The sequence below is a fragment of the Battus philenor genome, unplaced genomic scaffold (assembly GCF_028537555.1).
Source record: "Battus philenor isolate CCGP_79_NKW_IND1 unplaced genomic scaffold, ilBatPhil1.0.hap1 SCAF_21, whole genome shotgun sequence".
Classification (NCBI taxonomy): Eukaryota; Metazoa; Arthropoda; class Insecta; order Lepidoptera; family Papilionidae; genus Battus; species Battus philenor.
In genome coordinates, this window is record NW_027181684.1 from 10,791,751 (window position 1) to 10,863,839 (window position 72,089).

Consider the following 72,089-nt stretch of genomic DNA (forward strand, 5'->3'; position numbering starts at 1 on the left):
ATTAGATAAATATCTCGTACATCGTCAGATTTAACCTAATTTGATGACATTAGATTAAGACATATGATATGAGCATAAACCGAGAATAGCAAAAAGTGTGTGTCAGTAACTAGGTACATACAATCCGATACGAAAACCAACAATTTGTGTGCCACAATTTTTTTCCTCACATATTAAAGGGGACATGTTAAAAAATGTTATCGCATTATCTATTTTAAAGCAATAACCTAAAGTCGATTTTCGCACGGTGCAACCGCGTGGGATAATTTATGAGCGTGTTCGCCTGACGTAGAAGACTGCATTGTTTATTGCTTGCTGCGTAAACGAGGCGCTCTGAATATTACCAGGCCCCTAAACACTTCGCGAATATGAAAGGTTCTGATTTTAAAACGTTACGGCTTAATGAGATGTTATGCGGCTAGCACGTGCTGCGGCAGATAACTAAAATTAATATGAATAAACGAGATAAAAAATTACTAGTGTTTAGGTGGAATTTATATCATAGTGGTTTTCTATTGCAGCTCTATGCTTGCAGCGTTTTTGAAACTATAATGTTAATTAGTCATAAAATAAAAACCATAACATAAAACATGAGGTTACTTAAGGTTGCGCAGTGGTAATCCAGCGGTAAAGGACAATCCTATATAATTCACCCTTTCTGCATTAATAGTATATGATTGCTACTGTTCACAAATATGTTTCTAGAAAAATGTAATATATTGTAAAGGATAAAAGTTAAGAACAAAAGAAATTGAGATGTATGAAAGTGAGTGAAGAATAAAGATAAAATAATTGAAAATACTCATTTTGCAAATAAAGTCCCTGATCCCAACAAATTAGGGGTACGAGAGGACCCCAACAGCGGGGGCCAAAAAAAAATATGTTTCTAGAAGACCGACAGTTGCGTTTTTTGCGTACCATAACACCAGACCAACCCCCCAGCCAAGCGGGGCGAAAATGGTATGCCCCCTCCTCCCCATGGATATCTCTGTAGGAGGCATATGCCTTTCTAGGAGCTAAAAAGGTGACAACGACGACGAAGGTTGGTGAATTAAGTCACTGCAAATGAAAAGCTTATTATTTATCTCTTTTATGGGAATTTGTGTACAGTATCATATTACATTCTTATGAAAATTACCTAAATTATTATGTAATATATTTAAACGAAACGTGTAAGAAATATTCTATTTTTATTTATTTTTTATACTGTATTGGATACCATAGAAAATAACAAAAGGAAATTTGGAATCATTTTATATAGAAGTACAAGAAGCGGTTTTGTCGCTCGAGGCGATCTCTACCAGACAAGCTTTGGACGGAGATAAGAGACATGAAGGAGAGGGCAGTTTAGAGTGTACATATATACAAGTACATACATTATTACATGTACACATATAATAAACATATAAAAATGCTTATATATACATATATAAATAAATAATTATTTGCGTGGGAAAAGTATTAAATAAATACGAATAAATAACAATTGTACATACAATATCCTATTTTAGAGTTCAAGGAAGTGCTCTTTTACCATGTCCTATGGTAGTGTGAAGAATTTTTAATTGATGATAAAGCACAAGAATGAATTTCTCTGCTGATGCATTAAAGGTATTGAGAAAGCGATTACAAAAAAAAGAGTTAAGCTGAGTTAATTTTTCTAAAATCTGAGCGCTTTCGGATCATGTATATATATATATATATATATATATATATATATATATATATATATACATGCATTTACATTTACATTATTAATTAAAGTAGACATTCTAATGAATAAACATCTGTTAATGACATACAAATTTACCTTCGATTTTTTTTCAATACGTTTATACTCTTTAATACATGTATACAAAGATCATCAACAATGGAATAAAGGACGTTATCATAAAACAAAACTGATGTACTATAGCGAAATACTTTCGCATTACTCATTAATTAATGAACAAACTTTGTTGAAAACTTTCAAAAACAAACGTGCGATCCTCTTGAACGAGACACTGATTCATATACGACGTGTCGCATTGTTATGAGAAATATAACATATAAAATCAAAGCGACGCAATACACATGTATGAAAACAAAAAAGGGCTTTTCAGCAACCGTTTATCACCGGGAATCATTTATCAGAATATAACTAGCGCGACCCGTGCGGATACTTTGTTTGGACACCGCTGAACTTTTTGTCGAACCACCCCTGCATCGGACATTTTAGCTTTGTTTTAAACTTGCGTCCTACTTTGATTTCTCTTAACAAGAAATAAAAACCCATTTTTAAATAATTACTATCTTTAAAAGTCTACTTACACAATTTTCCACAACATTATACAAGTATATTCAGATCATCATTAGATGATGATCTGAATATACTTGTACAGGTTAACTTGAGTTCATAGTGTTTGTAATGGAATAGTTATCATCTGAACCGAAGTTACAACTTCAGCACATTTTGTGGTTTTGAAGGATCATATTTGAACGTTCAAAATTCTAGCGCCATTAGTGCAAAAAATTAGAGCGATTTAATAGGAAATCTTTACTTTTACTTTAAAAGTCTTAAATCAATATTAAAGCAAAATAAGTGTGATCATCTCATCGAATTATATCAAGGACTGAAAGAGAATGAATTGGGTAGCAAAAGTTTATCTCACAAATTCGGTATAGACACAGCGTTAGTTTACCGGAAGGAAATGATGTTCAAACTAAATTTCGCGTAACAAACACGTCACGTAATATCATGAGTGTTTTGATATTTGGACAGAAAGTAGAGAGACTTTCTTCTCTACACAGGGAAAAATTTGAAGTATTGACCAACCAAACTTCCCGTGATAAACATGTCACGTGACACCGTGAGAGCTTTAATGGGAATACATATGTGAAAGCAAAAGTGAAAAGGCGTTTCGTTGACCGAAGACAAAAGGGGAGCACAGATATCGCACGCTTCTCTGTTAACGACGTTGTGATAAAAGACGTAACCGCTTACAACAGAACTAGGTTAAACCTACATCTTCCTCGGCAGGAGTTTTTAAATAAATAACTCACTCGTAAACAAAGCGAAGTCGCCGAGATAGACGAAGCATTAAATAAGCCACGGGAATTCGTGTAAACAGATCAATAAATACAGAACTAGACTCGATGACAGCCGTTATTGCTGTTCACGATGAGTTACAAAAAGGCCTTTCCACAGACGCAGAAACTAAATTTCGTAACAAGTTTTTCGTTTATTTTTATGTCATAATGTAACCAACGTGGTGGCCATCTGACAATGTTGCGCATTGCCTTTTACAATACTCTTATGTTTTGTGTATAATGCTACTCTACTACTATTTTAAAATATGAAATTCTAGATTCCCAACACAGTAATAATTCAATCGTGAAAACGAATTAGTGTGCCTCTACCAAACAGTTCCGCGAAATTTGTACAAAAAAAAAGTTATTCAAAATCGTACTAATCTCTGTCAAAGTACTAGAAAGAAAACATTCATGCTATATAGAACATGATATAATTTGACAAGAGAACCATTAAAATGAGCCGCAATTTTAGATTTGGAGCCCTTACATCGATTAAGCTATTTTGTATAAATTATAAACTATTAAACTTTGAGTAAGTGACTGGTGCCCATGTAGTACTTCAGTGTATGGGGGTAGCATCTCATAGAGCTACCCATAACCCATCATCGAGGTTGCTCCCCGAAATCGTCACGGATATCAAGGATCTTCTGGGATTTCTCGAGTAGGGTTGGCAGAAAGACGACGCAAAATGCGCGCAGTGTCGCTTGGTTGTGGGAACCAGTCCGCAGAGATAAAACTATTAAATTATATTTATTACTGCGTATAATTTATTTATGTATTTATGCATAAGCTTACTCTTAGGTTGACGTTTTTACTATTTTAAAATTTTAAATCTTTGCTTAATACTGTGTATAAAACTAGTAATTTATTCTTACTACTTAAATATTTATTTTAAATATCTCACAAAAAAAGCTTCAGAAACTTGATGAGTAGTATGATTAGATTGAAGTGATTTTGATTGAATTTGATTTGAAGTTGCCACCATGAAGTCCTTTTATGGACATCTCAAGCGCAGTATTTTTTTACTCTGTAAAAACGTTTTCTGAATTGAAGTAAATTAATCGCAAAGGCGGTTGCCATAGCTTATCCTTTTCAGCGTGTTTTTTAAAATATTCGGTGTCGCTTGGAAGAATGTTCCGGAAAATCTGAAGATAATCTTGGTGAATTCATTGTCAATAAATAAATTACATTTCTTCCTTATATATATGTAAATGAAAGTTAATGATGCGTCTACATTTACATTATTATTAAAAACATTTTTTAATGACATACAAATTTACCTTCAATTTTTACTTAATACGTTTATACTCTTTAATACATGTATATGTATGTTGTAAGTCTCAGTGGTGATTAAAGTATTTGAAAGAATTTAATGTGCTAAGGTATGAAGTCGATAGATAAATAAAAACATTCGAACGTCGAACAACGACCGGCGTCTTTTTGTACCTCGTTAAAAACTGTGTACGTTACTAGAAAGTTTGTACCTCGCTGCAGACCGTGTACCTGCCGTGTACAATTTTCGAACGGACTATTTCGGCGTACAGATTTTCATGAAAACGACTGGGGGACTATTTAATAATTGTTTCGTTTTGCTTTTACATTTGCCGTTTACCGAGTGAAATGAGGCTACACTTTTATCTTTCGCGCATGAACCGCTGTTGCTTGTTGATACGTAAATTCATTAACCACTGTTCCGTTTCAATAGTTCACTTTTCCGGTTTTATTTTCTAGTGATATTTTTTTTACAATCCATCGCCTGCAACAAAACTACCATTATATATTTTAATTACATAATAATAATTAATAACACATCATAATAATTTATATTTCATTATGTCAATCAAGAATTACTTTAAACTACTAGTGAAATTTATCATGACGGCACTTTATCTTAAAGAAGTCAGCAGAATTAGCTCGCTTATAAAAACGAATGGAAAGCTCCTCAATGCCTTAGAAACTTTTATACTAATATAGTTTTAACAAGAGCTCGTCAAAAATGACTGTGACGCTTTAGTCTGTAAAAGTCCAGAATAATCCTTTTGTCCCCGAAAAGCTAGGGAAGGATTTAGGATTCTCCCAAAGGGTAAAAAAGAGCTAAGATCTTCAACTTGTTTTAGTGCACATTGAGTGAATAATATAACATTGTCAATTATTGCAAGCGGCGCAAATACATAGTAAACTAGTCGGAATGTTTAATGAACAAAACTATGTACATATAACTAACCATTGGTTGTAACAAAACATTCATTACGAGGTTAATAAGATACATACACGAATATATATAAAACCTATCAAACGTATGTTATGTAAATTTTAGGGTATACAATATAACGTAAAAGTATTTAATAGAAGATTAGTTTCGTCAGAAAAATATTTTATTTTAAAAATAGGACCGAAAAACACAAAACAAGCCTAATTGAAGTAAGCAAAGAGGAGCGTAAAATGAATTAAGCCCGTAGGCGATGTGGACACGAAATTCTGTGTAAACGTGACGTGCAAGAAAAACCATATTTATAAACTGTGTTTATTTTTAAAACTATTATATTCAAATAAATATCTCTGTTAAAGCATTTATCGTCCAAACATATGGTAAACTCATCTTATCTTCCGTGAGAGATATAATCAGTCGTATTCTGTTAAATATTATTAACATTTTTTTTTAAATTTTTCGATCATTATTTTGAATCAAATAATTTAAAGAAAATATAATAATGTAACGTATTATTGTAAAAATTTTCGTTATTGTATTATAATTATCCACATAGAAAAACTAAGTAGGCAATTATATTTAAAATACAAAAGGTTTCGCAATATAAAATATTTTATTGCCAAATGTTATTAATCATTAAATGATTATTTAATTTATACTATTACAATTATATTAGCAAAACCGATAGCCGTTGGGGCCGAAGGGTACTTTGTCGACCAGGAAACAATAGATGCGGTATGAGTAGACTTTTCACTAGGAACCGACGTTATCCTTATGGTTAAGAGAAGTAGCTGAATGCGGGCAGCTCAAGACCGCTGGCTGTTTTTGAGGCGCGTTATACCTTGCAGTGGGCATCTTATATATTATGTGGGTATATAGCTCACGGACCTTTCCGTTTCGTGAACTCATTTCCGATAAAGCCGTAAAAGCCTTAGGGCTAACAGCAAAAGCATCTCTGAAACAATGCAACGATGCACATCGATTTCCTTTTGCTTTATTATATAAATATACAATATATTTAAACTATCCAAAGCTACACATGTTGCTGAGAAGTAACATGTACTTAGGGTAACCACGTAATGTATGTATACAATATGACTAAAGATTTCGGAGTGATTTTGTTCATCTCATTAAAACCTATAAAAAATCTTTTACGGTTTGTCGAATGGTAATCATGAATATTTTAAAAATATAAATTAGGAATATTTTTTCAAGTATTCGTCGTTATTACATTCATGCGAAGGCATTGTAAGAATTCATCATTCTCTCCCATGGGCATCGTCTTTGGGGACGCTCGAAAACTGTCAGCAATTTACTTGACGTGGGTTGCAAGGTAGAATTTAATTTAAATTTTATAAATAATGCCATCGAATTTGCTTTAAAAGGAATTATAAATACGGAACTGAAAATTTCTGTCCTCAACGTGTGATGTACCGCTCCTCATCCTACATACCATGTTAATATTTTTAAATTTAAGAGGCCTATGTTTTGAAGGCAATGGAGATGAAAATTCGTTTATCTGTTTAATGGTTTATTTCTTCTACTTCTTTTTACCCGATAGACGTGTTCCGCAAGGCATTGGCCATTCTCAAAGTTCGCAACGGTGCCAATCCTGTGTAGTTCACATCCATCGATTTCCGCAACCTTAACTATATTGTCAGTCCAACTAGTGGGGGACCTACCCACGAAGCGTCTACTGGCCCCGCTGGTCTATTTGCTTTATGATATTTATATATCTATTGATATGAATGTCGCATAATAATTATACTATGTGCTGAGTGTTCCTAAAGAAACTTACGCTGCAGTTCAGAGTGAATATAAACTTATTATACTATATTGTCAAAAAGAAATTGTTAATTTCTAGTATTAATTTCATCATCATCTTTATTCCAGCCGTAGGATGTCCACAGATGGACAAAGATTCCCCTAGATTTCCAAGAGGATCGGTTCGAGTCAGCCAGCTTCCACCATTTCTGATGACCTTAACAAGGTCGTCTGTCTATCTTATAGCTGAACGCAAACGTTTGATGGTCCGAAGTCTTACTCCAGAATCTAAAGTTCTCAGCGGCTATTTATTCTGCACGCTATATGGCCTCGGCCTACGGTAACGATTTGTTGGTTACTTTCTTATAAGAATTAATTATTTTTTTCATTTTATTAATTATTTTAAATGATCACTTGACTACGTAGTAACAAGAACGCTATAATAGCATACTTCAACAAGGATAGGGTTCCAAACGCATCTTGATATAAGAAGAGCACTCAACGAACTCAATCGGTCTGTTTCTGTTAGATATAGCAATTCCTGTCAATGTAAATTAAAAAATATGTATTTGGGTATTCGTTTAATAATATTATTAAATTCAATACGTGATAATTTAAATGCAGAAAACGGGAGTTTATTGTAAATATAATGATGTTTCTACTATAGGTACCAGCCCTCCTTCAAAAAGAAAGAGCTGTGCTATCTGTGTTCCACCACAGATGCGATGTTACATAATGTGTTAAGAATGAGCGTCTTCTGAGAATCGATTCCGTGACTTATCTACAATCGTAAATAATTTTTTTTAGAAAATGATTAAAATATAATTTAAATAAAGCCTGTGATATATAATCAGATAATATATATTCTCATACGTCAACACAAACATATTAGTTGAGTCACTGAGATAAATGATTACGAAGATTTGTTATAAGTCCTTCGGTAAACTGACACGCCGTCCGGAAAGGTATGATAAAGGGTCAGCATCTACGCCCCGGAGATTCAAAAGCTGTCATATTTGACACTCATCACCATAGCGACGTCCGTAAATACATCAACATCTGAAATCTTATTAAAAAATTTCATGTAAAATACATATTAAATTACTTTTTGTATTGACCAATACCAGCTTATTTTTAAGAATATTCAAGATGATTTTTTTTCATACTTTATGAGCCTAACGGATTGTAAATTGGAGTAACAGAGGGCAAGCCATCGATACTTAAGGTTCAGCATTGGATACCAGAGAGAGCAAGCGCAGCCTGTGACGTACACCAACAGGCAAGATAGACAACATTGTTAACATCGACAAACAACGTTGGATACAAGTGGCTTCCAATCGGGATACTTTAAATCTATAGGGAACAATTATATCCAGCAGTGGACGTCTTGTTGAATGCACCTCCAGACCTTGACTTTCTTCACTTAAACTTACGTAATTGTTTTAGCTTTGGTATACTAATTATCATTTCATTACTTATATTATTCACTTTAAGAAACAAAATTTTTTGTTCGACATGTACTGGCATATAAATAAAGCACGAGAAAAAAAAATTTTAAAGTTTCAAATTTCGAATTCTTTCATTGTTTTTAGGATAACAGAAGCTAGATAAATGTTTAGAAATTAGGTTAAGTACGTGTGCCATTTCGGACCTCATTTGTTGCGGTTATTGAATTTCAAATTAAATTTCGATTAGCGTAACTCGACGAATTGGTTAACACGCTCCGAATAATTTTGATATTTAATTTAGTTTGATGAATCTATATTATGTAACTATTTAACACCGAGGTATTTTTTAAACCATAAAGTAATTAAACATTTATCATAATCATTATATTAGACAATGACTGCAAAGCATAGATCTTCTTCAAAGATCGCTATGAAGAGCGGTCTTGCGCTGCCCGTTTTCAGCGAATTCCCGCGACCTTGACTATGTCATTGTCTACCTAATACTCATGCCTCGTCTACCACTTCATGGTCTCCACTCGAGAACCTTTCAGCCGACGGCTGCTGGCGTCGGTTGCACCAGCAGTGTGTCCCCACCCACTTCGTTACGAGTTTCGAGTAGGTGACCTTAGAAACTTTCTTTTGCGGACCTCATCATTTCTAAATCGATCGCAGCGAAACTCTAAGTACAGCCCGTTACTCTCTGGGAACTCTTGTGCCTTTTCATAAGGCCCGTCGTGAACGACCACGTCGCATAGTTATAAACTTCACCCGTAACATGCACTGACCAAATACCATCTTCAGACATTGCGGTATTTTTACGAGAATTTTTGGTCAAAAGGTGTCATAAACATTGAAAGTTATCGAAGAATACAAAGAAAAAATGGAAGTGAAAAATCGACTCGGACATAAATAATGACAAAAATTACTTCCAAAAGTGGACAAATTTTCAGTTTAATAAGTAAGGAGTCTCAGGATATTTAAAGAACTCTTGTTAAGCTACAGAGAATCTCAATCGGATAAATTTCGTACAAACTTTTTGTGAAGTAAAATTGATAGCGAACAGTCAAAGGCACAGCTATAAAACTTCGAGAAAAAAAATTGATCATTACAGTTAAAAAAACATTTTTTACGTAAAGTGTTACGAATTGTTTGAAACTTTACATTCTTACACGATATTACGTTGATAATATATAATGGTATTAAGAATCAAGAACGTGGTAATACAATTTAAAATTATCCTGCCATATTCATGAAAGGAGCCATCTGCTTAATGTTTATAAGCTTAATGTATTTTATTTATTTAAGGTATCAATAATTTACTAGTAATTTTTTTGCTATTACTACAGATATAAAAACTTTAAAGGGCTTTCAACCTTTTACACATTCCCAATCACTCTAAATAATGTGATCTATATGTAATAAATACGACATTCCAATAGCTTTTAACAGTACAAAGTCTACAGGGAGACATAGTAAACAGTAACGAATTTTAATATGTAGTAATACAAATATTGAAAACACTTGTTCTTACTGTATTACCATTACGTTTTTAATTACTTCTGCAATCATTAGTTTTTAATATGGTGAATCATGTAGTAAATTTCAAGCTTTTACTTATATGTCCAAACATCGTGTATATTATCGGTTAAGCTCTTTGCTAAAACCTGAATAACAAACATTTCCATAGCGTTGTCTTTGTTTTACATTTGTGGTCAAAGTACTTCAGAATTCGAGATTGACGGATTGCCGAAAGGTGTTTTGTGACCCTCCGCATAATAAAATCCTTAGAGCGTCCGAATATATTATTAATAGGGATAAATACAGCACATAAATTTCTTTGTTAAAAAGTGCATATTTTCAACCTACTCAAATAAGTATAATTTGAATTTAAATTTGATCCAAAAGGAAAAAATCCTCGAATTTTTTAAAACTTTTTCTATTATTTATTTATAACAAGCTAACATTATCATTTATTATGGTTTTATACTGATTAATTTTTTCTCACCGTCATAATAAAAATGTTCCAATTTCGCGATCCAAAACAGGAAATCAACACAGTCAACATATTATTCATAAATTTTCATTTAAATTTTAGGTTTTTTATGCGACACGTAAAGTTTGATGTGGTAGGTTAATTTAATCATTGTTTTGTATCACAACCGAAAGTAACTTTATTATTAACTCATTGGCCTCTGGTCACCCGTGCTTCTCCATATGGGAAATATGTATAACCAAGAAAACGCGTCTAATTATCACAGTAAGTATTTTAATGTGTTTATTAAAAGTATATATATATATATATATATATATTCATAAATATATATGTGTTTGTATGTACACGTCGACTACCCGTTACTTTTCCGTCTTCTATATGTGGAATTTAAAAATATAATTTTAGGTTTTCCTTTCAGTTACTTGTACAATAAAACGCTAGGGGAATAAGACTTGCGATCGAAGGTCGATTCCCGGGACACAGTTTTATATCATTCACAGTTTTTGCATGAATTCTGTATGATTGCCATAGTTCAAAAATGTGTTTTCAGAAAATTTACAGCAGCGTTCTCTGTATGTAACAAAACTATACTACAATCGCTAATTTGCCTGTAAAACGTGGCGATTATGACATATCCCTCATAGGTATCATTGAGGTAGGCTTTTGCCTTGTAGTGGACGGTTATGGGCTAAAACAACAACAAAGGCATCAAAGATTTTTAAATCAAATAGGTTGTATACTTTTTAATATCTCTTGCTACCTGTTGATATTTCGCTGAAGGACATAATATATTTCAAAATGTATTTAATATGTACATAAAGAGATTAATAAATTTCTTATTTTATTTAGTATTAATGACAGTTTTGGGGAAAATTTCCATCGCTTATATCAATTTTGCAAATTTCCAGTACTAACTCTTACTTGCAATTGATTCGAATTATTATTTCCAAATTGGCGTAATAGCTCACTGCATATTAAATTATCCATTACTCTCGTTCAAATTGATCAATAATCATTTGTGAGTCCATCTGTTCTGCACGCTATATTAATCATTAAAAATATATTTACATTATATCTCCAAGTATAAGAATATATAATATTTAAGAATAATGTAAGTAAAATTATGCAAATCCAAATGCGGATTTGATATAATTTCCCTTCACGAAAAAATATTCAAATATAAAAAAGAAAAGAACAAACAAAAATTATTATACTTCGTATTCAGCGTACATAGTTTATATTCAAATAAAATTGCTTCGAAAAAAAACGCCTACTTTCTTAGCGCTTCAGGGAGGGCAGAAAATAGTTTGTTTTCCAAAAGACGGCATATTACTGTAATATCTGTCTTTTATCCCAGACTTGAGAGCAGTGGACGTAACACGATTGACCTTTTCTCTTTGTCACAAACGGGCGTGTTTCATTTTCAGATTCAGCGTTTTGTCGTTATTGTAAATAATATCATATGTCGACGGCAGGCGAGTGTTTTTATGAATGATCTCTTCTATAATCTTTATGATAAACAACATCATCCTTTGCTTTTATAGCTTAACAAAACACAAATAAAATTTACTATAAAATACCAATAGAATAATTTAAATTACACCTCTTTTATAAAAATGGAATTTACTGTTTTTTCATTGGTAAACATAATGCTCTGACCAAAAAGTGAATTGAAATTATCATTTAAAACTTCCGAGCAGAAAGGCAGGTAATTTTGTTCCTAGCTTTGTAGGAATTTCTGTAACATTCGCTAAGCGTCTATTTGTCAACCCATTTTGTCAGTATATACCCAAAGACCATACAATCATCATCATCAAGTGGAAAAATATGTCCGAATTATCAAAACTTCAAGACACAGATAATACAATTTTAAAGTCACACCTTTTCTACGAACAACAACAACAAATGAAGTTCCTAAGGTACAGCGCTCGTATACTAAAATACCTAATATTGACATCTAATCTTCACGTAATACTGATAAAGTAAACAATTATAGATCATGTTATATATGACCTCGAGCTAATTAAAAAATTCTATTACAGACTCTAAGATTATTGAAATGATACATTAAACTTAAGAATGAATTCCATTACTACTGTATTAGGATAGCATGAAAATGAACATATAAAAATCCATCTGAGTTTGTTATGGGATGTTATCAGATACGTAGCTATAAGGTGAACGTTGTCATTAAAGGGAAATTCTATTTCTAAAGTTTTTTTTCTTTCATATTCCGGGTCTGGTATTCATCTAGTGAGAAATGTAAATGATCTTTATCGTTTTAGCCGATATATGCCCTGCAAGCCTTAAGTCTCCCCCAAAGATATCTATGAGGAAATATACTATAATCGCCACGCTTGGTAGGGTTGGCGATCGCAGTGTGGTATTATTGCACATAGAGGGCGTTGCTATCCATACTATCGAAACTTTACGTGTGAACAGTGGAAATAATATATAAGTAATGCACAAAGTGTAAATTATTTAAGATTGTTCTTAAGAATCTAACCCGCGGCTTTTATTGCTAGGCGCTACTTGATAATAATCCTTAGTGGATAATAATTTAAATAAACAAGAAAAGAGTCCACTCACATATATATAGACAGTTTTAGTTATTGTTTTATAACCATACTGTATACTGGATTAACATCCACTACACACGTGTTTACGTAAAACTAGAATAGTTTAAATCAAGGGTGTCAAACCCAAAGCCCGCGGACCGCATGCGGCTGGGGATAAAATTTTTGCGACCCAGTTAATGTATTCGTTGGATCAATTTTGAAAATAATCTCGGCCAATAAAATTCCTTCCGAAATTAGAAACATTATCAGAGTAGAGACATAAATTTTCATGATTTAAACAATAAATTAGCTTTATACATATTAATTGAAATATACTAGTCGAAGAAATATATTTGTTTCTATAAGCGTTTGTAAATTGTAAATGTAAATTTCTTTGTGGTATTGTTTATTTGACCGAAGTTATGCTTCGAGTTTGATATACCTGATCTACGATATATATCAGGAATAAAAAAGACACTGTTATAGTAAAACTTGACTAATTATTTATTATACCTTCTATGAGACAGAAGTAATGATAGAAAAATCCATATATTCTATCTGAGAATATACCCGAGTCTCAACAAAAATGAATATAACAATATATTAATAGAGATTCCAATTTTTGTTTTCTTCGTTATATAGTTATAGAAATGTCCTTTTTTATCTAGATCCAATTATTACACCACATGACCCGAAAAGTTAACTTCATAAATATTTTTCCTAACCTTAAAATTATTTTTGCCAGAAATATTGTTGAATTTCTTTTTAAATTTTATTAAAAAAAGCCTTCGATTTTTAAATCTTGACCGGTATCAATGATCGCTGACATCGGCTTAAATTAGCATAATATGAGTAGACTCGCTTTTATGAACGTACTTTTTCCCGCCTTGCGTCACGTACGAAAATTCACATACTTCCTCAATATATGAATATACTCTTACGTACATATATCAAAGCGAATAACGTTCAAAAGTATAATATCTTTTAAATTATCTCTTTCGTGTTTGTTTTTACTGATATTTGCAGTAGGAAATATACCACAGTTTACATAGTTTATCCAAAATAAAAAAGATATTGTTAAATTATAAATTCATATGATTATCGGACTAGAATAATTTACAATGATCACTCTTATACGTAATAAAAATGACAGGCCTAATTTGATAGAATCTACACAGATTAAGGTTCTAGGCTATATCCGATTGCTACTGGAGGATTTTAACCGTTTTCGCTTTTATAGCTTCATTTGACTCAGGGCGCGGGTCTAAAATCCGTTAATAAACTTAAAAAAAAATCTACGTCAGATGCCTCGCCTGACGTATTATATTGGCTAATTGTTATCTACTTGGTTTTCGGAGCAAGGTGTGATTCATTCCTCCGAAGAAGTTTTAACTAAATAGATATCAGAGCTGGGAGAGAATCTGGGGAACACGTGGCCGGTGCGTATTAAAACCGCTTCGGAAGTCGTTCGCGCGCCGTGAGACTTGCGCGGGTAGGATGAGCGTATGGCGCGATTAGATGCCTTGACAATAGCATCCTTTAAAACTACAAGAGTTTCAAACGCACGGTGATCTTAGAAGAGCATGCAACAACTCAGGCAGGTTAGGTTTTTTGTGATCACTTTTACAATATCCTTAAAACTGAAGTAGATCAATTAATTCCCAAGGTTTTTTTTATCAAAAAATCCTACTTATTGTAATAAGATTTTTACAAGTCTTTGATTAATAAAATTCTTAAATTTATTTAAATACATAATATTTAATAGACACTACACGGCAGTGTATTGTTATATCGTAAACCCACAAGAGTTAGTAATTTTATAGACTAGAGAAAGGTTTGCTATCTATGCTTATCTTTATTTCTGATTGCTTTTTGACGTTTAGCATTGTACTTTTAAATATATCGACGCCTCCATCGAATATAATGACAACCTTCACAATTTTTTTTATAATTTTCTGGCTAAAAATAACCTTTTTTTGCTCTAAATAAAAAAATAAAGTATAAACAAGATTAAGATTAAACTCTAAGCGTTGTTCCTAATATAAATATTCAAAGATTGTTCAGTATAAAATAAGCTTTCAAAGTATACCATGAATAAAATTTCAAGTGTATCAATTTTTATATATAACCAATATTTACTTTTTCGTCAACCCTAAAAAATTTAATTTTCTGACTTATAATTTTACTGGGCGAGGACGGCTTTGTTTTATAAAAACATAGAAAACAATGTACGACAATTTAAACAGTAGAATGAACCTTGAAAATATTAAGTCCGCAAAGTTAGAATTCTAAATAATTCAATTCTAACCGACTTTGGCAATGGTTGCGTTAAAAGAATGTAGAGCGCTCGCACCTGAGCGACCGAAACACGTGGCGTACGCTGAAATGGGACAAATTTTCCCTCTCGCTCTAGCTAATGGCTGACGTGTAGCAGGTATAGGGTGTAATGCGTAGAGAACCTTGCGACACATGTTCCGTAGCGAAATATATGCCTCATACCGGTCCGTTATTTTGTTACAAGGCGGTGTACCAACCGAGTAAGTATACGTCTTGTTAAAATTTTCGCTTCCGATGCCATATTGTAAGAGCATGATAACAAATTCAATCAAACGAGGGGAAGTCAGGCACTGCTTGCGAATGCGATTATGTATATTATTTGACGTGCGATAACACCGAAAAGAAGTTTAAAAGCGCAACATATAATATTATGTACAACATAATGTAACAACATTATGTACATTATTTTTAAAACAAATTGCCATAAATAAGCCTCGAAAAACGGGTTTCCCATAAATCAACGTCAAGACGTAAGGTGCTTGGACAGTTACGGCTAACCCGCAATTAATTAGTACGTAACAAATTTGTGTTCATATTTTGATAAAAAGCGCTATTATTATTTTGAAAATCAGACCATTTATATGTGATTTTTGTCCTATGACAGTAAATATACTAACAGTAACACAAAAAGGGAAACAAAAATAAATTAGTTACAGTTTTTGTTAATTTTAAAAATAAGCGAGACAGATGTTTTTAATTTAAAATAACTGTTACAGTGTAATATAATTTTGTCACATTTTATGTAAATTAGCATAAGTGTTCTGAGAATAAATTATTTAAAACCTTTATATATATTTTTATGATTTATTTCTACCTGTGTCTGTATCAAGTTTTTGATTTATGGTACATCATATATATAATTTTAAAACCAAAAATTTCAACTAATATACATTAGGAATTTCTACTACACCTAGTTTTTACTCATAAAACATACGTATAGTTATTTCAGCACATAGTCGCCCATTGCAAAGCATAAGCCTGCCCTCAATATATGGGAGGGATATATCATCATCGCCACGCTTGGTAGACGGTGAGCAATCACAGTGTACTATTATGATACGAAGAGGACGCTACTGCCCATCCTCTGAAAACTTGTTTGTGAGCAGTGACAATCCTATATTAATTAATGCACATAGAGTGAATTGCATATGACTGTATCCTGGGTATTGAACCCGCGAGCTACAATCGCAAGTCTCCGTTCTTAACCGCTGACCTATCACTGCTCGTATAATACATCAATATACGTATATACAATGCGTATATCATAGTAAGAGTTGCAGTAACCTCTTGGCACTGTTTAACGGGCTTGTTGGCTTAACCTTAATATTTGATACTAATATATTCAACATTCCACGGAAATTATTGTTTAGGTTCGAAGGATATGGTCATCGGAAGACTGAATGCAGGCCGCTTCAATCGGTCCTTTAGGAAATCATTGTGAGTAGCATTTGTTCAACAGTGGTTTAAATGGTAATAAACTAGAACTATACAATAATGTAGTACATGAGCATTTTCATTGTGAAAAACCAATCTTATTCTATCAATTTAATGCAACAAATGCATTCTAAGCATCCAGAGATCGCTGTTGTTTTCAATCGATATTTTGTACTATTATATATTACTAGCTGATCCCATAAACGTTGTTTTGCAAAAAAATTAAAGAGTTGATCGTAGAGGGGTGAAAATTTAGGGTTGTTATGTTTGAAAATTAGTGTGTATTTTTGTATGCTGTATCATAAAAAACAAAAACAAAATATTTTGTCTAAATAATTAAAAAAAATTTAGGTGTGGACCACCCTTATCACTTAGGGGTATGGAAAATAGATAGTAGCCGATTCTCAGATCTACTGAATGACCTACTAAAAATCGGTCAAGCCCTTTCGGAAAGTACGGTAACTAACATTGTGACATGGAAATTTTATATATTAGATATAAAAATTGGTGTATTTTATACAAAAAATGAAAATAACTATCAAAAGAAGTAAATAATATTAACAGCTTCTAATAGATACTGGACTGTATTCGTGCCACAGAGATAACGCTCTACGAAGCCGAAATTAGCCCATGGTCTCTTTCCAAAGGTGGATGTGCAATATTTTTTGCTGGGTACTGTACTCTATTTGTGCCCATCATACACCATACATATTCAAATATTGAAATACACGAACGGCCTCTGCAACTTTTTACATGATGACAAAGATAGACTAGTTTATTTTCGATTAGTTTCTCACGAAAGTAGAAGCAAGGCATCTTATGCAATATTTCTATAAAAATTAGTAAACATTGACAGAAATAATTTGCTAATGAAACTTAATTTTGCTCTGCCTCTTTCCAACAGCCGTCTAAATAACATAAAAGTGACTTTCGACTTGTCTGCACGGCGAACTAATTACGGTCACTACTCTCAGGCGTTGGGCATGCGTAAATTTTATAATAAAATAGTTAATAAAATAGATATTTTTAACACTAAAATACCTCAAATTAAGAAGCTAGGAAAAACTTCTATAAATAAAGTTTGATTTTTAATCGCGGTGTAAATTAGCCTGATTTTACGCATGCAGTCTTCAATTATAGAAAGTCGAAGACCTGGTTTATTTTTTTTACGTATATTTAATTATAGTTTTTAATACTATATAACACAAACGTGTTGTGCAATACAACACATATGGTTAGTATAAATATATAAGTTAAGTATGACTTAATTTTATTTGTTCTCTTTACTTTAACTTTCTTAATACTTTATTATAGGTTATTAAAGAAAAAAAATTATTGCACGACTATAGCAAGCTTTCACATTTGACAGTTCGCAATAAACTTCGAGTGTTTGACAGTTTACACGTTTTAAATTTATATTCTCGTTTCACAGCTGCTTCGATCAGTACTAACCAATTGTGAAATCAATTTATTTATTTCACATTTAAACAATAAATAAGATAGTCACTTAATAAAAAATTACAGGCCAAAAATTTTTTGTGGTATATAATCTTTAAGAATAACAATCCAAGAATAATTAATCTGTATTATTATATTTATTGACAGCATAGAATGATATATTAAAAAAGAAAATATTTCGTATAGTGAAAATCCGCTGTCAATTTTGATACAACATTGTCATGTTGAAATCTAAAAGAAAGTATAAATAGCAAAAAATATGATCACATTAATTGGGAAGATGTCATAAAACATAACATTTCGAATTCGCCTAATTGAAGGGAAACGTCATGGATTCATATTTCTTTACGTTTGTATGTCTCCTAATATTGCAAATGTCGATGATTCTTGTATTTCTAAGCCCAAGCAACGACGTTCGTAAGATAACGGCATACATTAATAACATATGGGCGAAGAACAGAGAGTATTGTGTGATATCGATTTTTGTTTACTTCGTATTAGTTCTCTATCTTGGTATGTACACTCCGTTAATAGGCGTCTTTAAATTAATCAGTAATAATAAATACAATGAAAATGAAAAACGTATTATCGTTAGTAACGTTGAGAAGATTTACATTATGGCTGGATTCTCGCTTTTCCTGTTTGTGGTCTCTCGTGGAATTCGAGCTTTGACATCCTACGCGGCCAAACTTCTCGATTCGATCTATTCAATTTCTAGCTGCGACACGAGGAAAAAACAAAAGAAAGGGTACGTGACGGACAATATTAATATTCTACCAGGCTTATTGCGTATAAAACGCTCGGTGTCGCAAAACGAAATAACAACTAACAGAGGTCTGAAAGAGCAACTGATGAAAATCTTACAAAAAACCGAATTATTGGAAAACAACAACAACTTCGACTTGAACCTGCAGTTGGAACGCTCCGCGGTATTCGCTTGAGGCGTTGCGCTGTAATTTATCATGTTTCATTACTCAGTCTCATTTTATGTACAAACGCCATCGGGCATCATTCCCTTACACGTAGGAAACGTTGCCAAGTATTCGGGAATTCTTTGGAATTACGATGGGTTGCGAGGCAAAGGGAAATATTCGGAAAGACAGGGCCATAAAAATAAAATGCCGCTACAAAGGGGAAAAGAAACATACCAAATTGGAACGTATGTTATTTCGAAGGGAAAAAAATCGTCTTTGTACAATAAAAATTATATAGACGGGAATAAAAGGTATCCGAAATAAATCGATTGTCTTATTTTCCTTATAGAATATTATAACTTTTAATCCATATGCACTAAATCTTTAAAGTAAACTTTGACAAATTTACACTTATATATATGTTATGTAATGCTTTTTTTTTATTCTTGTAATTATTTTTTTTTCAGTCTATAGACGCCCACTGCAATGAGTAGGCTTCCTCCAAAGATCACCGCGATGATCGGTCTTGAGCTGCCAGTGACTTCCCCTAACCCTAACCATATAGTCGGTCCGTTTAACTGCCTACCCAAGCGCGTCAACTGGTTCGTAGTCTAATCGAGAACCTTTGAGCCCCAAAGGCCATCGGTGCCGCGATGTGCCGCGATGTGCCGCGCTCACTTCAGAAGAGCAATTCTTCACGCTATCTCGGTCACCTTGGTTTTTCTATGGGTTTCCTTATTTCTAATCCCATCTTGAAACAAAACTCCAAGTATGGTTCCATTGTTCTCTGGGAGATCTTGAGCTTTCTTATATGGCCCAAATTAGCAACAAGCATTGGTCAAAGACAATTTTTTACCGCCGTCTTCAGTTATTGTAGTATATTGGATTAAAAAATGTGAGCATTATTAGTATACCTAAATAATTACATGTAAATACACATATAAGTAAATATATGTGTATTTTGAAACCCACGACGACTACTCGCTACTTTTCCTTCTTCTATTTCCATGTTATGACATAATTTTTTAGTCAATAATAACTCTATGTATTTTGCCATGTATACAGTAAAAAGTATTAGTTAAATAAAAAATATTAATCCGTAAGTTTATAAACGTCTTTAGTATACGCTAAATTGAACTACATATCACAAATGTATCAATTCTTTTTATCTCTTTTCATTATAAAGGGTTACCTGGGAATAGATTTCTTAATAATAGGGACTCAGTTATAGTTCTACTTTTGACGGTAAATTGTGTGAGGTGTGTATATCCAATACGCGCTTAATTTGAGTTATGAAATAAACCTGTCATTAAACCAGTAATGTATTTAAAAATAGCTTTGCGCTATCTAGCGTTCACGTACATAATACGGGATAACTTTTTTTATTACTTTATACCCGCTATACATTACTGAATGCTACAAGTGTAACTCAGTCTTATTTGAAATGTGCATTCCCAAAGGTCGTGGTCTTGGCATCGGTTCAGAATTTCCAAAGTGGCGCCAGTCATTTCGTATCAGGTACTTCTAGACTTGGCTGGAATTCATTTTCAGCGGTCTATATTTAACCGTATTACGTGCGAACGTTATTTTTCATTTTATCGTTGTGTAATTCGAAATGGTAATGAATACTAACATTGTACAAAAATTCAGTATATCTTTCATGTAATTTTTTTAATTCATATTTAAACATATAATGTTGTAGGTGTAAAAGATTTAATAGGATGATATATTGTGTAGCTTATTTGTCAGGGAAAATGCTTTAACGATTTCAAACCTATTTCCAATCAACCTGTGTAGTCATCGTTGTAAAATTCGATTGAAATACAATAGACCAGTAACTTCTGGTTAGTATAAAGTCTGGAGGGACAGATTATAAACAGCAATTAATTGTAATATGTAGTTATTCGAATAATTTACAGTAAATGAGCGTAATTTTACACCCCTAACTAATCATCCTGTATAAATAAGACAATTTTTTAGATTGACGTTAGCTTCAGATGTTATTTATTTAACTGTTTATACACGAACATAGAAATAGGCAAATGCTCAAAGATATAATTATAATTCTGTATTTTTGAAAACGATTATGTTTAAGGAAGAGCTAATTACCCTAGTATAAATAAATCAGGATTAAGGATCCAATATTTAGATTAAATATATTAGTTTTTTTATTAAAGGCGACCTAGACTAAATTTTAATTTTAAAGTTATATTCTATGAACACATGTCTCCATGAATCCTTTATATAACGACGATCCTAATAGGCTAACTCAAAATTACCTTAATACACAAAAGCAACAAAAAATGCTATAAGCTGTTCTGATATGTGATCTTGGACTATTTCAATATAATATATATCATAAGAATGCCACTTCTTGATAGGTTTTTTTAGTATACGTAACATGTTACGTAAAATATCAAAAGTTGAACGTTAAACGTTTTAACTTGAAAACATATTTACTCTGAATGATTATTTAAAATATTTATAGTTTAATAAAGAACAATTTAAGAAAAACAATTACATTGTATAGGAAGTTTAATAGTTAATAAATTTGGGAAATTAATTATCATTTCAAATAAGCCGTCTGAGCTTGTTGTGAGTTTTTCTCAGATCATGGTGACCTAGGAACTCGCATGATTTTAAGTTGAAAGATGGTATAATGGGTTAGCTCAATTTTAATTTTCTTTTGATTAGTTTCTTTCTAGTATTCTTGTCATGACGTACACGATTGATAACTGTTAATCCGAAGTGGACAGTTTAATGTATGAAGGGAGGTTTTTGTAAAAACACTGCTCGTCTAAAGTATTTAATATATACGGTACCTATAACTATAAAACCAACTACAGAACTCCTGTTCTGAAAAGTTTCTGTCGTAAGACTAGGTGCATTGATACTAATGTAAACATAGCCCGAGTGTTACGTTTTCCAATATAACTTATTTCTTTGGAAATAATAAAATTGACATTACAGTCTCAGTCGTAAAGTTTTCTTTTTAAGGTCGCATCCCAACTTTATATTTCTTCATTCGCGAAAATGATAATCGAAGAAAAGTATCCACAGTTAAAAACTTTTGAGCCATTTTCTTACCGCGTCTTTGTCGCAAAACAAAGGAAACTTTTGGATACCGATCTATTAAATCCTGAGTGGTTTTTACAAAGAAAAAGTGCCCACCAGCGGACGCAATTATGTCAAGGAAAACTATCGCACAGTATTCGCTCCGAGATTTATATGATCCTATGAAATCCTCCGAAGGATTCTCCCTCTAAAACTAACGCTGTGTTGAACCATTTACAATCCGCTTCAGGGTCTGTTATAAATGATTAGGGCAAGGTACCAACTACACAAAGGAGCGGAAATATAAATAACAAGCATTTCAAAGCGCAGGATATGAAATGGGTTACTTGGTTACTTTTAGTGTTGAAGTTCTTTGAGTAATGGCGGAGTCTTGCGATGTATTTCATATGTCTCATTTTTTGGTACAACCGCAAATATAAGTAGACAATAAGATAAATATAAGGTGTGTTTTTATAACCTTAATTATATTATTGTTTAATCTAATATTGCTACTATATACTATTTTAACTGTATTATATTATTAATAAGTTTGGTTACAGATAGAAGATGTAGGAGCTTCAGGATCAACCTGTATAAAGTGGTTTCTCTGAAATACGTTACATATTTTTTTGTGATAGGACACAACAGTCTAATAACTTATGGCAGAACAATAATTAATTTTAATATAGCAACAATCCGCATATTGAAATTTTCTCTTACTATATTATCATTACGTTATCAATTACTTCTAAAATAATTTACTCTCTACATTGTTGGATTAGTGTTAGTCACACGTACGGACTAGCGATCTTAGGTCGCGAGTTCAATTTCGAGGATACAATCATTAATAATAAACACTTTGTGAATAGTTATATAACCACTGCTCACAAACGAGTTTTCAGCAGGTAGACAGATGCGTGCTCTGCGTACCATAATACCACACTGCGATCGCCAACCCATCAAACGTGGCGATTATGGTACGTAAAAAATATAGGAGGATGCCTATATCTTGCACTGGGTTAAATGACGAACTCTACATTCAACTCCTTAAGGCTTTTAAACCTATAACCAATCACGATGTATAACTTGTCTAGCCAAAACAGTATGACTTATATTAAATGAATGACCTTTTAACATTTAGTTTTTAGGTTTAGTAAATTAGGTTTGTCGGCGTAAAATATATAGAAACCTTAATATTTGCTGTATCATACTAAATTATTATAATATTGTTATTCTGTAAATCAAAATCAGACATGAAACCTATCGGTAAGTCTTTTATGTATAAATTTTATGTTTTCGTACCGAGGAGTTGTAATTAAATATTGTTTACGTATAAATATGCTTTTGTAAAAATATAATAAAATATAAAACAAATAAATAGATTTCAGGAAAAATAAAAATGAAAATACCTCGTATCGGTTTTCCTAAACAATAACATGTGAGCCAATTATAAAGCATTCGCGTTTTTGTGACTATGATATACGTACGATGTTTTCAATGTTTTATTTATGGTACTATTTCATAGTTTTATTAATTTTGATATATACGACAAATGCCACTGATATGTATAGTTATGGGTTTAAGTAATCTTTTTACAACGCATGTAAGAGATATACAAATGCTTTAATATAACGACTAAACTATTCAGCATCTAAATATTTCTTGTTTGTCTATGTCCGTAAAGGATTCAACTTAAAACCTACGATAATGTACCATAGCTTATAACCGCCGTGCTACCTATTATCAGTGTTTAACAATTTGAGTTATCACTATTCATTTAAGCCATATAATTTGTAAATCAATATTCGTGCAAAGTATTCACCAGAAAAGTAAACGTTCTTTTGATTTTCTTTCTTCTTTTCAGCTGATGGACACCCACTGCAAGGCATAGGCCCCCTCCCAAAGATCGCCACGATGACCGGTTAATAATAATAGTAATAAAAGCATAGTAATTATTAGTATTTAACAATTAAAAACTGTGATACATTCCTTTAGAAGATATTTACTATTATTTTTAAAATCAAAAACATATTCTAGCTGTGATACTTGTTCGTAGTCGTCTTTAATATTGATTACGTCAGTGTGAGAAAGCCTTTATGTCAGATTTCAAAGGTGAGCAGTATTCAACTTGTTATATTAATTTTTTTTTAATTTAACACACAGTCAACCTCATTATCTTAGTCGTATGACATCTGCTGGACATAGACCCCCTCAGACAATTTCCAATAAAGCCGGTTGACAGCGACCAGCTTTAACTGTTTTTCGATTACTTTAACAGAATTCAGAATATATTGTTAATAATTTAGAAAATGATAAGAAAGTTTAAATTATTTTGTTCGTAAATGTAATTATGCTCGTTTATAAAAGGAATATTTATTTATATATAATTAAATTAAATAATACCTTAGTAAGTCACAGTTAAATATAGTGCATAAAAAGCGGAGCGTATTTTCTCCCACGCCGTGAAGAATAACGAGAATGACCACAGCGCTCGTTACATGTACACTCGAGGACAAATGAACTAGAAAGTATGACCTTACTAACGCATTTTCTACACGAGTGCAAAGTTTAAGTGTTTTAACCCAAAGAATAATAGAGCTAGCAAATGTCAGAGATAGCTTAATGGTAGTTTGTTTGGGGGGATGGACATAGCGGTCCTGCTAATGGTCACTAGCAAGCAAGCCTTAAAGGCGGTACTCGTAAATAAATGAGCGAATGTGTTTTCTTTTTTTTTTTCATTTTTTCTTAGCGCTCGGGCGTATAGCGCGAGGTTAGGGGCAGAGGTTGTTTTACAACTAGTTATTGCGAAACTGGGTTAGATTTGTTTACACTGAAGTCGCGTTATGAGAGTTTTATTTTAAATAAGCTTTCTCGCAACATGTTTATGGGAAATTAAAAGTCCATATTGCTTCTGTCTCATTTATTACAGCACTTGTTTAAATTTAAACACAAAATCGAATCTAATCATTTTTAATGATGTTAAGAATTTAAACTTAGCAGTATATAACTAAAGATATATTGTCAAAAACTATAAAAAAGGTTTTAATACATCTTCATCGATTGTCATCAGATATCTGTTTTTCTTACGTAAATAAATTATTAAATATTATTAGAGTTAAAAACTTGCAAACAATCAATATAAGAAGCCAAAACAAACTTTGTATACCTATGAATACCTTTGCTAAGTTGATAAATCTCTTTATTGACAATGTATCTGCAATAGCATACCAGATTATCTTCATATAGCTCCCATGGCTAGATTTAAAAATAATTATCTAAGAATTTTTGTGTGCTACATGTTCCAACACTGATGTCTTTACCTCCAGCCTATTTCAATATTTGTTAGTATTGTTGGCGTCATGCTTGGTTTAAAACACTGCCACTATTTCTCTCACACGTATAATCATATATTAAAGAACACATCTTAGTTTTAAACAAGAATTTCTGTAATATTATACTTTGGTGCGAACTAAGCTTCAAAACTTTGAGCATAGGCAAAAAGTACCCAGTCAATCAGTATTCTATACACTGCATTTTGGAGAGTGTGTAGCGGAATTACATCAAAAAGTTGCGGGCTGGCGGGCGGTGCACTTTGTTGCACGACTACCACTGCATGTGCGGAAGTGGCTAGATATTGGTCCTTTTCTTACTTTGGATGGACTTCCGCAAGGTAACGCCTCATTCTATTAAATAAAAATATCTATATACTAAGGTCATTCAATGGTCGCTCCTGTTTATTTAACTCGCCGCATCTCAGTACAAAAACGGTTAATTTCACACTAAAGCAGACAAAAGTGTTGAATTGTACTGAAATTTATCTCCGCCCGCCGCTTCACACTATTGCAACGACCGTATACGCTGGGTGTTGTTAGAGAATGTTTTCAGTCGTCCGATCAAATGATTCTGCTCCAAGTTATAATCGAAAGCGGATACAGTTCTTCCAACTATTGCACTTGAAAATTTGTTTCTAGTGCATGTGAAACATTCCTTTGTTGTTTGGCTATAGAAGTTTATTGGTTTCCATACAACCAAAATTATTCAAGTGCAACAAAATCGTATTGTACTTTTAAATTTTATATTCCTGCTGTGAAAATTGTTAGAGCCAAAATCAATAGTTAGCCTGTCGGTTGAATGATTGGTCCGCAATTCGATCTTCAACAGACTGTAAAACTGTTTGTAAAAATTAAAAAAAAATGTTAATAAAAAAATCACGAGTTGCATAGATAAAAACTAAGAATATAGACTATTCACTGATCTGGAAATGCAATGCATTTTCGAGTTAAGATAAACTTTTTCAAGCTAAAATTATTGCAATGTAGATTAGAAAACTCTCCAGATTTTTTTTTCTAAAATATCCAAAGTGATTTATAAATTTGTAATGGATTTTTTAAAATTGATATTAATTTCTTTAATAGTTAAGTCGAAAGGATTTTGCGTAAATAAACTGTTTGTTGAAATACAATATATATATATATATATATATATATATATATATATATATATATATATGTGTGTGTGTGTGTGTGTGTGTATTAACTATCTAATCTTGAATCATTTTATGTTGCTTTAATACTCTGGTATAACACAACACAACGATGCTACGTAAATTTCTGTATAAATATATACACGAGATATAATAAAAATAAATGGTTTAGTAGAAATTACCGATCCTTCTTTATCGATAACTACTTTTGTCCTATGTTGAAAAATATTCTTTTCTATAATATTTGACTTATTTAACCTTTTAATTATAGTGTAATATTTTTGGCGAATTGTCGACAGTGTAGGCGTAAAGACGAGTGCATCAAGGTATAAACATAGAATACACAGTCTGTAAAAATAAAATGAACATTAAGAACTATGGATAAAAACAGTCTCAATGTCATGGAGTTAGATGGCAGGCACAGAAAATTTTTAATAAAATTATAGATGTAATAAAAAAAAAGTAAAAATAATTTAACGATGTATAAATAGCAATTTATAATAAGTGATCTAGTAAAAAAAATAAAGGAGTAACTGTACAAGCGTTGGTTGCACAGAAAAACATTAATATAAGATAAGAAAATACAGACATAAATTCGAAATTCAAACATTATTTACCCTATATTAAAAGATCTCTGTCATTTTGCGGCAAAGGATGTCAGGAAATTTTTTAAACGAATGAAAACAAAAAAAAAACTCTAAAGTTGCTTTATAGATTAATAATTATTTTTACATTTGATATTAAATGAAATTATGTGTTATTTACGGCAAAACCAGCTCTTAACTATTAAATATCGATAGTTTAAATCATAAAAAAGATGTTTAAGAATAAAGAGTATAAAATCTTTTAGCTCGCGAACTTCCAATCCTGTGTTCAATTAATCTGTAAATGCCGTAAAGGTTAACAACATCGATCATTAATGAACATAAATAACTGAATTAAAATCAGTAATTGCAATTAGTAGAACTGCCAACAAAAAAAGAATCCGATTGTGAATTCATTATTGTTTTAATATTGCGAATAAGCATCAGCAGAATTCAGCTGTAAACTTAATTTGTGCAGCTTGTAAATTATGATTTCAGCTGTATGACGTCCGCTACTAGACATACGCCTGCCATATTGGTTATTCAATAGAACCGACTCGGTGCAGGTTGCATCTAACTTCTAATGACCTAATTATAAGTACAATAGATCTTTAAACTGTATGATTATTTTTGCATGAAATAATGGCTTATTTGTTACACTAGAACACGAATTATTTTTCTTCCTCTTTTCAGTCGATAGACGCCTACTGCAAGGCACTGACAAACCCCACATATCGCCACGATGATCGGTCTCGCGCAGCTCGCATCCTGATGCCTTCCCGCGACCTTATCGACTCTGTGTTTGGCACTAATCGGTGTAACATAACTCCTGAAGATGCCCCGTGGCGGGGTGAAACACGTGTTGAGTGATTTAGCGGTGGCAGTTGTGTGATTCGCATTGTTTGCCGCATACGCATTTATCAGCGCACTGGCGGGCGGTGCACTTTGTTGCAAGACTACCACTGCATGTGCGGAAGTGGCTAAATATTGGTCCTTTTCTTACTAAGGATGGACTTCCGCAAGGTAACGCCTGATTCCATATCATGATAAACTTGTTTATGTAATATTACGTTTATTTCAAATAAGAATAAGTTATGTACTTTAATATAATATATTTTTTACAGCGGCAAATAAAATATATAAATTTGACATTAATATATTCACAATTTCAAAAATATCTCCCGGACTAAATAAAAATACAATGTAAAATCCGAGCAATGTTTGTTTTTTACGTTTTTCTGTTGCAAAACAAAATCTGTTACCTCGTGAAATATGACTAAAATCCTACCGCTCGACTTGCACCAGAAGATGAAAGGTGCAAAGAATAAAAGATCACTATCTTTAAATATTTACAGTTTTCCTCCGAGCTCATCGAGGCCGCGTTCACACTTGACCTTCGTGTATGTTGTGTTCGCGGCAAATTAATGTTTCAACTAAAACTTAGCTTTCAAAACGGAGGAACTTTATCCTTGAAAGAATACAGCACACACATATATATACTAGAATAATTCTGATTAATTAGTTCTTTAGTCTTGTTAATTTCAACAACAACGACACAAATATTTACTCTTTCTGATAGGAATTGGTAAGCACTATCTACAAGGATATTTAAATATATATTTATGCATAGTATAATTGGCTTGAATTAACTAATGCCAGTTTCGCAATATTGATTCTACGGAATATAAACTGGCATTAAACTCAATAGTTACTCTTTTAACGTCAAGTTTACATTTTTTATAATATATCTGGCGCCAGCGTACCAGTACAATATGCATGATACTAATCAAAGGCATATTTGTCTCCTATACATTCTGTGATACAATGACGTGCTTTATTTATCAACCTTAAGACAAGTTTCGATTTTTTTTTGCGAAAAGTGATGAATCAACTTTATTTTGATAAAATTAGATGTTAGAAGCTTGTTTTCATTCTTGTTTTAAATAAAAGGCTATCAGTTTGTTTACAAAATTATGCATTATTGTAAATACACAAGATTGATAGTAAATAATTTCATTAAATGACAAAGGACGGAATTTGTATATATATATATATATATATATATATATATATATATATATATACAAATTCCGTTCACAATAACAATTATATATATATATATATATATATATACATATATATATATATATATATATATATATATATAATTGTTATTGTGAATACGTTCTCTGTATTTTTCCGTCTGATTTATCAAGATAAAACTTTTACGTTTTCTTAAAAGTTGTAAATGTTTTATTTCTGTTTGTTATGGTTGCTGCACGTCTATTTCCTTCTTTGTAAAGTCAGCTTAGTATCCGCGTGGTAAATTATTTTGGCGTATTTATATATAAAAATGACTTTTTCTTTCTCTTAGCAACACCGTAACTTGAGAATGATTTTACCGTTTGCTTCATCTAGTGGTTTCCTCATATTTTGTAAAAGATTTTGAAGGAAAATAGACAGGAACTTGAAATATTTCAGAAAATATGAAACTGAATATTTGTCGGTTCATCTATGAACCTCGTTAGATTGACATTTCACACTCTGCAAATTTAAAATTTCGTTTGATACCTGTATAGTTGTCCTATTTATCCACCACAAATACAATTTACTATTTCACAACAAATAAATAAATGAATTGATCACACTTTCACAATAATATTTTTTTTCTTCTGGAATTCTTCAAGCAAATTAGCTCTAGCAGCACGTTCTATCTCGACATCTAGTCTATATATTAAAGAATAATTTGTCTACCTGTCTATCCATGATAGATTCAAAAACCGTACATCCAATCGTCGTAAAAATTTGGTGAATTATTAGGTAAATCCTGGGGAAGGTTTTTTTTTAGTGTATATATGAGGTGTGAAAACTACCTTTTTATTTAGATGTTAAAATAGATATATGACACAGCAATCCGTGAACGAGTACACCTAGGATGTTGTAAAAACAATTTTATTGTCCAGGGAGTAAAATTTGGAATTATAAGTTTTTCTTTTTATTTAACTAATTTTGGATTGTATACTATTTTTAAAAAGAGTTTATGTTGAATTATTTATATAAAAAACATGGAGTGAAGTTTTCATAGAAAATAAATTTGAGTTAAGACTTGATTCTGTTTGTACTGAATGGTAGGCTTTGTGCGGCGAAAGAGGCTTTTTTATGTTGACAAATAGATGATTTGGGCGGGTTGCTGTTATTGTTAGAGTCAATTGTTGACAAGTTGGGGACGTTTACAATTAAAATGAAATCTTTGGATCTTTTGTAATTTACCCGAAACGAAATAGGTTTTGTTGGTCAGAGTACCCCATTTTTCATGCCCTAAGCCGATTTAATATACTTTGTTTCAAGCTTTCGATCTACTTTGTACTTCAATCTACTTGTAATAATGTAATGAACAAAATATTATGCAAATACAAAATCTTCAATATAACTTTTTAAGTTAGGACGTCTCATTTTTCTTACAAACAGTTCGGGATGAAAAAGCGTTGTAATGTAATCAGTGCAGTGTAAAACCATCCAGTAAACAAATTTTCAGATATAGATACGTGTCGTAAACTGAACAAACTAGCTATTAAAATAGTTTTACAATGAAATCATCGTAGACTACTATATTAGCTTATTGTTGTAAAATATTCTATTTTGTAGGAAATATAGTAGAAAATCAGATATTTTTATCCCCATACCGGTCTCGGAAACGAAAGCACTCTCATCAATTTCCTAAAAACAATGTAAAAACTTTACAACGAAACACCGGATCCTTCTGCGCTGCACGTGTGTTTCAACTTTTAATTTGAACGATGTTCACGTTTTAAAAGTTATTTAGAGTGGGAACTACTCGAGTTTTGGGATAAAAGCCTCGCGGCGAAGTGCTCTTGGATGTTATATTTAAGTTCAAAGATATCTTAACTTTAGACGACCATCAAATTATTTTGTCTACGCAAATTGCTACAGTTTAAACTTAATTTCTATACGAATCAAAAAGGTTTTAACTCTATCTAAACAATGGGTGGTACGGTCCACAATAAAATAAAAAAATAGTGTTATAAGTATACTTTCGTGAGGAAATCTGTAGTCATATTAATTACTATAACATAAATTAATCTGCAAAAGCAAAATACCTACAGAATCATAGAAACGCTGCTCCCATACGTCACTTTTATATTATACCTATTTATATAACAAAATAATTAGTTTATATATGTGTTTGTGTAACATAACAAGTTAAGCGAAGCAGTAAAGATGCCATGAAATTTTGAAATACCCGCAAAGGGCGATCATTAAAGACATTTACATTTTCAAACTATCGTTATTACAGACGAGACCAGAGTGAGACTTGGCCAGAATATTTTTTTGGCATATTAAAAATTACGATGAATTTATTTTATAAAATTACACATAAAAGGAATGCGAACAACGCGAAGAATATGTAGGACAGCTATTTTAGTATGTATAATATTTAAACCTATGATTTTAATAACTTAAAATGTTCATCTTAATACACTATATATTAATATTTCTCCATTTATATTTATCTAGGTGAAGTATATCAAAAATATAATTTAAGATATCAGCCGTCGGACATCCATTTGTCACAAGCCTTTCCCATAGATTACCCACAAGACCGATTGAAAGAAGCCTGTATTCAGCGTATATTTCAACAAGGTCTGTCTACCGTGTGGGTGGTCTTCTTGCGCCATGCCTTGCGGTCTCCGATCCAGATTGAAATTATAAATAACTAGCTGATCCCGCAAACGTTGCTTTGCAAACAAAACTTAAAGTTTTTAATTAACAAATAAAAAATAAGGGTTGATCGTAGAGGGGTGAAAATTTAGGGTTGTATGTATTTTTGTATGCTGTATCATAAAAAATAAAAACAAAAAATTTTGTCAAAAATTTAAAAAAATTTTTTTAGGGTGAACAACCCTTATCACTTAGGGGTATGGAAAATAGACAGTAGCCGATTCTCAGACCTACTGAATACGAATATAAAATTTGGTAAAAATCAGTCAAGCCGTTTCGGAGGAGTTCAAGTTCGAACACCGTGACACGAGAATTTTATATATTAGATTAGCACGACAGGTCTTATTATTTGTTAAAATTTTATTATAAATTTAATAATTATTTTTTTTAAATGGTCAATATTTTTTCCTATGAAGTATAAAATGTCGGAATGTTACAGTTCAATGTTGCGTAAAATTTGTTATTTACAACTATGAAAAGATAATTTCGTTAACTTTATATTTTCGTTTGAAATTACCCTGTTATTTCAATTGACCGCAAGTTTACACACTTGGGCCGGCGCCGCTCATCGCATTACACTAATTTCCAGGTCACGGGTCGAGTCGGTCTCTGGGTTACCATCACCACCTATCTCCCCCGATACCTCTTTTTACCCTACCTAACCTGCCCTCTTAATTTTATAAACCAGTTGGGTTTTAAAAGTTTGTCTAACCTCTGAGACCGTTTGCATATTTCAAAAGTATCTATTAATTTCATTTTTTGTATGTTTTAGTCTTAAATTTTATAAGCATTTTTATTTCGATAAACAAAACTAGAAAGGTAAACTTTTTAGTATGTATGATATAAAAGGAATAAAATATCTTTATTTTTATTAACTTAGTTCTTAGTGCCACATTGGTCAGCCGATAATCGGTCAAGGAGTTATTTTATTATAATAGGTATTTTGTATTGTATTGTTTCGTAAGATGTTAATACTGTTAGCCTTAAGGCTTTTATAGCTACATCCGACATGAGTTCACGGAAAGGAGGGTCCGTAAACTATTCTAAACTATGTCATTAGATATAAGATCCTACATTTGATGCTCCGACGAAGGTGAAAGTGAAATGTAATATGTATACTGTATTTATTATGAGTACATATGCTGTGCACATACGTATGTTTAGTCTATACGTACACGTTAACTTTCTATCTAACTACTATTTCCATATTATGGAAGAAGTTTTCTCGTGCGATAAGACCGTTCAATATCCTTTTTCTTACAATTATGCAACTATGATTTTTTTAAGCATGTGCAATAAAGAATATTGAAAGATGGCTACAAAAGATGGCCGCTGACGTGGAAATTATTTCCGGACGCCATCTCGGTCTACTGCGTGCTCCACAGTGCCGAGGTGGACACGGTCTTGGTCCAGCTCTTCACGGGGCAAGGGGGGTTCTCTGAGTACTTTCACCGGTTTAAGCTCAAGGAGGAACCCTCGTGTATCTGTGAACCGAGCGTGGACCAGACCGTGGTCTACCTTGTGGCCAACTATCCCGCGTTCGAATGACTGCGAGTCGATTCCGAAAGCCGGTTAGGCACTAAGATCTGCGAGAACACTATAGCCTCCCTAATCGAGAATGATGAGACATGTTCAAAAAGTTTTGAAAATCGGAATACAGGTAATAAATAGAAAGTTAAGGGAAATGATTTTATGAGGAAAAGAAAGAATGGTCGAATGAAAGGAAAATGGATGAAAAAAATGTAGAAGAACTGTAAAGAGAAAGATAATAAAATAATGAAAGATCATAAGAGGAACGACTAAAGAGCGCGAAATAAAAATACTATATGAAAAAATAATTTAAAAGAAATAAAAGACTAACTTTAAAATAAGTTAGGGATACAAAAGGCCTCCAGTAGGGGGAGCCATTAAAAAATAGATGGCCTAATAGATGGGTACTTTGATTTTAGAGTCGAGCTCACGGACCCACGGGTGCAGCGTAGAACATCCATCCACAAAGAAAACGCTGAATATAGATCGCTTTCAACTGGTTCTATTGGAAATCTATGGAAGATGTCTACGACTAAAATGATAATGACTTCAGCTCAATTTAGTAATAATACAAATACTATATAATTTATGATAATTTTATAACATTAACGTGTTAATGAGCGCATGCATGAAAAGGTCGTGTCAGTATAAAATTGCAGTCATTAAGATTGCTAAGTAGAGACTGTAAAGGGCGTGACTTCAAAGCTCCCCTGCGTACAATTAACGGGAGATAAGACACGAGCACATCGCCTGAGCTATATCGGCCTGGGATACAATTCTCTGGAAGTAATTATGACTGTCTTTTGTCTTTCGGTATCTGATTGAGCGATTTGAATTTTTTAATTACATTATTTTTTAACTCTTAAAGTAAAGATGAAGATCTCTGAGATTTATTCATCTGTTCATTATAATTCACCTCAGATTCACCTCAAACATTGATCACATGCACACGTGAAAAGATTGCCAAAAAGCCCACTTGATTAAAACTAGAATAAAATTTAACTCCTAATAATGGAAGAATAAAAATTGCAATTTATGCTTTGCAAAAATATCTATGGGGAGATATACCATAATCGCCGGATTTGCCAGACGGGTTGTCGATCGCTGTGGAATTGGTACGCAAAGGACACTACTGCCCATCCTCTGGTATAAATGATGCACAAAGTGTAAATTATATATAAGGCTGTATTCCGGGAACCGAACCCGCGACCTACGATCGCAAGTATCAGTCTTCTATCGCAAAGCTACCACTGCTCATTCACGATCACGATTTTCATATATACTTATTTGATATCGTCAACAGCGCGAAAATTTTGACTAATAATAATATGTAAATTATATATTTAAATATACATAATATCTTTATTTTATCATTTCTTAAACTACTAAGCTTGTTGAAAATAATAATTTTTTAACGTTTCTTCAATGAAATATAAAATATATTTAAGTTAACATGAATATATATTCGAGAAAGTATTGCAATGAGCATTTCTATAAATGAACAAATCATATCTTAAATTAATTTAGTTGTAAACAAAATGTGCTAGAACCATTGGTTAACAAGTTGAATATTTAAGCGATATGTATATATAATATATAATATTTTTGCTTCATGGTTGACAGATGCATTTTGTCAAAGTTTACTTTTATTTTAGAAACAATTAAGAAGTGAAGCTGAATGACGAAGAGGTACCTTAAATAACATAGACTATTTTACATGATATTCATTTAAGTGATTTCGTATATAATATTAACGTATAAGTTCATCGGAAGATAGTCTTAGCTTCGATGAAACTTGATTGACCCATTTTTTTTTGTTTTTAACTAAATTGCCTTTACGTAACTTAGTAAACTTTAATATTATTATTATTATTAAATAATAATAAAGTGTAATATTTAAAGGTGAAATACATATATTAATATTTAAAAATAATAAAGTACATTGTAAATCTACATGGTGTTTAAATAAGGTAATGTTTACCATGGTAAAGGTATGGCGCGATTTGAATTTTAAAGGCCATAACGTGTTGGTGTTATGAGGTTTTTATGGTAAGCCATGACCATTTTGCGCGGGTTTATGATGTTAAGAAGTACTAAAGGCTGAGGCCACACTCTATTAAATTTTTTTCAGTAAATCTTCTTGTATGTTTTAAATCATTTTAATACACGAAATCAATTTTTTTTAAAAAATCCAGGGATTTATTTTTGTCTATCATTTATAAAATTACAACATGTATTAATAATAAATTGACAAAAAAGTCATGTTATTCAATAAACGAATAAATAAATGACAAAAATCCTTTGAAATAATGTCGCTTGATTATTTTGTTTTCATTTACGCTATGTCTGATAACAACAAGCACACTAAAACATATTGTCTATGGTTTTTAAAAGATTTTTATTTATTTTTATTTACCGTTTTTTATTTTTTTTTGTACACCATAGACAATAACTACAAAAAAAGAAACAATTCATATAGAGGTCCAAGAGGCGGTCTTATCGTTCGAGACAATTTCTACTAGACAACCTTTGGGATGGAGAGAAGAGACATGAAGGAGACGGCAGTTTAGGATGTAAGTACATACAAATACAACGACTATACTACACACATATATAACATAATGCGTTGTTGTAGAGTTTATTCCTGCTTCTCCTCCACAACTATAACACCTTGCAAAGCACAGTAGAGTCAAAATGAATAAAATTTAAAAAAAGTTGACGATCAATAAGAGTCCAATTTAAAGTTGCAATGTTACATAAATGAATTTTATCTTTCATTAACATGACCAATATTTTTAGATGACTGAATTCCGTTCTACGCAACTGCGTCAAATAAAAGTATCACAATGGTATCTTCCCTAGCTTTTTCTGATCAATATAAACACTAGAAGCAAAAACAAATTTTGCGTACATAAAACACGACTACTTCGAGCTAACAAATGTTTTTAAAGGCAATGTGTTCTTTACCTGCGTGATCCCAGATACTAGCCAAAAACTCTACTATAGTAAAAAAAATTGTCACAGCACACTTCATGCTTACTACACTATGATTTCATAAAATAGGGCCCACAAAAGGAATATATACGCAGGCTATTTTATTGTTTAATAAACACGTGAATTTTTAAAATATTTAAAGAGATGTATGTGTTGCCGCTATTTCTTTGCCGGATCTTCTCAGGTTTAAGAAATATGTAATAGGAACAGGTAGACACAACATGACATGAATAACATTGAATGAACTACTTTTGAATTTGTATTGGATTTAAATTCACATTATTAGGTAAGAATCTGCTCAGTACATTGAATAGCATGCTAGCAATACAGTACCGTCACATTACTGTTGTCCAAAAACTATTTTTTATTCATTATTATTACAAATAAATTACGTTTATTCGAAACAGCTAGAACATCTCTTCAATAATAATTCAGACTTCGAATATACGAAGTGAATTGTTATAGGTGTAGTAAAACTTTAAAGTGGCGAATGTATATTACACTGTGAATTATGCTAGATTATTTTTTTTTTTTATTAAAATGCGACTGGTCAATAATTTCGAGCATAAATCGGCAAGAATTGATATGATAATTCTGAATTATTTCTGAAATGTTTGATTTTTTAAAAGGGTATATATGACATCAAAATAGCTATACATTCCCCTTTTTAAAGCCTTACACCTAAAACCTGTATATACGTGTCAATAAAAGGTTTGATTTTATTGCAAAGCTTTTTTGCGTATTTAAGAGTTTTTTTAACTTTAAAACTATCTACTTTCAGCACATTGCACTTCTATCAAAGTGAATTAAAAAATACAGATAATTAATTCAGGAAAACTTCTTCGTTATGACTTGGATGAGCGTGAAAGACTTTTCAGACTTTTCGAAATGCTGGAAACTAATAATTCGATTTTCATTTTTCATTTCTATGCAAACAGAGGACCTTCTGGTTACATGAAATTATTTTTACACTAAAGATATTATAAATATGTTAAAACTTTGAGGAAATATTTGGCAACACTTTAAAAAATTGATTAAGGTAGCAACCAATGACCAAAACTATTTGAGGCAGACCGGAGGGCTAGTAAAGGATTTTACCCGCCCCCTAAGGACTAGGACTCTAAGGGTCAGTTCCAGTTCCATGTTCAATGTTTTGAAGCCCGTTTCGAAACCTCCTACTCCTCGCCTTTGGCTAAATCAGCCTGGTCTAAGCATTTCTTTCGCTCCATTTTCTCGGCGGCTCAATTTGAGAAGCAGCTTTGCTCAGTACTCAGCGAATATATACCTAGACGAGGTCTCTATTCTAGCTGCTATACTCCGGAAAGTCTCCGGTCTACCAGAACGCTTTCTGGTCAATGCGGAGCATCCGACGCTCCTAGCGACTCTTAAAGGTTGAGATCAACGCTATGGCACTACCGCGCGTTGGGCCCCCGTCGAGTGCGATCACATTGAAAACGTATCACACTGATGCTCAAGACACCGGTAGCCGCGTTTGACTTGCCCGCAATTGAACTTGTAAAAGCGGTCAGGAGAGACCCGCGTCGCTTCTGACTATCAAGTAATCCTCTACATACATACATTACAGCCACAACACTATACACCTACACGGGTATAGTCCCTCTTTGTGCAAAGTTTTCGCTGTAACAGAAGTGAAATCACCCAGTGTAAAATTTGAACACGCGGACCTCCTGTATCCGCGAGCACAACTCCGATGAAGCTGCACAAATCCAAAGCCGGCTGGCATCATACCTGTCAATATAGTACATAGTGGTAGTAGTTGCTCTTCTGGTGCGTTTCAGAGAATGTAGAAAATGTACGATTATATGTTAAAGAATTATAATAAGTGAAATAAAACTGTAATATTAACAGGAGTGCACAATTTTTCTTCGTCCCTTTATCAACGCATTATTTGTGCGACTGTGAACGAACAGAGTCTTAAATATTTTATATATATATATATATATATATATATATATATATATATATATAATATATATATAGCTTTTTAACTACTTTTAATTTTTTTATTATCTTTACTTTAAAACTTGAATTATATCGCGTAATAAAAACAAGCCATAAACGACTCAAGGTAATGTAAAGTTGGTAACTCTTTAGTTTGCAACTATGTAAAGTCTAACTGTGTATAGATTCTAGTATAATGTATATAATTCATTATGCAATTAATTTAAAACAGTTTATGAACCATAAAGTTGCAACAACTTTGACAATAAATAGCTTTAACAATCGTATTAAGGATATGTGAATAAGATGACAAAAGAAACAGCCATTCTTTGGTACGGATTCTTATAAGGTCAGTGCATATTTGAAACTAGTAGCTTTAACTTGAAGGATTTTTTATTTCATTTTAGTTCTAATCAAAATGAGAATTTCTAATATTTCCCTCATGACGTATACAAGAAATTGCTACATAAGATCTTATGTCGAGTTTCTTCCCGGTTCTTCTCTACAATTTTAACACCTAAAGCAGAGTCACACTCAAAAATAGTAAAGATTAAAAATACTTAAAAAGTTGACGATCAATAATACTTCTGTTGAAAGTTTCAATGTTGAATAAACGCATTATATCTTTATCATAAAACTGGGTAGTAATTTTAAAGTTTAATTTTTCTCCAATATTTTGATTAAACTTCCATTCAATCTTTGTATGGACAGTTCCAATCTTATGAATAGACAATACAGCCAATATTTCAGTTATAAGACATCAATTGTTAAATATATGCCTCCCATAGATTTACAGTATAAGACGTCATTGGAAGAGGTTGCTTTAAAAAGTTCCAATCGGAAAACCACGAGACCAAAGTTCAGCATTGGGCTGAAATCATAATGATGACACATGATTGACTTACACAGGCGTTTAGAATAAATTAGGCATGTTACAATAAAGTAATAGTTCTGAGAAAACTGTAATGTGAAGCTATTTTATTTCAGGTGTGCTATTCATAAGACGAATAAGATTCTCGCCTAATAATGAAAATTCAAATTCAATTCAAATGTTATTCATTATTGTGTCTACACGCGCTGATGTTTTTACACTGAGAAGAATACCTTAGAAAGTAGTCTAGTCACCTATATCCTGCATTGGACATTCTACAGTTGAAATAATGAACATGAACATATCTATTCATTAATAAATTATTATGTTATATAAATGTTATGTTTCGTTTTTTTGTCACAAGCGGGTAACGGAAGCGGCGTTCCACTTCTATTATTTTTAAATTTATATAAATTACGTAATTATATTATTAAACTGTTATTTATGACATACTTTCTCTCGTTATTTTAACATTTTATTTGTTGTAAAGTTCCTATAGTGGGTTCGAAACATAAATTATGTACGGAAACCGATACGTCCGGCTATTGACTTTCGCTGTAATTGAAAATTAAATTGTTAATCTCGCCGTATTACTAATTAATTCCGTACGCAGTATTGTTTAATCATATTTTTAATAAAAACATCGCTTTTTAAAAGGTTACATATATATTTTAACGATTCAGACAATATTCGAGGATTTTAATAAAAACTCTTGTAAAGATTAAACCACCATAATTTCATGCAAAGATATCCAATAAGATCATTTGAAAGCGGCCTGTATCCAGTGGTCATAATCTGTCTACCATGGGACTAGACGCATGAAGCGAAGGAAGCGCTGCATTTGTCAGTCAATGGTCTCTGATCCGGTTCTACATGCAGCCTACTTATTGCCACTTCAACTTGTCCGTCTGCTATGCTATGTCTTTTACTTTCGTTCGTCAATACTCTCCTTTTTTCGTCTTTTTACCCACTTGTGAGGATCGTTGGCTTTTAGGAAAGTTCCGTACTATATCACGCCATATTTGCCGGCTTTTGAAGGCGTGTATTCTTTGGGTCACTGTGGACTTCTTCAAACCAGCACGAGGGACTGTCTTCATCAACACTAAAGCTATGAACTTAGATTTACGAGATAACATACTTCTTCAATATTTCAATGTTTTTGGGATTAGACGGTGCAATGAAACTCACCAAAGCCTTGGTGATAGGATACTTTAAAGGGACAAATTTATAGCTTTGTATTTGTCAGAAAAAAGCTTCATAGCTTTTACATCTTTCTTTAATGACCCTGTATATAGTATTTACTCTAAAATATGTTACATTAATTTATTTTTCTATAAGAATGCGAAAAGCCCATTACTTCTGACTGTATAAAGTCCGCAGAAACAGAAATTAAACAGTAATTAATTTTAAAATATTTAGATTTTAGAAAACGCTTATTCGTAAAATAATATCATAGCTATTTAATGGAATCAGGCGTTACCTTCCGAAAGTCCATCCTAAGAAAGAAAAGGACCAATATTTAGCCACTTCCGCACATGCAGTGGTAGTCGTGCAACAAAGTGCACCGCCCGCTGATAAATGCGTATGCAGCAAACAATGCGAATTACATGTTGCATGGCGGAAGTATATTGGTCCTTTTCTTACTTAGGATGGACTTCCGCAAAATAACGCCTGAATCCATTAGATATATCTCTCTATATTGGAAAACCAATCCAATCAATTTGCCAATCAAAACCAAGCCAATTTGACTCTGTTTTTGGCACTAATCGGTGTAACATGTGTTGAGTGGTTTAACGGTGGCAGTTGTGTAATTTGCATTGTTTGCCGCATACGCATTTATCAGCGGGCTGGCAGGCAGTGCACTTTATTGCACGACTATCACTGTATGTGCGGAAGTAGCTATATATTGGTCCTTTTCTTACTTAATATCATAGCGTTTTTTTGTTATTTATGGTACCATTAATTTTTGGTTAGATTGTACCATACATTATTAGATTGCTAACGACATGGATATGTATGTGTGTTTAAATGTGGTCGTACATTGTTCGTTTTGAAACTCCGTTAGAGTTTAATTCAAACGCATGTATCGTTTTTAATTAAAACAGAAATTTAAAAAGACTTTTTTTTTATTTAAAAACCCTTTTTGAGGTTAATTATGCCGAATAGAATTAAACTTTTGAAAGGTTCAAATTTATACTTAGTTTTAAACAGCTTGCGGACGTTTCAAAGTTTTATGTTTTGCAACATGAAAAACGGTAAATAAAATATCAAACTGAAAACAAATTATTCTGTTATTAAAAAGTAATGGATTACGTATAGAAATAAAAATTTCATTTATGTATATATTTATTTATTTCAATTTAAGTATTTTACTTTGAATACTCTTTTTGAAAACAAAAGGCCGTGTCCGTTTTGATAAGGCTTGAAACGATGATAAGTGGTTTCCTTGTCGATTAATCTTTAGCCTTCCTCAGGACAACACCAAAAGCTTCACTTGATCAAACTTCTGGTTTAAAAGGTTATCTATATTGACATTATTATTGTTGTACATTTTTATTTAAAATTCATCACATGACTCAATCGTAACGTACATATATCGATATTTTATTGATTCTCCGTTACAATGCGCAGTTTCATAAAATGGTAGTTATATTTCAAATCATTATTTTATATGATCTATAAACATTTTTTAATTAAACGTTTCAAAAAGTATTGGACTAAAGTATGGGACGTATATACCTATGTGAATCAATAATGTTTAACCTGTGTATGAGAAATAATAAAATATCTATAAATATTTTTAATTTTTCATGCTCCACAGAGTTGTCGATGGTATGTTTTAATATATTCCAAATTCAAATTAACAACAAGCTTATACAAATCTATATTTAAATTTAACCCTTCCATTTTTATAGCAAATAACAATGTAATTGATGTCATATCACTGTTGATTCGCCGATACCAATGAATGATACTTCCGGTGAAGGTTTACGATTTTCCGACTCGGAGAAGCCTGGAGGGGGGCTAACGCAATTTCCTTGCGCCCCGATCAGACCGTGGAGCGGGTGATTACTTATCCGGTATTAATTTAGCTCGCGTGCTTTTTCTGTTGCAGCGAATTCGGATATAAAATTCGCTTTTTATTATTACACCGTTTTAGGAAAATATCAATATGTTTCGATAGACATTTTGTAAATATTTTAAAATAGCTGTTCCTCACTCGTTTCACGTAGATTAAACTGATTTTTGTGAATGTAATTTTTAAAATTCCTATCTTGTTAATTATTGAAATACCAAAAAAAATTGCACTGTATGACTATAGTTGCAAAATATTAATTATTTTAATCAACTATTACCTAACTTTCATGGGTAAAATTACAAAAAATCAGTTCATAGTTGAACCTAAATTAGCAAAAGTAAGATTTGGAAATAGCGAAATTTCACATATGCATATATAGCGTTCCCATGTGAATGCCCCATAGTGCTGGCCACTATGGCTACAATCCTTTTAAGAGTTAAATTATTCTTACATATTCAAATTTGAACTCGGATTTCATTCCGGACATCATCAGTAAGATAGTCGCTGCTATTGTGTTTTGATCAAAATTGTTGTCTTTGTATTTACTCGTATGTAAAATACAATACATTAATTACTCCTGGCTTTAATTTTTCTAGGTGGAATAAGTTTATACAGGGGTGGATTTTTACTGGCAGCTACATTTCGAGAGTATATATACAAATATATGTTATTAAGTAACTTTCGCAAAATTACAGTATAAATTTATAAAGAGTAATAAATGAACTACATTTATGTGAATATACGTAACATTTATAACAACACATGTGAAAGACGCGTTGACAATGCTAATTAAAAGCGCTGCGTAGAACAGTCCGACGTTGAATGGATTAACAAATATGTAACACGGAGAGTCGGTAGGATAAATGTGACGCAGCTCGGTACAATGCTAGGGTGGACTCCTTTTGTTGATACGAGATACTTTATTACATGGCCGCATGGAATATTTATTAATATACCCTGAGAATAGGAAACTATTTGTACTTGCACAAATATATATTGAATGGATACCTACATAATATTCTTTAGCATTTCCATGGCTATTTCTATATTCATTGCACAAAAGTTAGTTTTTTTTTTAAATGCGTAATTAATAGTCTTCACGAATATGACGTACACATAAATAAACAAAATACATTTCGTTTACAACTTCAAATTAGCTAAAAGATGGCAGCAGTGCTGAGAACACTAGCTAAGACAACCTGAATCTAGATGGTAAACCTAGGTCATTAAAAAGTCTAATTAAAATGCCTTTAAACACGAAAAACTAATTAAATTGTTTCCTCGTGATACACATGTGATATTTATTAGTTCATTTATTTAATTTCTACACTTCTTTTACTATTAAAATAATTTGAAAAAAGTAAACTTAACACGAAAGACATTGGCCACCGTTCGGACTATGCATAATTTAATATATGATGACAAGTTACATAAGAAGATAAAAGAGAAAGATAAACAAATAAGATTTGAGAAGAGAAAGAACCCTCGAAATATAATTACAACTTAAACTAGTCATATGTAACAATATAAAAATTCATAATGTATTGACAAAAAATGTATTATAAATTAAAACTTGCAGCAGTAGTAATCCAGTGGTAAAGAATTGAGATTTACGATCAAAAGGTTGCGGGTTCGTTTCCTCAGATACAATCTTAAATTTTTCACTATCTTTGTACTAATTATATAGGATTGTCACTGCTCACAAATAAGTTTCAGAGGAGGGGTAGCAGCGTCCTCTGCGTAACAACCTCTTTGGGGGAAAGTTGTACCTTGCAGTGGGGGCCTAAGTGCTGGAACGACGCAGTTAAAATTTTTTGATGATTTCATCAACTTGTCAAGCCTTCACTTTGAATACGCAACGATTCTTAGTCATCGTATTACCGAGAGAGAGAGAGAGAGTGTGTGAAATGACGTATTAAAGGGAAGAATAGATTGTATTGCGAAGAAAAAGCGAATAAATTCAGTACGGTGAGAGGGACGCTTAATAATGCAGTTACATACTTAAGCCTACTGACATAAGTAACTATATATATATATATAAAACAACGTAGAAAATTGTTTGTGTCAAAAATATCTAGGTACAACAATAAAGAGCGGGAGATGAGCTATTGTCAAATCAATCAAAGCTGGGATTTACTTCGTAATTATCATGTTTGTTTTTTTAATTATTCGTACTTTATTATTATTATACTATTATTCTTGGATTTTTGTAACTTCTAGATTTTTGTACTTTGAGCTACAACTTCTCTATTACTTTAGTACTCCTTACTAGCTATTTGAATTATTGTAAAATTATTATTGTAAAAAATTCATTATTAATCGAAGTTTACAATATGGTCAGGTTGACACATATATAATAAATAAATAATGTGCAATGGGTCGGATACACACAAATAATTAATATTGTATTTTTGTTAAATAATTGAAACCGTATTTTATCTGAAGATTACTTTAACTGATGGTGATAGTTTTGACATATTTCATTGTTGTAAACCATTCCTTCTGATACCATAAACATTAATTACAAAACTCTAAGAATACAGCTCGAAAAAAGAAAAGTAAGTATGAACATTAAGTTTATTACGAGTACATGAGTAGTCATTTCGAACTTTCTTAAGGTATATCATTTAAGACCATAAAAAACAAAGTTATAAAGTTTCAGTCAATCAAAACGAACTACAAGAAGAATAAGGTAATTTTAACTCAGGGGTATTTCTTAAATTTTAAGATATAGTAAGAATTTTTTTTTAATTCTATTTAATTCATATTAAAAATAAACATTATTTACTATCCCTGCAGACTGTACTGACAGTTATGTGGCTGCCAAATTCCAAGAGAAAAAATAATGTAACATTATTGAAGGCGATCACTTGTGATTGAAAATAGGTGTAAAACCTTTAAAACAGGGGTGAGCAACCTTTTTAAATAACGGGCCAATCTAAATTAATTTTTTTTGCGGGCCACACATAAAGAATCTTTTATTAATAATCTCTAAAATTTTATTTTTAAAAAAGAAAAAAATTAAAAAGGGTGAGGTGAGTAAGGTGAGGTTTGACACTGTTTTTTCAGGTAACAACACGCAAATAGCTTGCTTACCGTGTAACTGTTTCTGTTTAATGTACTTTAATTTTATTATAATTAATAATTCATTTTAAACAATATACGAACGACAAAATAGATTCATTTTCATTCATTTTAGAAATACTTGGCGGGCCAAATAAACATGTTTAACGGGCCGCGTGTGCTTTAAAGCTAGCTTATGGCCAATCAGCCTATATAGTAACCTTCTCAACGTTTATAAATTGTTAGTAAAACTGTTTTTACTAACTTACGAATGACAATAAGTGCAGTGCGGTAAAAGACGCGTAATAATCGTAACAAAAAAGATTACGCGACTGTATTGATAACTTCAAGCCGAGCCAAAAATGTTCTACTCCCGAAAGCGTATATTTTAATGGCGGCTGGATTGGAAATTATTCAACTTTATTGCATGGGTGCCAATTCTATATCGGCTGCAACTGTCGTGAACGGCCGACGTTATCTATAGTTTGTGAAATTCGCGCGGCTTTCCGCGGGTAAGTAATGTTCATGGGCGCGTTCGCGACTCATTGCTGATTTTTGCCTTTCAGCTCTTTCACATTTCATGCTTTACACTTTTCCAATACATTTGCCACATTTGGTTTCAGTGGATTTATTTTTTGACGTATTTTTAGCATTGCGTGGAACATGATAAATATTAATTTGATTGAGAGACAAATACAACCCTGGGTAGGCTCCCCATTAGGACGGCCGACAACATAGTCAAGGTCACAGGAAGTCGCTGGTCGTGGACAGCGAAAGACCGGTCATCGCAGCGATCTTTAGAGGTGACCTGATGATGACCAAGGTCACGATGAAAAGGTTTGTCGGAGAAGAATTTTAAAAAGTACCAAATTTTTTTGAGACTATTGCTTAAAAATGATATTTTGCTTTATAATATCAGGGAATTTAATTCAATAATTTGAATTACAAAATTATACGTTTTACGCGTTTGCGTTCGTAACTTTTGGAATAAAAATGCGACGTTTAATTCTAGTTTTGTGTCTGCAGACAGCGCCGTGAAGGTTCAACCTTTAAAATCTCTTGCCAAAGGGCCAACCATCAGTAAAACAGTTTAGTATTTTTTATAAATATTTTTTTTAATTTACATGATTATTTATCTTAATTTTAAATAATAAAACGTGTATAAATTCACGTTTGGATTTTGCAATGGTTTAAAATGGTATTGTGACAAAAGTTGAAAGAAGTTTTTTGTCAATTCTTTTCTCTCCTAGACTAGTTTATTTATTGTTGTATTTATTATAAAGTGTTTTATTAAATTAATAATATAGTTGGATAACAAGAAGTGTTTGTATTATTTGTATTAACATAAAATAAATATATCGCAGAATTCTAGAAATGGAGACGAAAAATATTCTAGACCAGTGTTAATAATTTGTCATAACACTTTGTATTTACGATGCCTGTCTTTATAGCGGACGTGTCTCGTTTGCCTCGGGCACAGTAAACCTTTGACTGCGCTGACTAAACAATATATTGAACGATAGGACAAGTGCTCTCGAAAAAACCTCATATTTGCTACTTGTCTGTCGCTCGACGAAGCAATGGTTCGAATCGACACTTCATAATATAAATACTGCCCATATTCCATCGGCTGGGTTTAATGGATATTGCTTTTACAATAGCAATATAGTTTATTAAGCGATGAATATCTATTTGGTCGTTATTGAAAATGTACACACTTTATGGAAAAAATCCCAATCATATTTTAATGATATTTATGGTAATAACACTTTAGTTATTTTGTTTTATGGCTTCAATTTAATTAGGAAATTTATATTGTATACCTTAAAGCAATATCAGTATGTTTAATTTCATAATATAAAGACTTCGTTTCTCTTAAATTAATTTAGTTGTATCGGTTAATCAATTTTTTAAACTTCTTTTTACTAAAGATTGTCTATGTTGCCTTCTTTTATCTCTAACACTGTGTGATTTTAGAGCGCCATAATTAGTGTAATTACTGGATTAATAATTTGTTTAATCTGTGAGCTAATTTTGTCGCTTACTATCTTGTAAACGACATAAGAACTATAGACGACAGTATATTTTTCTATTGCAACAATAAAAGAGCTCTTCATTGCAAATTTATGAATAATTAGTCTGTATTGTAAAATAATATGAGGAAATTAATACGAGTTTTAATAGAGAAATATAAATAATTGTGTGTCCTAAAATTTTTCTCATAAATATGGTGAACGTAGCGTTTAAGAACGAATACGATAATACGTTGTCCCATAAGACTTTTAAGCAAAAACATTTGAGTTTAACACTAGCTTTTGTCACACTTAAATTATAATAGTTAAAAAGTTATACATAAATTATTAATTTAAGATCTTTTTAAACTAGACAGCGTCTATAGTTTCCGTGCTAACAGCTAGTACGGATTTTTTTAATCCTTTTACTTTGACCAATATATTGATAGGTAGTTGATTTACGTGGCGTGAAATATTACGCACTAAACGGCCTATATCGGACATTGGTTACTCCTTAAGAATACTGCATAAAAAACCTCTTGACTGCAATTTTAAGCGGATGTATTTTAAATGAGATATATAAATGTAGTACTATACATGTATAATGTAATTAGAGTTGTGGCAATCCGGCGGTAGAGGACTGACACTTGCGTTCGTAGGTCACGGGTTAACCAGAATTCAGTGTTACATGTAATTCACACTTTGTGCATTAATTATATAGGATTGCAGCAGCAGATAGCAGCGTCTTGTACAATTTTGCGATTGTCTACCCGTCTGCTTCATGGTATATACCCCCATAGATATCTTTGACGGAGGCCTATGTATTACAGTAGGCGTCTATGGGTTGAAGTGACGACGACGATAAAATTTAATGTGTAAAATAAGGTTTTAATTACATATCTCTAGATTTAATTTACAGCTGTTTAAGTGGGTGTCTGATTTATTTAATTTTTGGTTTGTTGGTGGCTGTGATTTGCAAAATTACTAAAATAACAAGACTGGCTACTATGTGTCAAGGATTAGGCGTCATTGTGTGCTGAAGGAAAAATTGTGCGTAATGTTTTTAGGTTCTGGATTAGTGAATAGCATCGATATACAAAGTAGACTATATTTGCGGAATGCAAACCGCTTCGGATAGTCCTATTAGTAATAAAACAGTGTTTTCACTAACGGAGGGTAAAGTTTGAGGGATGCCTATGAAGGGCTGTGGATGTTATGATATTGCACGCAAAGGTTTTGGCTTTTTAGTTTTTTGTAAAAAAAAATATATGAATAGAATTCTCTCAATATTTTTGAGCTCTCCGAAATCCTAAACTAATATGTAGTTTTTTGTAAAAAGTATATGAATAGGATTCTCTCAATTTTTTGGACTCTCTGAAATCCTGTACTAATACGTATATTATATACCTTTTACTTTGATAATAATTTATACTGTATTGGTCAGAAAGTTCAAACATCGCATCAGTTGTTAAAAAAAGTTTATTTAGTTGTACTGTGGTGTTTTCGTTTTGTAGGTTCTTCACAGGTCTGTGGCTGTAACCTGAAGACATTTTGTAATAAAAAACCGATGCATTTTTAAACACCTAAACTAGTATGTTACGAAATCAGCTACATAGCACATTGACACAAAATCTATTTCAATAGAAAATGCAGTTGCAAAGAAATCCGACGCAGTCTAACACAAGAGCTCTTCGATACGCGTTATTGGGTTCGAACCACTTTGATTGCCAATATAGAGTGCATTTGACCCGGACGCTTTAGATATTTCAAACGATTTTCAATTTTAATTCCTGGAATTAAGAATGGATACCGCAAATCAGTGTTGCCGTGGTGAACGAGGGTGTAGTAGATATTTTCAATAGAGAAGGCAATATTGCAAAGGATTCCTTACATTTCTGCGTCGTTTTTATATCATTTTTTATGTGGTAAATCATCTATATATAAGATCAAGTAAGCCAGCAATGTACTAATACATATGTTTTAAGTAGTTTCGTTTAAAGTTTTGTATAATAAAATTATTAGGGGCGATTATTTAACATACCAGTCGAACATTTTCCATGAGAATATTTATATATAAATGATAATATCTTACTGAGATTTGAGAATGGCTTGAACGGATTAGCTGTGTTTAATATTTATAAAAATAAATATTGTTCTAATGGACTTAAAATTTCAGATAATATAGTAAAGACTTATTTTACGGTACAATCCTAAAGTAAATATATTACAAGAAAAATATATAATGTAAAATGTTAAAGGAATAATATTAAAAATATATGTTACATGTTGTGTATGAAATATGAAACGTACTTTGGATATCTTCTTCGTTGTTTCGGTCCATAGACGCCCACTGCAAGGTATAGGCTTTCCAAAAATATAGGGATATACGATATTTGTCACGTTTGATAGGTGAGTTGGCAATCGCAGCATGGTATTCTGGTACGCAGTGACGTTGCTGCCCATCCTCTGGAAGCTTGTTTGATAGCAGTACCAATCCTATATAATTAATTCCCAAACAATAAAATATATTAGGGAAACCGGAGAGCAATTTCGTTTCTGTGCATGTCGATATTTCATTGCCATTTGATAGCTCATTAAATAATTAAAACACGTTGTATACTAGATGGCAAAAGATTGTTGATAATGTAGGTGAATATATTGTTGATTAGAAATAAGAACTTGTTAAAATGTAGTCGTGTGAATTTAAAAATAGAAAACTGCGTTACTTTCTGGTCCCACTAATAATACACAGACCTGCAAGTGACAGTCTTCTACTACTGGGTTTGGTAGCAATTGTTGTTAAATACAATTGTTACCAAAGAGCAGCAATTAATTAAATAAAGTTATCATTTAAAAACTGTTTAGTTTATTTATAGTTAGTATTAGACTTTATGAATTTTCTCACATATTATATATTAAAGATATCCTTCTCGTAGTAAGTTAAAGATGTTCAACGAGCATCAAACTGTATGTAAATTGCTACGTGTGTTAGCCCTTCACTCCCATTTCTAAAAGGTCATATACAATACTAACAGTGGAAACTTTCATTAAAATGTAACTAAGTAAACAGAATGCTTACGTAAATGAAGACGAGTGACCCACTCAGATTATAGCAACTACGACCTTGGAATAAAAATATGTTCACGTTGGTAATTCCAAATAAGTTTTTGTGATGAATATAACTTTAATGTAACATGTTTATGGCTTAAAATTTACTACTATACAGTAGTACAGTATATTAATTTAACCCTTAGACTTGTTCTTAATAATATTTCATAGAAGCTTATATTTCATGTTTTTACATATAAAACCATCTCCTGTAGGTACCAACCATCTTCTGTAGGTACGTATAATTTAATTAGAGTGGCCACAGAGGACTGAGAGTTGCGATGGTAGGTCACGGGTTTGATTTCCATGATATAGTTTTACATGTAATTTGCACTTTATAAATTAATTGTATAGGTTTGCCACTGCACAGACAAGTTTCCAGAGGATGGGCAGCAGTGTTCTCGACGAACTATCACGCCACACTGCGATCGCCAACCTGTCTATCCAGCGCGGCGATTATGGTATATCCCTATATTGTTGGGGGAGGCTTATACCTTGCAATGACCACACAACAACACAACCATGAGTATGGATCCTCCAGATCTCACTGGAAAGTCTACAATCAACGAGTCTTGAAGATGTTCATGTTCAGAATTCCTCTACAAGATCGAATGTAGAGATTCGAAAAGAGAAAGAGAAAACTGTGTAGAGATTCGTAAACGAACGAAAAGGATCGACATGGTCAAGCGAAATAGCAAGTTGAAATAGCGGTGGGCATGCCACATAGATCGCACAATTGATAGCCGCTGGGTTCTTAACAGAGTACAGTGTAGCAAAAGCAGCGAAGGACGTTCACCTACAAGATGAACAAACGACCTCGTTAAAGTTGTCGGAAGATGCAAGATGTAAGCCGCTTCCAACCAATCATATATATAGAAATCTTTCGAAGGAAGTTAAACACAGTATTACTGATAATTTTTTTAAAAATAACAGATAGGAGTATAAACAGCTAAAATTTCCTTTGGACATTATGTACGTATTAAAGATTCTAATTGGATTTTTGAAGGAAAAATTTTAGGTATACAGATAAAGTTTTGGATTTTAATGGCGGATTAAATTTTGAGTAAAATTACTCTTTTGATGTCTTAAAGGCGATTGACGTAAAGATGGAATTACCATCATAGTAAATATATTTGGCATAAGAAAAATTAACCTAATATATATTTGTAATTAAATTATGAATGACGATTTAATTATCATAATAATGTAGTTCAGAGGAGTTTTAATAATCTATGGTATAGCATAAAATATTTTGTGTAGTCGAATTTGGACAGTGAGACTTCTATATAGAACTTGCGAATGTATGTACCTCTGTGTTCTTTGATCCGTTGTAACGGTCAATAATAAGAGTTTAAACGCAGTGAAGCATCATGTACATGCGATAAACATAAGCTCTACGATGTTTTCAGATATTTTTTGCACACAAACATCATTACACACATTTTCTTATACCGAAATAATATAATAACAATATTTTGTGTGGTCTTATATTTATTTCCAATAAGTCTATATAAACGAACACAATGAAATAAGCTCTATGTTTCTTCTATTGAATCATATATTAAAGGCACTTTCAGCCATTACAAAGTCTGCAGAGCCAGACAGTAAACAATAATAAATTTTAATATGTGATATTCCTAAATTTAACAACGCTTTTTGTTGTTATATTATCATTTTGTTATATTTATGAAACTATCGCTTTAATACGAGTAAAATATCATCGTGTATAATTTGAGACAGTTTTAATATATAAAATTATACCTTTTTTCAGTATGTTACGAACTGAATCAAAAACTGTTTTCGTGCGAAAGATTATAGCGAAGTGGATAAAAATAGCAACAATGAGTAGAGAGTTATTATACGGACTGGAAAAGGCAAGTGGACTCCATTGTATGCTTTCAATATTTATAACAATATCCTACTTTATGCTAACGTACAATATAGATATAATAGAACAGGATTATTCTATGCAATTCTTGGTTCCATCAAGAATATGCCTTTCATATTCTTGATGGACTGAAGGCGATATAAACGTATAATAATGTACTATTTTTATTGATTTTAATTATCACATTTACAATCAATATTTTACTTAACATGTCAATTTTTTACTTTCAGAAACAAAGTGAATTTACTAACTTCTAATAAAATTTTAGGGACTTTGAAAATTAAAAATTATAGATATTAATTTATGGTTTCAAATTAGTAATACAAATCGACACATACATATTTATTAAACAGTGGTAGATAGTAAGTCACGGATTCGATTCCAGGTATACTTTGTGCGATAACTATATGGAATTGTCACTGCACATAAACAAGTTTCCAGAGGTTGGAAAATGGCGTGGTATGCGTACTATAATTTTTTAAGGGAAATGTATGCCTTGTATGGGACGTCTATGGGTTGAAACGTATATGTTTATATCACCAAAAAATGTATATCTTGCAAAAATTGAATGTATTTTTTTATATGGTATAGTGTAAAATTTAAATGACTGTGTAAGTATTATAACTTAATGAAAGAATTTTTAATATTTTGTAATTTTGTGATCATGTAATTGTGTAACCAAAGATATTTTAGAAAATTATATCGGATTATATGTTTATGACTAGTGCAGACTACTAAAATCGACTTAACTATGATAATGTAACTCTATTAAATCTGATATTAAAATTATTTATTATTTTTTACGTACGTTATTAGTTTAAATGTGAATTAAAATAAATTTTTAGTTTTACGTCAAATTCGAATAATTTCGGATTAGTATATTCGATTCTCAAGTAGCGAACACGAGCCCGCAGACGCAACGTGGATAGGCACCCTATTAAATAAGTCGCTAGATAGGGCAGCGCAAGATCAGTCATCACATTGATCTTTGAGGAAGGCCTATTCATTGTTGTGTGTGTCAATCGGCTGATATGGTGATGATATTTAATTAGCACCTGTGAGATTCTCTCGCTTTTGTAGCGTATTCAGAATTCTCGAATTCTGAACATTGTGCGTGCTTTTTTGTGGTGACCATGTGCGTGTCTAATTTGAGTACTTACAGTACAACGCAAGGGAGGCACATATCCGAGAGCGTAAGAAAATATGTATGTGTGTGTGAAGGAGCGCGTAATGCCAGTTTGTTGGTGGTGAGTGTGTGAGTGTTTAAGTGGGGTACTAATAGTGCAGCGAAAAGGGGGCACATATCCGAGGACGTAAGAAATAAGTGTGTAGAAAACTGTGCTGCCTGTTTGTTGGTGGCGAGCGTGTACTAATATGAGTGAGACACTGATAGTGCAGCGTAAAGGGATCACATATCCGAGAGCTTAAGAAAATATATGAGTATGATTGAAGGCGTGATGCGAGTTTGTTGGTAGTGAGTGTGTGCGTGTGTGAGTGGGACACTTACAGTGCAGCATAAAGCACATAGCCGAGCGCGTAAGAAATAAGTGTAGATAATACTGTGCTGCCTGTTTGTTGGTGGTAAGTGTTTGCGTGTATGAGTGAGGTACTTACAGTGTAGCGCAAAGGGGACATATCTGAGAGCGTAAGAAATGAATGTGAATAAGACAGTAATGCCTGTTTGTTTGTGGCGAGCGTTTGCTTGTATGAGTCGGACACTTACAGTGCAGCGTGGGGACACATATCCGAGAGCGTAAGAAAATATGTGAGTGTGAATGAGCGTTTGGTGCGAGTTTGTTGGTGGTAAGTGTGTGCGTGTGTGAGAGAGGTACTTACAGTGCAGGGCATAGGAGGCACATAGCCGAGAGCATAAGAAATGAGTGTGAATAAGACTGTACTGCCCGTTTGTCGGTGGCCAGTGTGAGCGTGTGTGAGTGGGGTACTTACAGTGCAGCGCAAAGGGGGCACATAGCCGAGAGCGCACGAGTGCCCGTCCGCCGCTCGGCCCGCCGCCGCGCTACCGCCGCATGGCGCCGGCACGGAGCGCGCGCGAAGCCCACGCGCGTGCAGCGGCGGCGCGGGAGTCCTCGAGCTGCACCGCCGCGGGGCCCCACTGCCGACAAGCACATCCATCACCGCCGGAGCCTCCAATACCCGGTCCCGAGCCCCGTACCGAACACTCGTTTAAATAATGTATCGCAACGGGATTGTCGCATTGCAGAAAAACGTGGGCACGTCCCTCGCGGCGTGACGCGGGCTCGGGCCGTTTTGGAAAACAACGCACGGCGTGCTATCGATCTCGGATACTCACATTAGCATGCCAGCGTCAGCCCCCGGTATCAACTGGAGGCGACGTAAACATTTGGGCGCGCGATCATTTTGTCGAGCGGTGTCACATGGCGGGCCGCGGTGAGGGCACGGGCCGGCGCGCTGGCTCAGAGCATCGGCCGCGCTGGCCGCGGGCTGCCGGCGCGCCGAGAGCGGCGTCGCTTGCCAAATGAGCGGATTAGCTCGCGAGCTCGAACGTCGGAGGCGACACGCGCGTCGTCGGCACTGCAGGCCGCCACTGAGGAGGGGCGGCCCGGGACCGCGCCGCGCCGCCCCCCCGTCGCCCTCGCCGCACCGCCCGCCCCCCATGCCGCCCCGCGCCATGTGCCCGGAGACTTCGCCGCGAAAAGGGTTGTCGGCCAACCCCGACTCTTATCTCACTTTTCTTATTATTCCAAAATAAAGCCTTCTATCTGTCGCATTTCTTCCAAGGCCTGAAATATTTCTTTCAAAAAATTATCAACATCAACGACTCAAATGACTAGAAACAAATCATCAATTAATGTAATAATTAAAAAACAATAAATCATTTTCTTAATACAAGTTCATATTATGTAATATCTAAGTAAAGTGGACGCAAAGCTCTTGTGGGGGAACTTAAAACGCAGCCCTTAAATTTTCAGTAGAGCCGAGCGAGACGCGCCGAATTTCCCCGAAGCGCGCCGAGGGGGCGCCCGAGCCCGCCCGAACGCACCCGGCGCCGCCCAGTCGATAAGGCCGTCTCTACTCGCTGAACAAAGACACTAACCTATAATAATTACATTTAATTAAGGATTACGGGACTGTTTTTGAGTTAGCATTTTGTAATGCATTTTTCATGACAGTTTATACAAATTATTTTTTTTTTCTACATAATAATTTTGAATTCGTATTACTTCAACTACATTACGCTGATAAGTGTGCGTCGCAAAAAATATAAAATGTTCTAATAGTCTTGATGCACTTTTTGGCCGGTCGATTTCTGATTGCAAAAGTAAATAAATACATTTTTTGTTATCTAAAAACTGAAGAAGATTTTTATGCATATTTATTTGTTATATTACAAATTTACTAGGGCCTTAAGGTTCTGAAGTAGATACTACAGACCGGCGAGCGTAGCTTAGGATGTCCGACCTTAAAGTGATCGGTAGACGCTACCTAACCGATCCCATAGGAAATTTTTAAGGTAGATTTATATTCAACATTAGGTATCCTTCGGCTGAAATATTTATATAAAGACAACAAGGGAACTGTTACATGCAGTGATTCTCTTCTAAAATCCTTGTTGTCATTGAACACCAAAGTATTTATTTCTGACTAGAAAAATAGTGCTTATTATCAACTTTTGAGTCTATGAGTGCTACGGCAAGTGATATTATTGTAATTTCACGTAACATATATCTCACGTCGATCAGGGCGGACAGAATATTATTCGTGAAAACGTTCTACAAAATCTTGTGTAGCATCGTAATGAGTCATAATACTTTTGCTTTATTTTTTTAATATTATCTTCCTATTTAATTTTTATAGCGATCAATTATAGTGATTCAATCTCTGAAACCACACTCATCAAATCAGGAATAAGGAGATCTGCAGGCAAGTTGGAATGGAGGTGGGCAGGCCACCTAACGCCCAAAACTGATGGCCATTTGAACCTCAAGATTTGGAGTGGACACGGGTCGCCAAATAACCAAAGCTCGTCCACCCACAAGATAGATGGAACTTTTTAAGTTCGCTAGAATACGTTGGAAGCAAGCTGCATCGATCTGGAAATTTTGGAAACGTATTTGATTGCAGTAGACATTCTATGACTGAAATTATGAAGGTAGGAATCCATGCCTGTATTGGCTTCGTTCTAATCTGATATATAACATAATGCGCAAGTTCGAAATGCAGTATACATATGAAAAAAACTTGCAATAAACTCGGTCTGATTAAGCGCGTAATTCTTTCATATGATATGTACGCTAATATTACTCATTAAATAAATCAATTGTTTAATAGGATACGTTGTGATTTATTTTTGTTTTTTTTTCTCTTTGTAGTATGGTAAAAGCTTGAAGGTAATTTATGATAACTGTGAATTACGGACGTCCAATAACTTAGACCTATATGTGGTTATGAGTGCCGTTAAGCAATTAAAAATTCTAGAACAGAAAAATAAAATAAATTGATTAAATTTCACGATTCAATTCGTAAAATTAGTTTTAATTCAACAATCGGGTGGTTTTTTTTGTACTCATTTTCAAAAACGCATTCCATTTTCAAAAATATTACACACTTGATAAAGAGTTTAGACAAACTCGTTTCAAGTAGAAGAATTTATTCATAGAGATATGTTTGAGGAACTTTTTATAAGGTTGCCTGTAAGTTGCTACGTAATCTTATAGTAAACAAATGTTGTAATATAAATTAAATATAAATATTTAGAATTGAAAATTTCCAAAATCTGAAATTCCACTTCCTGTAATATTTAACGCTACGGTCCTTATCTACAACAACAGGAATACAGATTATAATAACTCATTAATTTACCGTTTTTGACAAATTATCTTCGTGTCAAATTATTTATGGTAAAAAGGTTTCCTTAGAAACGACTTTCGCTATCACGCTGGTTTGAATCTTATATAATTTATCTTCGTATTTTTATTAATAATCCCATTATATATATAAAAACCGTATAAAAATTATAGGACCTTTGCAATGAAATTTTTTTTGTTTACGTTGTTTCGCCGGATATACATTAAGACAAGTATTTGAAAATTTCGGCACTCGCTTAGAAGAGTGAAAAATAAAAATGGTTTTATTATTTATATGATTTATTTTTTTAAATAAATTAAAATATAAATATATCCTTCTCTTTTAAGAAACAAATTTAAACTTTAACGAAAAAATTAGTGCTTTTTTTAGAACTTTTCAAACGTGAACTAAATCATGGGCTTTTTCTTGCTTTTAAATCAATGACAGTATTATCTGTAATTTATTTTATTTAATCACACATATTGTAATCGTAAAGTATTCGTTAAATTACGATCAATTAATAATAAAAATAAAAATACTCTCTCGATCTCTCAATAATAAAAATTAATTAAATTAATTCAAATCAGGACAATAAAACAATATAAATAAAAATACTATAATTACTGTGATGTAAAAGACACGGATCACCTCAAGTTCAATAAAAACTTTATTTTTCATTAATGTTTATAAACGTAAAATGTTTTTAATTGATTATATATTTAAATAAATATATTAGCCTAGTATTTTGAATTTAAAAGTCATCTTCCATTGATAAGCTGGTGGTTTATATTCGTGGTCTCATATAAAAATGAATTACAAGTAAAAAGTCCTATTAGTAGAATCGTAGATATAAAATCAAAAACTTAAACGAGATATAATCAATTACGTAACGAAGTTGTGGCGCTACAATTGAATTCGTTTTGTAATTTAAAGCAAAAGTTTCTCGTGATTGGACGTAAATACAAAATTTAAATACACGATAGTAAACAACCATTGACAACTAAAAACCTCACACAAAATTTTAAGAACGCTAGACGGTAGCGCGTCGACTTCGACTTATCGTTTAATGTCCTGACATTTATTTATATTGCGTTTTAAAATTCTACTAATATAACACCAATTTCCTCTGTTCAAGATGGTTACAACGTTTTTTTTTTATTATTGAATGTTCCAATTTTTTACAAATTGTTCTTTTACAACCGATGTGCGGCAGTTTTTATAAAAAAATATTAATATAAATATATTTTTGTTTTATTCGTCGCGTCTACCTATAATCGGTAAGTTCTCATCATCAAAATCCCGCCGGCCAGATATATATGCAACCTTACATGAAAACTCTTGACTTAAAGGACGCGAAAAGCATTCTGTGTATGACTTCAATTGTATTAAATCCTTATTTCCTAAATATTTCAGAAGCTTCCGTGGCCCAAAATGATATTATTCCAAAAATTTTTTTACAGAGAGAGAAACACGCAATACACTCCCACGGTATTACAATATATGTCTATGTAATGTCTCTAAATTACTTGTTTATTAAAAAAACCAGATCGAAAGATCATAAAAAATATAACTGGCGCAAAAGTAATGTCATGATGTGAAAGTTCCTTAACTTTTATAAATGGTGCCTATTGTTACTATGCTTCGATACTTCTGATATAGAGTTCTAGAGAATTAGTATTCATTAAGCGAAACAGAAATACACGTCTTAAGAATGTGGAACTATTGTAACTACATATTTGACAAAATTTCAGTCTAAAGTTTTAACGCAGCATGAATTTAATCGACGTTTTCCTAGATTTTACTGTGATCCATGTGCTCGAAAAATCAAACATTTTGCTGAGTTCTTTTGCTTTTTAAAATCTCAAGTTAACCGCAATAATCTATGGAACCTAGAAAGCTAACATTGAAGAAGATATCGTCAATTTGGAACCAGACGTTTTGCGAGCAACAATTCTATTTGCCATAAAACGTGCGCAATTTTGCATCAACTAGAATGGAATGGAATCAACTTGAGCAATATAATTTTTTCCTATTAATATTATCAGCCTTATACTTAATTAAACATTATTACAACTGAACTAATTTTTTTTAAGATTTGGTGTTAAAATAACTGTCATTTCAAATTATGACATTACTTTTGCACCACCCGTTATTATTATAGTGTGTAGAATTTTAATTCATAATAAGGCGTAGTAATGAATTGATCTATTTTTGTTTTAAAGATATTATAAAAGTGACAAAAAAAACCCGTCTGAGTTTGTTGTGGGCTCTTTTTAGATCAGTGAGCGTTCAAAACCTTCATAGCTTTAAATTGAAGTATGACATTAAAGGGGGTTTCAATCTGTTTCTAGTTTCTATATAACTGGCCTCTTTTGGCTTTCTTGTTTGAAAAAAATTTCTTTTTTTTTCTTCTTGTTTGAAAGAATTTCTTCTTCTTTCTAAAGTTCTTCTTACTTATGACAGACGCTATTGCTCAAAATAAATGAACCTATGTGGACATAGCTAATAAAAATATATGAAAGTAATAATAAATGTTTGCGGTCCCTACACTGATTTTCCTTAGTGATTTAAAACTAAACCACAACACCATTAGATAGGATTGCAATCAATTAAACCGATGCTTTTCTAAGCAATAGCTTGAGTATCGAAGCTTGTATCTCATTACATTGAACCAGCTTAATAAACTCCTTTTAGCGAACTTTTTCCTTTTAACTTAACCTACACAAAGACAAAGTCGTTCTAAAAAAGAAATATTGCACTTAACAAAAAGAAACGAAACAAAACAACGTCCGTCCTAGAATGCTAAGTTCCTAACTTATTCGCAAGTTCGCGTTAAGTTCTAATTCTCGTATTAACGTGCCGATTCAAACTACTGTTGGATTAGAAAATTGGTTTTAAGGTTGCTTTGTTTTTAATTATTTACTTTAAACATCACGTTCACAACTTTACACTGTTACATTTAACATGCAGGTATATAAAAAGTAAGGAATTTAATAAATGTTTATTATCTTTATACAAAATTATGAGGTTTTAATTTTGTAGATTGGAAAACACAGACCGGCAAGTGCAGGTGCAAGTTGGGCATACGTTCTTGTAAATGTCGTCGGAAAACACTATACATTAACTTCTTCAGATGAAACATGTCCTGTAGCAGTGATGATCATAATAATGACGAACGAATATGAAAATACATTTACCACAAAGATTATTAACTAGCGAAGAAAAATCGGTGACAGCCATACATACAAAAATAATTAAAACGTTATATTAGTTTCGTAAAACATACAAAATTTAACTATCATGTCTTCTTTCATGCATCACCTTTCTTCCCTCATCTACACTGACAGATCACAATTTTACATTAAGTATCACAGTTTTTAACATATTAGTCATTTTTATCTTTATCTAGATTATTACAGGTACCCTAATAAGAAAACTGCATCAATAATTTTCTTAGCCATCTGTTAACACAGCTATTGCATTTACTAGGTTAATGAGTTCTAAATTTTATATCAGAGTAAAAGCGAACATAAAAGATTGGCAGTCTCCCAATCCAAGTAAATGAATAAAATAAAACCTTATGCTTAGGCTTCAGGATACCTTCGTGGTTTGTTACTCTGAAAATTTCTGAGGTAAGCCTTCGATCCTCAGCCATGTCAAATCGGTCAAGTTTTTAATGAAAAAAAAATTAGTAATCACAAAACTACAACGGCAGAATCTTTTATATAAGAATTACCAAAATTTTTTTAAATCTCAAAATTTAAATAAAATATCACAAAATTCAACGACATCAATAATTTACTGTGGTTTGAACTATCGGTTCAATCTATCATAATAATAGGTAAAAAAAATATTTTTTTATTACAAATTATCTTCGATTTTCCCTAGGGATGATTAAAATTGAGATTTATTTCAAACAACATCATTTCTGTAATACAATACTTAATATTAGTATCTATAAAAACACCGTTATGGTTTATGTAAAATATGAAAATCGCACTGAACTTCTGTAATAAATCTTAGATATGACGTTGTTTTTCCCTTCCTTAAGATGCCAATCGATACAACCTATAGACGTTTTGTAGCTAAGCCTTCGGATTAACTTTTGATGTTTGTTTACAGAGGAGATTTAAACTTGTTTGGTTTTTTTGAACTAATTTTCTTTCTTGACCCATGAAACAAATGAGCTCTGCTCTGATAATAATATTATTATAACTGAATATTCCAAAAGTTTATTTTTAAAACAAATGAAGGACGCTTATTGTTTTAAATTTTTATCAGATATGGGGCTATATTGTTTAATCGTAGATGTGGGCATAGTAGGGGGCGTAGAGCAAGCGACCCTGTACCTGTCTGCATTTGATTGCCGGTTCGATTTGACCCCGAGTACCGCGAGCATTAGCAAAGTTTAAGCGCATCACAGTATTGTTAGTGTATATTGTTTAAAACTGATCACAACGTCACGAAACACTTAGTGTGTTTGATTGTCTCGAGCATTACACAATGTGTTTTAAAAGCTAAAAAATGTTTGCTATACCTGATTTAAAGTTCTTAGTTACTATTATAAATATTTCTGAAAACAATTTCGATTTAAGAGATAAATTTACAATTTTGAAAATAGAATATAATTCTTCTTACTCGATATTTTCTTTAAGAAAATTTGCTGAATTAAAAAATATAATATTCCTTAACAATCCGCGCGTTAAAATCCTAACAACGATAGTAACAAATTAACACAAAAATTTTAATTAAAAGTTAGTGCATGTCTATACATTTTTAGTGTACGGATAGAAGTTTTGTCGGTGAAGCTTAACTGATTATAGATACATAGATATAATATATACGTTACCCGATAATACATATACTTAATAAATATATAACGTGATGAGGAAATCCATAGATGAACTAAAATAATTGATATACCACTGTCAAAGAGTAAGGTGAATTGTTATTTAAAACTCCCGGGCATTAACAATGCTGGTAATTTTCATCCTAGGTTGGTAGGACTGTCTATAATATTTGTCGAGCGTCTATTTGTCAAAAGGTTAATTTACCTCGTAGTTACACATGTTTTTGTCAAATGTTTTAATTTTGTCAAACTAGTGAAGTGTCAATTGGAGCCATAATCGCTCAATATTTTTGAGACCAAAAAGATTCTAAAACTGGTATCGTTCCGCAACCATCGTATTCGCCTAATTTAGCTTCTTCTTTAGCTATTCAGAAAACTTGCCAATGCCAGGATGCCTGCTGACACGATTGAAGAGATGAAAACGAAGTCGAAGAAGGTTCTGAAGGCTATATTGGAAAAAGACTATTCTGATTGTTTCAAGAACTGGAGAAAGCTTTGTAAAAGTGCGTTTTAACACACGGGGATTACGTTGAAAGGGATTAAATTGTTTTTTTTTTGTAAGCAAACTCACCTTATTTTTTATCACAGTATTAGCTTATCAGACTAGCCAATTGAAATGGCAATGCACAGGCTACATTGCCGCTGAAGCCTTAAGATTCAGGAATTGATACAACGGACTTGTAAACGTAGAACGTTTCGAACGAAGGTCGTTGGACATCGCTGGTTGTAGACAACTTCTAACCGGTTTTTTTGGATATTTATAGGTAAGTTCTATGTCAATCTTTGAACATCCTACTAATATGATAATGATAATAAATACAATATAGTATTAATAGAATAGATAGAGGATGTTTAGCACTATTAAATCAATAAAAGATACCTAGATGGTAGTAATAACGTAGATACAAAAAATGTCAACCGCATCTGAAAGCCACTGACTAAGAAAATTTAATACACCGGAACAATTTTCCGCATACTGTAAGTTCTCCCTTCCTTTGTTGATGAGGGCGGGCTGCAGTTTGCAATTATCTGCGCTCCTTTTTTTTTAAACTGGCATTATTTCAATAAACAGTTGCGCCTGAGATTACTTTGTTCGGAAACAGATATGCAGATCTGTTGAGACTTAATTGTTCTGATTGCATTATAGTTTTTCGTAAAGAGATATATTTAGTTTTTGACTTGATATGTATGTGACATTTCTTTCTTTTAATAGACTATCCCATGCTTTAACAATTTTTTATTTTATTTGCATAATTTTCTACCCCGAAAATTTTTGAAACACTTTATTATCATCATATATCTGAGACTCTTCTTAAACAGAAAACACAGTAAATTCTTAAATTAGTGTTAAACTTATTAAAAAAACTTTTTTTAAAATACAGAATATTGATTTAGAATTTAGAATTTATTATTTTATTTATAATTTATTATAAATAAAATAATTATTTATAATAAATGATGAATATTTATTTATAATTTATTGTGTAGCCTTTCTTATTTATACTTATTTATGTGTATATATGCACATATAAGAACTTTTATTTATGTGTGTAATTATTTAAGTATATTTTTATAAGCTCGTGTGTATGTACACCCTTAACTGCTTCACGTCTCACATCTATGGAGATGTTCTATGAGAGAGATGTGATATCTCTACCAGACAACCTTTAGATGGCCAAAGATTGTCTGGTAGAGATCGCCTCCAGCGATAATACCGCCTATTCTACCTTAATATTAATTGTTTCTTTTTGTGTTTTTTTTTAGTTATAACCTATAGTGTACAAAAAAGTTTTATTAAATAAATAGCACTGCTCACAAACAAGATTCCAGAGGGTTGGCAACAGTGGACCTGCGTAACATAATACTACAATGTGTTTGCCAACCCGCCTGATGTCAACCCATAGGTAACGGCAATCACACACAGATTCCAGCGTATAACCTGTGGATAGTAATATGAAGCAGAAATGAGGAAGTGGTCGCACCAATCGTAATGTTAAAAACTGAACATTTTTAGGGCGTCGTGAAAAACAAACAAGACACCAATTATTAAAATAACAATAATAATTGATTTACTTCAATTTAGTTAATAATAGTTAAATATTTAAGTTAGGAAATAGATTAAGAAACTTAGTAAACATTGTGACATGTAGAATTGTGAACAGAAAAAATCTTAGATATGAACTGTAATTGCCTAAAAATAAAAGCCACGGATACAATTGTCTGTGATATAAAATATAATAAAAAAAAACCTAAGATATCTTTGTATGCTTATGCATTGCAGTTGGAGCCTATGGACTGAAACGTAGTAACTTAAAAGGCAATTACCGTTAAACAGTTAATACTCACTCAGGTGAAGCGATTACAGGAGCCTAAATAAATTGTAAATACGCCCGGTCGAATTTTACGTGTACTTATTGAGAAATAATTTATATTAGCTTGAATCCTTAAATTCACGGAATTATTCAAACATAGAAAATACTACAAATTGAAATACATTACGAATAGAAAACTGTTTTATTTGAAGTAATACAGTAGATGCAATAGGAGTGCGTATTTAATAAAAAAATATAATAATAATTCGAAACAAAGTTATAAAAAACCTGTTAACTCATTACGCTAAGTATTATTTATGAAAAGACTGATTTTTATGGTAGAGTCCATTCGTTACATTAGCTTAAAGTAAATGAGACATGAGAATTTTTTATAGCTTTTATACCACTAACCAATAACTCGGTATATCCATAACAAGTAAAAAATATAGATACGCTGAAACATTTCTACTCTAGTCTACAATATGGCCAACCGTCAGAAAGCAAAAAAAAATCTAAAAATGTCAACGGTTGGAAGTTTTTAGTCGGATTAAAAAAAGGTAACAGTTGTAGAGGTTTATCCTCAGCGTATTGTATCAGAGGCTAAAAAGTTTTTCTAAATTTATAACATACGCGATCTTATACGGGCATATTTGTTTAACTAAACAACGATGCGAAATTATTTATTCCAACTTTAACTAAACAGTAAAATAAAATGTTTTTAATCATTTATTACAAGAAATTATCGATTTATATGTTAAAAAAATGTACTTTATACTTTGTAGCAGGTTTTAATGAAAAAAAAAAGATTGGACAAATACCTGAAAATTTTCAGTAAATATTATGGTGAGACAACGCCTCTGCCAGTTTTAAGATCTTCACTGGTTTGACAGTACAGGCGCAGTAAATTTTTATTATCTGTTAATGATTGCATCTCTCAGTATTACATCTATAGAAACGAACCAAATTGGATTGTCTGTTTGTAATAATGAATATGCGCTTTTTACTACATGCAGATGAATATATCAAAATATATTTTACATCAAAAAAATATTTTTTTAAATTTCATAAATACAGTTTAAATAAAATATATTTTTTTTACTGATCTGTTTATTTATTCCGGCTAATCTCTGAAACGGGAATACCGATTTTGACAGAACTTATATAGGCAGATAGCTAATATAAGAAAAAGTAACTTAGGCTACTGTTGTTTTACCAAAATTCTTATAATTAAAATAGAAACAAAAAATGGGCTAAATAAGTTTTTGTCAAATTCCATGCGGCCGAAGTCGCGGTCACAACTAGTTTAATTAATAAAAAAAGATTTTTTTTTATTTGTTACTCTCGAAAACGTCATATCTATATGTTTTCTATTCCAATACGACAGTTTAATAACTTTTAGCACCGCAAAGCCCGTTGGGATAGCAAGTGTTATATTATAAAACCAACAAAAAACCACACTAATAGATTAAAGTATGTCTAGGAAATTGACGTAATTTTTATCTACTATTATAGATCAGTGCTTTCGATTTTAAATATCTAATGAAATTTATAGATGCAAAAGGCATAAACAAACTTTTACCTTTCAATGTAAATTCAATTATATACAATATTGTCATCGAAGACAAAACACTTAGTAAAATTATTACTTCTTTAATTCAATTATTTGGATTTGGCGCTGCTTCTTCGCCCCCTTGTTATTTACTTAATAAACTCATTAAAACAATTACGCTACAGATAACTTATAATGATTTGTTCTTTTTTATTCATTAAAAAATACGAATTGAGCATAACATTTATTAGATGTAAGAAGATACTTATGAACGTATAGAGTAATACAGAATTTTGAATTACAAAGTTACTGATAATTTTGTAATTCAAGACATTAATATTAATATCATATTCAAAAATTATACTAAAAATACTATATTAATAAAAATTATATTAAAGTTGAACATATTCACTCCCTTACACACATACAAGCGTCGTATTTTTTATCTAATAGTATTCGAAGTATACCGTGTTAATAAAAAATAGCTTTATAAGAAGTTTGTAGGAAGAATAGTATTAGATGAATTTCTGCCATCTTTAACTGACATATGGTCATTCTGTGCGGTCTAAGGGACTACGGAAACACTTTTTAAAATTTATCACGATCTCTATAGCGTTATGCTGTTAATGAAAATCACTTTATATTATATATGAAATGTCCGCAATACCTGGTATTCTCATTGTTGCTATATCGATGGCTTATTACTGTGACTACATTTACTACCACAGAGTCGCCGAAGATAATGGGAGTTTAGGGCCGCTTCTAAGCACGTGCATCTTAAAGCGTCGCGGTATCTTATGTACCACGACTTTAAAGTGCAGGGTATAGTAAATAAAAAGATCGGTATATCGCATATCTAATTATAGTTCATCTTTATCAAAATCTGTTCCCGACAGCCTGCTTTCCCTCAATATCATACGAAACTTCTACGTTTGCTCTCGAGCCCCGCTACCTTATAAGAGATGTTAATCTAGACTTTCTGTAGTTTGCCAGCTGAAACTAACGGAATCTACAAATGTCATTTGGGCAGAGTGATAGTCTAATCACAAAAAAGATAACTTAATTTAACTTACACGTAACTATTGCTGTCTACTTGATGTGAATAAAACTTGCGTACTATTTTTTTGTAACTAAAATAAATAAAAATAATGTAAGTATAAATCACAAATAAACATTTACGTTGCTTTTTGGTTTAATGTTTATCTTAAAAAGTCTAAAACATAAAAATGATCGTTTGGTAAACCATGTATTCTGCATATGTACTACTTTAAATCTAAATTTGTTTAGCACTATAGCAATTTAAAAAAAACTAGTGGCAAAACTAACCTTTAATTCATTTAAAAACATGTAGCATTTGCAATCGAAATAATATATTTCGACAGACACGTAAAAAATCTTTTCGACTTGAAAGAGAAAGGAGGTTTTCCTTCGATTTTACAAGAAAGCTCTGAACGACCCATTAAAGCGAAAGTTCCTCACAAAATTTTGTTACCCAACGATTTGACTTCAATTTAGGAATAGTACGTAGAAATTGGAATTTATGTTTGCAGAAATTTCAACTTATTGAATTTACTTCTTTTTATTTGAGAATTTAAAATTAAATTGAGTAAAAAATTTGATTAACAAATGCATGATATTCACACCGTTATAAGTATTCCTCGTAAATCAAAACTTGAACTTTTCTATGACAACCCCATATCCACTATCAAACTTCCAAACTAACCGAAAATGATTCATACATTTTGAATTAAAATTAAAATCGGATTGTACTCCGAACGAACGAACATTATATTAGCATCTTTCAACTTAAAGCAACGAGGGTTCCAAACGCGAACTGATCTGTGAAGAACCCAAAACAAGTATAATAGAGTTTTTCTTTAATTCCGCAAATGTTCTTGATACTTGAACATAAAATAATTTATTTCCCAAGCTTTATTATCAATTAAAACTCCCTTACAGTGCAATGGGACCTTCGCTATTATTTATTGCATAATAATTAATAATTATTCTAACAAACGAAGTAGTATATATGTAAAAAAGTGCTGGGTCATCTTCTCGTAGCCGCAAGCAACCTCTTTTGTTTTTTGTCACTATGTTTTACATATATATGTAATTAATAAATGTTTTTTTCTTGATTCATAGCTAAAGAATGTATATATACTGAGAGCTTCGTACACTAAACAATGTGCTGTCATCATTAGATTAATAATCTTTAGCACCACTAGTGTATTTCGGTTTCGCTAATAATGAACCTTTTTTTATGATTATCGTACATGTGTCATTACACTGAAGTTCATATATAAACAACATAAGATTACACTGTTATGATCATGCCTTATATTATAATAAAAAGTTCTATGAATTATGCTTTAAGTGTTCATCGTCATCAAGGGTAACACGTCCACAGCTGGACAAAGACCTCGTAAATAGATTTCCAACAGCGCCGAATCCGACAGAGGACCTAAACACGCAGCCTTCTATTTGACTTGCCAATTCACAGGACTTCAGCGTTACTTCACTCTACGAATCTCGCCATTCCCGATTCGATGTCCTAGAGCAGTATTTTCCAGTTTTTAGTGCCATGTACCGCCTTCGCCTTTCTAAAGCCCTTGCGACCCCCTATGTAACATTCGTAATTTTTGTATTGAAGCAAAAGTGTCAAACTCGTGTCGTGTTCACTTTCGAATTTCCCCTCTTAACTAACAAATTGCCCCCCTGTGGTGCGTGGGGATCACGATGGGTAATACTGTCTTAGAGCAATCTTGAATATAAGTTTTATCCATGGCTCGATAAGCGACGTTGTCAACTGTGACTGCCTTCCAGAGAACTATGATATGGAAACATTAGAAGTATCATTCACGGGTTGTTATCGTATACAAAACATTTATAATTAAAGACACATACATATGTATATACTATATATACTTATAATAAATATGTTATAGTACATTTTATAAATATAATAATAAATAAAAACATAAAATTGTCCCGAATCATACTTGCCTCAAAAAGAGAAAATAAGGAATTAAAGGGTAAATAAACATGGGTGTAGTAAATATTTCTTAACTATTTTCTTAAAAAAAAGTAGTTACTTACCACGTCTTATACTCATCGCGGTAAATCATTGCCTAATGTAACAACCTGTGTGGTAAAAGATTTGGCCATAAAGAAGAAGAATGCGCCGGCATTTTTAATTTCAGATTCTCTGATGATTTCAAAGACCTCTCGTGTGGATCGCGAAATAATTGAAATCTTAATTTAAGATTTATTAAGAAGAAACAGGCAAACAACTCAATAGTTACTTTTTGAAATGAATTCAATGTTTTTTCGGGTTATAAATATTCTATTTATCATTTGAAAACCAGCATAATACTTTTACACGTAATGTAATAATGCAATTGTATAAATTAGTATATTTGAAATTTCAAATTGGCAAAGTATCTCGTTTTACTAACTTATCTTAATTTATCAACACATAGACCCAACGGAGCCGTAATTGATATGTTCCTGGCGGTGGAACAATTCGCTAAGTGAACGGGCCGATACATTTTTCAACGCATTTAGTGATTGAAAGCGGTCACTCGTCAATGCCAGTGAACTGCTTCAACTTTACATTTTTAAATTAAATGATTCTTCTACACTGAAACGCCGGCCTTTCGTTAATGAATTACAGATGGTAATGTAAAAACGCTGCAGGTGTTGTGTTTACAATATATAACACTCATTACATATTTACATTTATTTAGGACCTTTTTAAAATTTATTATTATGTCCTCTAACGACTAACCAGCATTGACCATCACAAATGTTCCATACCGTACCATACCGCTATCCACACATAATCACATGAGATAAATGCTAGAAGAACTCAAACAATAATCAAATTGATTTCTCTTATAATTAATTTCTTCGACTTAAAAGACAGCGTTAATAATCCCAAATATACCATGAGAAGAGTATACAATAACGGTTTGTTTTGAGAATACTTTTTAAAGATCTTTTAACCAGTAGAAAGAACAATTCAACTTCGTTTATTAAATTAAATATGTTTATTTAATAAATTTAATTGTTTCTAGAAGCGTATACAACCTACAATAATTGCTCGTCTGAACTGTTACTGATACGTAAGCGGGGCACTTCGCTTGTGCAACCGACGCCCGTTGCGGACCGAACGGTTCAAGTGACGACCGCGAACAGGTAAAAGCGGCATAAGGTCGCTAGAAGTCACTGGATACGAACAAGGGCTGGATATCCTGACGATCTTTGGAAGGCCAATGCATTGCGGTGGGCGTCTATCGCATGAAATAAATACATTTAAAAAACTTTTAAGTTAAATGGTTTTTTGATACCCATATTGAGGTGATTGTGGAAAAATATGTACCTAGTCCGCCATATTGGAACGGCGTCCATCTTGAATTTTAAATTTTGACATAATCATCATGTTTTACTAGTGTAGCCCTTTCATTTGATACCCATATTGAGGGGGTTAAGGAAAAATATGTAATCCGCCATTTAGTATCGGCGGCCATCTTAGATTTATAATGTTATTGATTTTATTATATTGTATTGTCATCTAAATTAAATATGTGTACCAAATTTCAGATCAATCTGACAACGGGAAGGTGCTTAAATTTCAATTTCAAATTTTACCCAAATAAACAAATTCCGTACGGGTCGAACTAAATAAAATCGTTTAAAAAGGTGCAGCCAGCTAAAGAATTATTAACTATAAGAGACGTCATTTTTATCTCTAGTGCCAACCCTGACCATTATCATTATCTTTATTATTGATATGCACTTCGACGAGGTTCTCGAGCTTGTATGTATATTAACTAAATATTATTTATTCTCGAAGCTTTTATCTATGGTTTTCATCTCACACGTTGGCGCTAAATGATCTCTTCTGTTATACAAAAATTATTTCGATATAAGCATTAATTTACGGAATGGTGACATTTCTAGGAAGACAGACTTAAGTAATAATACTCGTATATATACTTATATACATATATATTCATACTAACTTTAAGTACCTCTTTATCGTCGTCTTTCCAGTGCTAAAGACGTCCTTAGCTAGACTTATATTTATATATCCTCTATGATATTCTTAAAGTATCTAGTTGACAAATATTACAAAAAAATTTGTTGTTTCTCTCACCTATTTATGTCCACATAAACATTATTAAAAATTATTACCTTGGTCAAACTGCCTCACAATGCACTAGATAAACTGTCGTTTTAATTAAAATGTTTAACTAAAATTTAAAAACTAATTATTTGTCTTTATTTAACATTTTACATATCTCCTGTAATGTGTTGTTTTGACTGCAATTAAGTGTACCATGTTTTTATTAATCTTGTTTGCAATGACATATTATCCCGTCTCAGAGCTCGTATAAAAACACTATGTCTATGCAATTGACACTTGATTACCGCATAGAATAACACACACGATCGGAGTGAAAAGTAGATTTTTTCCGACGCAACATCAAAGGCCTTCCGTCCGTGCGCCGTGTGTGGCTTATCCAATTCTCATTAATCATGCGTCCAACGAATTGACTTCATGTCGTGAAGCAATAAATCTTGTGGATATTATTTCGATTTTTCTATTTATAATGACATAAGGTTATTACTGGCATCGAGTTCACGGTAACAACGATCCATTGAGAGGGCAATGCTAGGGATTTCTCTAAGAGAATGAATTAGAGATAAGGAGATCAGTAGACAAATAAAAGTGACACTGATATTTTCCAGAGGATTGCAAGTTGCAAGGCTGTATGCGGGTTTCATAGAGCTCAGAACAGATTGGCGGATTAAGGATATGGATCTGCTACGGACTGGCCTAGAACGTCCACCGACAAGGTGCACAGGTGACCTTGATCAGGTCGTCAAAACACGCTAGCTGGTATCCGCTTCCAGACATTGTTACTGAAAACCTATAAGGGAGATCTATGTCCAATAGTGAACATCCTACGGCTGAAGAGAAGACAATAATGA

At 32.4% G+C, this 72,089-nt stretch overlaps 1 protein-coding gene across 1 annotated transcript; it reads left to right on the top strand.

Annotated features, from left to right (window-relative positions):
* The first annotated feature begins 18,602 nt into the window (after positions 1-18,602).
* Positions 18,603-54,747, top strand: LOC137923507 (uncharacterized). The gene is made up of 2 exons (XM_068766767.1): positions 18,603-19,202; positions 54,505-54,747. Exons 1-2 carry the CDS (start codon positions 18,603-18,605, stop codon positions 54,745-54,747), a joined length of 843 nt encoding a protein of 280 aa, XP_068622868.1.
* The last annotated feature ends 17,342 nt before the right edge of the window (positions 54,748-72,089 follow it).

Coding starts and splice junctions, on each gene's coding strand:
- LOC137923507 (XM_068766767.1), top strand. CDS start 18,603: ATGGATTCATATTTCTTTACGTTTGTATGTCTCCTAATATTGCAAATG. Junction 19,203..54,504: donor TGCAGTTGGAACGCTCCGCG/GTATTCGCTTGA, acceptor GGGTACTTACAG/TGCAGCGCAAAGGGGGCACA.